At 33.0% G+C, this 72089-nt stretch overlaps 1 protein-coding gene across 1 annotated transcript; it reads right to left on the bottom strand.

The window, feature by feature from the left end:
• Positions 1-26089: 26089 nt before the first annotated feature.
• On the bottom strand, positions 26090-65269 carry LOC145294239 (DNA-(apurinic or apyrimidinic site) endonuclease 2-like). The gene is made up of 6 exons (XM_080141344.1): positions 65071-65269; positions 53527-53610; positions 48650-48836; positions 47046-47192; positions 44446-44515; positions 26090-27864 (listed from the first exon to the last, which is right to left on the bottom strand). The coding sequence occupies exons 1-6, from the start codon at positions 65183-65185 to the stop codon at positions 26680-26682; spliced, it is 1788 nt and encodes a 595-aa protein (XP_079997470.1). The 5' UTR covers positions 65186-65269; the 3' UTR covers positions 26090-26679.
• Positions 65270-72089: the final 6820 nt, after the last annotated feature.

Raw genomic sequence — 72089 nt, 5'->3', positions numbered from 1 at the left:
ACTTTCATCATATTTTGCTTTGGTTTTGATACCCCCAAATTCGAAGCTGTCTCATTATAACCCTTTCTTTTTCATAACCTATCATACTTTCATAAATCAGAGTCCGTTTTCTGTAGGCTGTTTTTGAACCCAGTCAACGATGGGTACTTTTGCTAGTATATATATATATATATATATATATATATATATATATATATATATATATGTGTGTGTGTGTGTGTGCGTGGTATTTGTACTACACATTCGATTTAGATTTTAGCCGGCAAAAATTTCTGCTATGGGTTAAAATTGAAAACAAATCTGTTGACCTTGGCGAGAGTAGCCAACTAAACCTGCTTAAATACACAAACCTATATTCATAGATTAAACCGCATTAATTTTGTAACTATTTATATGCATATGGGCGATGCTCAGATGCTAAGAAATGAGGCTGAAAATTGTATAGTTTGGTTTCGATTCTAGCTGATGGCACCCAAATCATTTTTTTTTTTTTTTTTTACTTTTGATATCACTGCTATATATTAGGTACAATATAATAATCGATAGAGAATTGGTTCTATAATAATAAATACTAATCTGCATGAATTAAACTATAATATTTAAGTTGTACCGTTCCAACACTTCTGGAAGACCCTATGGAAGTACTCTTGTGTGAGTGCCAATGACACTCATCATCGCAGCCTCTTTCATCTCCTCAATTGTCTCATAACGACAGCTTCTAAGGATTTCCTTGAGCTTAGAGAATAATCAAAAGTCACAGGAAGCAAGGTCTGGACTATATGAAGGGTGAGGAACTGTCTTTATGCACATCTTGGTCAAATAATTTGTGACAAGGATGGAGTTGTGAACTGATACATTCGCACAAATCGTCTGCATCTTCAATTCTTCGTGAATAATTGTGTACGGTTCTCGCACTGACATTAAACTGAACTTATTATCTCTATAAACACACTACATCATGAAATTCTTTATTTGGCCAATCAACACTGGTGTTCTGATTTCCTTACTCCTTCCACGCCTTTCATCATCCCTCACCGGCTGTCTGTCTTTCTTAAATCTATTATACTCCTCAAAAACTGATACTTGATTCATGCAAGATTGTCCACTACAGTCTGGAGCATTCCATACGTTTCTCTTGCATTTTTTTTTTTTTTTCAAGTTTAAAACAGAATTTTATTGCATATCTTTTTTCTAAAGTGTCCCCACCTCCAGATTGTATTTATGAAATTTACCAGCTGCGACAATCAAGCTTTATTAGGGTGTATTCCAATTCCTGCTTTAGCTGTTCATTTCAACCTGAAATCATAAAAATTGATCTGTCATCTCATAAGATGTATAGCAAAAGCATACTGGTTTTCAAGAGTCTACGACAATTTTAAATGCCTGTACAAAAACGTCTGGAAACTTATTGAAGGCACCTCGTATTACTTCTACCTACATCACGTTTAGGTGAAATATTTTTTAATCTATATAATATAAAAACAGTCGTCACTTTATCATTACTGGTTTTTTTTTCTTTTTCATCATTTTTTTTTTAATTCCTATTCATTTCTGACCCTCGTACTATAATCAAGATAGCAACACTCGGGAGTTGTCCACCATGTGTGTTTCCGCAGGCTAGTTTAAATTGGAGACTCGAAAAAAAAACTCAAAAGGGTTTTTTATTTTTTATTCTTCGCTTTATTTAATTTTCTGCTGTTTTCTCACACTCTTTCATGTACCGTATATCGCAGATGAGTGTGAAATTCGAAATCGAGACTTAGTTTCTTTCCGGCTTCGGACTGGAAGCTGGCCAGACGTGTCTAGATCAAGTCTCCGTTTTTACATTTATTACACGCGATTGCTTTGAACATTTTTTTTTGTTTGTTAATTTCCTTTTCTTTTTTTTTTCTTTTACTATTTTCTTTCTTTTTCCCTTTTGTCTTCTACTGATCTCTCCTTGTTTATTTTCATCTAATTATTCCTTTTGTCTTTTTTATCTCTTTTTTTTTTGTTATCTTATTTACTTTTTCTCGTTCATCTAATCATTATCTTTCCTTTCATTTTTTCTCTCTTCTTTTTCTGCCTGTTTTAATCTTCTTCGTCGACACAGACATAAAAGAAGTAAATATACAACCATCATCATCGACAAATTAAACCTCTATTAGGGTCCTCGTCACCTTCTTTTCTTCACTCCCCCCCCTCACGCCTCGTCCCATAGTCTATTTTTGTAATAAAATAGATTTAAACTTTAGGTACTTGTACAGTTTAATCAAGACATTAAAAAACGAAAATATCGAAAAAGGTTATATCATACATATCCGTTATGGAATGAAGTTCTCCGAAAAAAAAAATCACTCAATTTCATCAAGTAGTTTTTGTTTTACAGCGAAAAAAACAATTTGTTATAATACCGAGCAAAAGGTTCGACTTTTAGGAAGAAAAGCTAGTAATAAAGATGGGGAGGGAGTGTCGGCGCTTTAACTGGAGTCATCTCCCCGTGACGTTTCTAAACTCCAAACAAAAATTAAGAACAGATGTTTTCCTTCAATGCGCTCTCATAAAAACGTGTTTTTCCGCTGTAAAAAAAAAAAAAGAAAAAAGAAAAAGAAAAAAAAACTACTCGATCAAATTAAGTGAAATTTTTTTTTCGGACATCTTCAGTCCAAAACAGATACGTACAATATAACCTTTTTTTTTTCGATATTTTCATTTTTTTTAAATGTGTTGATTAAACTGTACAAGTACCAAACTTTAATATTCGTGTTTGCATTCCGTTGCTTCCACTGTGCTGTTCGTTCGTCTATTCTATATTTTACGGGTTTTGAAAGAGCCTCCCCGTTCCCTTTTTTCCGGCGCAATATATCGAACCCAAAGGACCTTTTTTTTCTTTTCTTTTCTTTTTTTTTTTTTTTTTTTTTTTTCTTACGTGGACGCCTTTACGTAGACTCGACATGGTGCGTGATTGTAGCAAAAGTGGAATGACTCTTTCTTTATAAGACCCATTATTATTGACCAACTACCCTGCACAATCCATGCCAGATTCGCATTATTCGATGTCTACAGTTCGGCTTCCATCGATATACTTATTTGAAAATTTCTGCCTTTCCTCAGCTCGACAAAACGTGACGTCATTCGTCAGCTTGACTCATATCTCTGTTTTGTCTAACTGATCTGACCTCTCGTTTTGTTTTGACCTCATATGTCACACGTCCTTGATTCAACCCTAGGAATGATTATGTTTCGTAGATTTGAGTCATCACGACATGTACTCAGTGCGACCTTTGTTAAACCCCATACTAGCTTACTTACTCGCTATTGACACACGGACCCTCCATTATGTAGCTTTTTATTCTTTTTCTTTTTACTTCTGCGTTTCTTTTTTGTTTCTTTTTTTTTTTCTTTTTCATATCCCGATTATTGGATTCTTTCATTCTCACTTCCTTCTTTTTTCTTTTCTTTGCTTTTATTTCAGATTTTTTTTCTAGCATTTTTCTACGTTCGCTACCACATCTCCATCCATATTCGTCCTCTTCAAGCCATTTTCCTTTTTTTTTTACTTCTTTTTCCTTTTGCCTCCATTTTTCTTCCAATTTGATCCTTTTTATTCTTCACCTCCTTTTTTCTATAGATGCCGTTTGTTTTAGTATTCTTTATATTCGTCATTCCATTATTGTACTTAATGATCCCACTTCAAAATGGCCGAAAAACCACCATAATCATTTCATCTATTTCGGGGGTTTATTTGGATGATTACAATATTTATTATATCCTGATTTGCTTATTACTTCCGCTGTTCCTTTGCTTATTGCTTGCCTATCATCGATGAGTTGATATCGATCAGATGAGGATACGATCAATTCACTTGACGTCCGTTTTCCAGTTGGCCCTCGTTAACCCTTATGTATATCTTTCTTTGGTGACTAGAGGGACTGGTCTTTGTTTTGTTTGTTTTATGTACACAGGCCTCCCTTCCTCTTTGTCTCCCTCCTCTTTTTCTCCCTTCTCTCTACAGGTGCATATCTGATTATTTGTAATCAATTTTTTTATTTGCATTTTCTTCTTTTTTTTTTCCAAATTACAAAACACAAACATCAAATACTATCCTTATTTTTCCTTTTTATTCACTCCAGACAAGGCATATTGCCACAGAAACGTAAGGGGCCACTGTGATAGGGCCATATTTATAGGGAGTAACCTGGGTGGAGAGTCGGACAACAAGATGTTTGTATGTATTACATTTACATTTCTGCATATTGGTACGGTCGAAAAAGTAGGAAAAGGGAAGGGAATTCCAGGGGCAAGCGGCGGAGAGAAGAAAATCTTCCGGCATTCAGAGATCCCTAAAGTGGAGAATTGGGATTTTATTTCTAGTCGAGTGGGTCAGAGATATTTTTGTTGAGGAGGTACGAGTGGAGCAAGTTACCGGACCACATTATGAAAAACATACAATGATGCAATACTGTGGTGATGCGACAGGGGGTGGAAGTAGACAGGCAGTGTGAGGACGTATCAAGAGGTTGAACATTCTCTTTTGTATCCTATCTAAGATGGAGACGCTAGTGGTTGTCTGGGGAGCGGGATAAATCTCTTACATTTTTGTGTCTTCAAAGCGGATAATTTATATTGTAAGACCATGCTGTTCTTCTCGACCACTACGTTTTAATGTGCCGTGGTTTTCTAATTGTTTTTTTTTTTTTTTTAGTTATAATCTATTTTAGTTTCGGAAGAGAAATATTGTTTCAAAACAAAATGGCAGTATCAATCTAGAGAAGCTTTGAATTATAAAAGTTGTGTGATAGCATCAACCCACCCCCCGAAAGAAAAGTGCGAGGAATTTTTAAAAAATCAAAAGAAGAAAAATTATAGCAGAAAAGATTAAATAATTTGATCAACAAAACAAAGGTTATGGGGAATGAACTTAGTAGAAGGACAATGGAGTGGAAGTTGTTCACTAGCGGCCACAAAGGAAACTAGAATAGGATTGTTAATCAAGGTGTGGCAGTGATTGGGACAAAAGAGCTGAGAATAGAAATCAACATATTTAGAGTTAGTTTACGGGCAGTTTTAGTAGTTGCAATGAGTTTTGCGATATTTTATGACAGTTATGAACAATTTACAGACAGTCTTGAGTTTGCGACAATTGTGGGTTTGCTAGTTTGGCACAGTAGAATGTAGGTCGTGACTCAGAGCAGATTAAGATGAGCTCACATCAACTGATGAACACAGCCTTGAGAGATGACTTAGCGCTTGGAGGATTGTTTCCCCGCGATGGAGTCACACACGCACCCAAAACCTAACTGATATGTACAGAATGTGTTTTCTATGTTTTCTTTTAAGTTGTTTAACTTATTTAATACTTGTGAACCCATGCGTGCCATCGTGGCAATGTGAGAAATAACGACACAGCTAGAAGAGCAAATGAAATATGAAAGAGAAGAAATACACGGTGTTGGGATCGGCAGTGGTTATCAGGCGAGTATGGGGGCACGGGGGTCGTCTGGTTTTGTTCATGATATATTGTTAAAGACTGCATATGACTAAGAAAGACGCGCATTTACTTCACTCGTTTGGCCTTGGTTCACGTCTACGAAAGAGATTTCCTTCATCCTTGCTAGTCTTTCTCATCTTTATTCAACTGGCAACTTCCAGTCTTACATTTGCTGAGACAATGCCAGCAAGGAAATGTACGTTGTTCAGATCGGTAAGCTTAAAGTAATTGGCGATCAAGCGGAAGACAGTTTATTGGCATCAGTTGAAACACATGAAGCGCATTCTATACACCATTTACAAAATAAAACGGCTCATGTTAAACAAGTCCCTGGCCACTCGTAAATTAATGATTATCGAGTTAACATCTTATTGACCAAATGAGAGTGTATGGCGACAGATAAAAGATGGCTGACACGTTTAGCAGAGTTACAGATGACAACAGCAAAAACAAGATGCCGTGGTAAGAGTTGGTTGATAGCGGTCAAAAAAAACTGAAAAAAAGAAAGAAAGAATAATTGATTGAAGTAAAGAGGATAAAATAATATTAAAGGAAAATCTTTCAAAATGGGAAGAAGGAAGAAGAAAAAGAAGAAATGAGTAAAGGGGGGGGTAAGGTTTTGTAAGGGATGTTACGTCGAAGGTTACCTGACAACCGTAGAACTCTTTCTCGATAGGATGCGTATAAGTTCATCTTTCAATTTTGACTTATGTGAAAAATGTTCCTTGCCAAACAAAATAAAATGTCATTATTGCGTATTTCCCCCTCTCTCTCTCTCTCTCTCTCTCTCTCTCTCTCTCTCCGAGTATATAATTATTTATCAGCAATTATTTACTAAGATTCCAAACATTGCAAACATTTATTTAGAATTTGTGGTAATAGCGAATAAAAGGAGACAGGAAGTGTAAAACACAACGAAAGTTGGCACATGGGTCTCTCAATTTACCTATGGAAGCACAGAATCGATACAATTTTCAATTATATTTTATATTTTTTACGTTATATACAGGATTAGGATGGGCAAAGAAAAACAAGAAATGAGATAATAAATGAAACATTTACACTAATAATAATAATAATAATAATAATAATAATAATAATAATAATAATAATAATTATTATTATTATTATTATTATTATTATTATTATTATACTAATAATGATAATATTACTACTAATAATAATTATAATGATAAGAAGAATAAGAATAATACTATTGATAATAATAACAATAATAATAACAACAACAACAGGAAACCGGATATTGTAGTTGCAAACAAAACGACCAATGAATGACAAATTATTGATGTAGCTTTCTCAAACGACGTCAACTTAACAGGTAAGAAGAATAAGAAACTACAGAACTACCAGAAACTAAAGGTGGGGATTGCTAGATTGTGGAATAAGAAAACTTCCATCATGCCAATAATCATAGGTGCACTTAGCTCCATTCCTTGTAATCTTATGAAACAGTTGAACTTCTTGGGAACCAGATACAACATCCCCGTACTTCAGAAGTCAGTTCTGCTTCGTTCAGCAAACATTCTACGCAAAGTGCTTTTCATCTAATTGGCGCTTTGACTATCTTCGCTAGCTTTGGTGTAAAAGCCTGTTTTTGAAGGAAAAAACGGTATAAAACATCATAATACTGTGAAGTTAATGGAATAAACAATAACAACAATAATAACAACAATAACAACATTAATAATAATGACAACAATAAAAATAACAATAATAACAATAATAATAATGAAAACAATAATAATAATGACAACAATAACAATAAAAATAATGACAAAAATAACAATAATAGTGACAACAATAACAATAATGACAACAATAATAAGAATAATGACAAGAATAACAATAATAATAATGACAACAATAAAATAATAATGACAATAATAACAATAATGACAATAATAATAATAACAACAATAACAATAACAACAATAATAATGACAATAATAACAATAATAACAATAATAATGACCACAATAACAATAATGACAACAATAATAATAATGCCAACAATAACAATAACAATGGCAATAATGACAACAATAACAATAATAATGACAATAACAATAACAATGATGACAACAATAATGACAATAATGACAACAATAACAATAATAATAATGAAAACAACAACAATAACAACAAAAAATGTTCACATCTCAAGAAGCATCATATGAATATTTAAAATAGAAATTAAAAATCAGAAGCGGTATTATTTTAAAATGAATAAAATCATTTATAGTTGGTTTTCAATTTTTATTTTAAATATAACAATAAAATAAAAGACAAAAAATAAGTCATGATATTTTTTTTTATTTCGACCAACACTTTGTGGTGACATTCCCGACTTTGGACGTTTCGGGTGGTCACGTGATGAAAAAAGAATGTCGCCCTGATGAAAACTGAAAATTATCACTCGCGTTGCCAAGATCATAAGTACAATCTTTCGGTGTTGGTCTTCAGAACTGGTCATCACTGAGGAGCAGAATTCACTTTTAAGCAAGAAAATGAATAACAATTGTTCTTTTTTGCATTGATAATTGACAATGACAATTGTTCTTTTTTTGTATAAAATTATTTTTTGTGTAAATTATATATTACTAAAAGGTTACAGTATTGAGTTGGAAAAAATGAATAATGGTATTAATACTTTCTATCTAAATGTCTCTGGGTCGATTTTTTGGTTTTTAAGTTCTCTCGTTCTGAGCGGCTTTAATTGACAATAGCATCCACTAATTCCGGAGCTATCCTAGAACGACGTGAACTCCTCGTAGCATAGAAGCGAATCTGTAACTTGCATATTTCGCTTACATATTGCAAATCTCTGCGGCTTGCTCCACCCCCACCCCTCGCATACAGAAATTATAATTTAGTAACTTTTCTTTAGTCTTACTTTCTCTCTATTCCAAAACAGGAAGAATTGTAAATATTGTTTTCCTTTTTATCTCTTTTTCTAAATCAGAGATAATTCTAAATTAATACTCTCTCTCTCTCTCTCTCTCTCTCTCTCTCTCTCTCTCTCTCTCTCTCTCTCTCTCTCTCTCTCTCTCTCTCTCTCTCTCTTTCGTCTTTTTTCTGAAATCAGAGAGATGTCTGTGCTCCTAGACTTTAGAAAATACTTTCTGACAACTTGGACCATCACACAGTCCACTGACTTTGGCGACCCTAACTACAAACAATCTCGGCATGGTCATAGGTCGCACCTGTTATTCGAGTATCTACATACGTGAGAACAATTATATTTTGCGTTTCTCGCTATATTTGATAAATTTGTACACTTTTCCAATCTGACAATGTGTCACACGTCTGAATATACCGGCAAGGCTACTCGGCGTTACCCCAACCACAACTGTTGTTACGTTGGGACCACGTCGAGCGTTCAGCGAGAGAAAAAGATTGTCGGCGTCGTCTGGGTCAAATTATTTCGTTGATGAAATTTGTGTGTTTTGGAGAATTGTTAATCAATTCGGGAGTCGGACGCTTGATCTTTTGTGTGTGCGTTTTCAAGTTTAACTGCTACATTAATTTTGATTTTTTAACTGTTTTCTTCAGACATTCACACTTAAAGGAGCATCCAAAATATTATTACTTCGTTTTGTTTTGTTTTGTTTTTGTTTTGTTTTGTTTTGTTTTTTTAGCAATGTTTGAAAAAAAACATCTTTGTAAAAAGTACTAACAATGTGTTTTGCTTGTTTTATTTAGACTTGATTGACGGATTTAAAAAAAAAATACGAATCAAATTTTACAAAAAGAAAATGTTTTCTTAAGTCTGAAAGAAATATTCGTTACACCAATTTTTTTTTTTTTTTAATAGTAAATTTTTACCATTTACCCCTTTCTGGGATGCGAGAGGGAAAATAAAACAATGTCAACTAAGATGACTATTCTATCTGCCATAGAATCGATTCCCTAGCATTTTTCTAGAAGGGAGTCATCACTTATCAAGGCTCAAAGGCCACTCGATGTTAAAGGTTGTACAGTGATGCAAAAGAGATTAAAGGGTGTACAGTGGTAGCGTGATAATCGTTAAATAGTGGAAATTCCAAAAGTAAAGTCTCCTATTTTTTAACTAAAAAAGTTGAAGAGCTATGAAGACGAGAGTTGTACCATTAAAACAAGCGATCTTTTGGGATCCAGAATTTATTTTTCTACATAATTACCACAATTCTTGTTGCACTTTTACTAAAAATTCAATAACCCTTCTCACATTCACACACATTCATGACAGAGGTTGCTTTCTTATAGTTTCACACTATCAATATCTGCAATAGATAGATAAAATTTTCAGGTCATGAATGCACAGGTTCGATCATCATAACAATGCAATTTACAATCCCTTGTGATGCATTCGGGCGAAATAAAAAATAAGAAGTGTTACTTTTGGAACGATCCTCGCAAATAAAAACTATATGACAAATGTATTTCAAATAATAGCATTTTTGGTGATTTTTTTTAAGACTGCTACACAGTCATGGATGATGGATCTGTTACATAAGAAGGGCTGTCCCCTTCTCATGTACGTAAGAAGGCAGACTAGATAAGTGAAAATGATATTAGGAAAAGGCTAGGATCGAACCCTGTAGGCAAGTGTTAAAAGATAATGGATAATTGAAATGCTAGGAATGCAGTCGATTGTTAATTCTTTTAGAAATAATTGAATATTAAATATGTCAGTTAAAAGAATGGATAATGCGAGTTTATAAATAATGATTAAAAATAGGTTAAATATTGAATAATTAAAATTGGGAATTCTTTGTTTGCCAAAAGTGTGTTTGGACAAACATATGTAAAATCCACGTGAAATTTACCCACGTTGGTTAACAGCTAACCTCTAACGTCATAAACAAAGGAGATTCTCAATATATTGAGACAGGGTTCGAAGTTAGGGAGGAGAGAGAATCACAGTCATAGAGTCAGTTAGAGACGAGAGTCGGACAGCGACTCAGTGTAGCTGACCCCCTTAGAGGCGAAGGAGGAAGGGGAGAGGAGATTATGTAGTCGAAAAAGCTTGAATCCCTGACATCATCAATCGGGCGGCTGATGAATAAAGAAATCATCTAATATTTGTAAACTGTTGTCTTCGTTTGTCGTCATTTCACCAAAGGGAAAAGGGAAATGTGTTTTGTCTACCATCATCTTTTAATGAACTTTGTATAACTCCCCCCCTTAAGTAATGTGTTCCCTCCTCCATCATAAGTGAAGTATCTCCCCTCCGATGCAAAAGAACTATATTACACATTCCTTCAATAATGAATTCGCATCTCTCTCAGCTTTGTTATAAATGTCTCTCTCAGAATATAAATGTCTTTATCATCCTCTATTCGGAATCCCTGTATTATGAGTCCCCGATATATACACACTCCAATATGTACCCCGACTATTCAAATGATCGAGAGTACGCTAGAAATTGTTCCGTTCAAAATTCTATACAAATTATGGCGTTGGACAGAAAGATTCCCGAGCTTGACAAGATACCCCTAAAGAATCGGAGGTTACATCGGCCGAAACGTTGTGAGAATAACATTCAAGATGAGAACAGTAGTCTTAATAATCTAAATAGTACAAAAAACATTCTATTTAAAATATTTTTGGGATAGTAGTTTGATAACGATCAGGTGACATCTGTCTATCATGGTAATCCTGGCATGCAGACGGGCATCAGAAAATTATCAACAGTTATGAACCTGGCGAGTCGATGGGCATATAACAGGTTGGCGGGTATAAAAAGTAAAACCTAAGCATAGTTTTAAATCAACGTATTCTTTCGCAGACAAAACCTACCTACATATTTAATCTGTTTGAAACTTAGAATATGAGACTTCTTTCCTGATGGCAATTAAAAATATAAGTAGTGCATAATGTGAGATTTATAAAAATTGTTATCTTAATTAAATTACGTGTGCGTTTATTTCCGTCCTTTTGAAAAAGAAATGATGGCGCAAATAAAATTAAGTGCGAAAAGTGTTGAAATCTTTTGAAATGAAAGATAAGTAAATAGGAAATGGAAATTGATTGAGAATTGTCTGGAATGGAGATCGATTTTTGTCATATGAATTGAAAGAGAAGGGAGTGGGGGAGTGGGGGGAATGATTAATGGGGTGGAAGAGTAAAGGAGAAGAGAGAAAAGGGATAAAGGTGCATGAAAAGGACGAGTAAAAGTGGAATTCTTGTAGATAAGAAAAAAAAGGAAGGTAAAAGACTATAATATCTGAGACGTATTGTAATATCGTAGGAGGGAGAGGGGGAAAAAGAAGAATTGTAATATTAACGGAGGAGAAGAGTAATATCATCAGGGGATGGAAGATAATAATTGTAATATTGAAGAAGAGTAATTTGATAAGAGGGGGAGAAGTGTAATATAATATAAGAAGTACAAAAATTATTGAAATATCGAAGAAAAATATCATAAGAGGAAGGAAAGAAGGAGGAGGAGGAGAAGAAGAAGAATTGTAATATAATAAGAACAAAAATTGTTGTAATATCGAAGAAGAAGAAGAAGAAGAAGAAGAAGAAGAAAAAGAGGAGGAGGAGGAGGAGGAGGAGGAGAATTGTAATATAACAAGAAGAACAAGAATGGCTGTAATATCATAGGAGAAAAAGAAGAGAACAAAGATCATAAGAGGGAGGAGAGGAGGAGTAGGAAAAGAAAAATTATAGTATAAGAACATTAACAATAAATATGACAGTAATATCGTAGACGAAGTAGAAGAACGTTGTATTAGGTTGGTGCAAAAATAGTGTCGTTTTTATATATATATATAGTTGATCGTCAAAAACGGCATTATTTTTGCACTAACCTAATAAAAATCAGTTGAGAAGATGGGTAAGAGGAGAAGGAGGCTAAAAGAGTTTGTTTTTTTTAAAGGGGGGGGGAATTTGGGGTAAATGTAGAAATCAAGATTACTTTTAAATGGTTGAACGCAGGTGATGAAAGATGGAAAAAAAACTATGAAAAGGGAAAGACGGTGTGTCGAAGTCCACTGGAAGAAAGGAAAAATATTGAGAACGCAGGAAATAGAAATGGTTGAAGAGAAAGAAATAAAGAAAAATTAAAATGCAAATAAGATAATGTAAAAAAAATAAATGAATATGGTAGGAAAGAAGAGAAAGACAAATAATAAAAAATAAATAAAATAGACAAGGAAAGAAAGAAACTAAACAAAGAAACAAGATAGAGAGTAAAACGAAAGGACGTTAGAAGAGGAAGAAAGGAAAGAAATAAAGAAAGATGGTAGAAAAAGGAAGGGAGGGATGGAAATTATAAGATAACGAAATTATCCTAGAAACGGAGGAAATGAAAGAATGTTGGAAAAGAAAGGAAAGAAAAAAAATGAGAAAGAAAAAAACGATTTTTTTTTTAATGGAAGAAAAATAGCAACGGATCAATTGAACAAGTAATGAAAGAAAATGAAAAAAAGCGAATCATTGAAAAAGTGTTAAAAACGATTAAGTGGTTATAGAGGAGAGGTTAGGGTTAGGATTAGTCATTTATAATGCAATATATAAGAACTAATGACTTTGGCGCACATTGTCTGGACAGGCAAATGATTGGTTATTGATTGGCCCTGTTAATTGGTCAATATTTAACCGAAATGTTTTTAGTGATTAATCAGCAATCGTTGAATAGCAAACTGTGAAAAGATTTTATATCTATGAACAAAAAGAAAAACACAGTCTTGCTTGAAATACAAAGATTATTGTGGACATGGCTATATTTGGGTTTTTTTTGTTTTGTTTTTTTGTTTTTTTGTTGTTTTTTGTTTTTGTTTTGTTTTTGTTTTTTTTTGGGGGGGGGCTTTGATTAATGAAGAAATGTTAAATAGACAAGAAGAGGGACAAAAGAAGATAAAAAACGAGAAGCAAAACAAAGAAGAAAGAAAACCATGGAGAAGACGGAGATTGCAATATACAAGAAGAAGTAAAAGAAGTAAATTAAAGAAGAAAAAAGTAGAAGAGGGGGAAACAAAATGAAAAAGAAAAGGAAGAAAAATCGTTATAACAGACGAAGAAGCAGAACAAAAAAAGAAAAAACATGGAGAAGAAGAGGAGGGGGAACAAAATGAAAAAGAAAAAGAAAAGAATCGTTGTAACAGACGAGAAACTGAACATGGAAGATGGAGAGAATAGTTCTGATACGAAAAGTGCACAGAAAATAAAATAAAAAATATGACGAGTAAGAAGGTTCCAAATATACAAGAAGAACAAGAAGTATTATTTGAATTATTCGGATTACTGCCTTCTCCTTCGATGTTATTCTCACAACGATTCGGCTGATGTAATTTTCGACATTCTTCAGGTGCATCTTGTTCAATCTGTACAGAAATTCAAACGGAACCCTGTAGTTAGTCACCGGAAGTAATTTGTAAAATTGGTTAAACTATTATACATTCATAAACTGCGTGTTATAACCTTCGGCGTTTAGAAGCTAACAATGGGGGAAAGTTATGTTAGCTTATCATCAGGTGATCATTTTGTACACCATCACGATTATTCGGCATTTACTATATCAGAAGACAATGTTCCATTTTTTTAAGCAGTTCAAATTTTGATTATCCTATTTTATTTCGTGCAAATATAAATTATGTAAACCGACCTTTCTAACATAATGTGTGTATGTATATATATATATATATATATATATATATATATATATATATATATATATATATATATATATATATATATACATATATACTAGCAAAAGTACCCATCGTTGACTGGGTTCAAAAACAGCCTACAGAAAATGGACTCTGATGAAAGTATGATAGGTTATGAAAAGGAAGGGTTGTAAAGAGATAGCTTCGAATTTGGGGGTATCAAAACCAAGGCAAAATATGGTGAAAGTAAAAATAAAATAGATAAACCCCATAATTTATTATACCATACCTGTTCACACTGAAACACTAATCACAATATTCTGTGGATCTATATTAAAAAACCTTGTTAAACTTTGTGACATATTTCGATTCTATGGAGGTCAGGCTCGAACGAACACCCCATAATTTTATTATACCGTATTTCTTCAAACTGAAACATAATTATCAAAGTATACTTACGCAGATAGATATGAAAAGTCTTTATTAAAGTTTGTGCCTATTTCCATTCTATGGAGGCAAGGCACGAACGCAGACCCCACAATTTTATCATACCATCCCTAAGACATACTTATCAAAGTATTCTTATGTATATCTATATCAAAACACTTGTAAACGTTTTTCTTTTTAATTTTTTAATTTTTTATTTCCATACTTTGTGGACCAGGCGCGTACGCAGACCCCACAATTTTAATGAATCATCATAATGCCAGATCAAACATACCCATTCCTGTGTCTCGATACATCTTCTATCATTATATGGGATCAGTTTTCTATAATAGTCATTCATATAGATAGGAGCCTATTTGTGACCAGACACACACACAGACGTTCAGCTTTATATATATATATATATATAATATATATATATATATTGTGAGATATTCTCTCACCTCGGTTTTGCCTTTGGCAGAATGAAAGAAAGCAATCAGAAATTACAACAGGCTCACCTTCTAAACTTCAACATAAATTTTATTAAAGTAAAAAGATCCAAGTTGCAAAAGATGTGCCATCTTCAGTTTCTGCCGTAACAGAGCGAGTAACACCCGTATGGATAGTAGTTCATGGTTTATCTTCGCGTTTGCACAATCCAAGCCTCGATGCTGTTCAAAGAATAGTTGCAACAAGTCGATGAGTTAGTAATGCCTTCCAAGGATGAATGCTGCGAGTCCAGTAGTCATGGAGTTCACTGAGAATAACCGTCCAAATGGCGGACAAGTGCAGGTCAAAATCTAGACCTTAATTTCCGAGAGACATTATTTAAGTAATGAAGAAAGTCAATTAGATCATAGAACACAACAGTGTGTGATGCATAATATTTCGCCCAACATAAGGGCATTGGTGTTTGCAAATGATAATAATATTTCCCCCCATATTAGGGCATTAATACGTTTCAACAAGACAAAATGGTTTGAGGCTCCATGCCTCGGATAAAGAGGTGATTTTTCACGCCCATTTGACTTGCTGTCTTTCTAAAAACTGGTGCCCTGAAAGGTAAAAATTAGCGCCAAGAATGTGCCTCGTCAGTTAGTAGCAGCAATCAACCTGATTGATCCAAACAAAATCGTGAGCGGTTAAACCGACTAACGCCGTGGCCTTCGTTATAAAGATGGCCGGCCAGCTGAAAAAATGACGTCATCGCCGAGGTCCCAACAAGCAAGATATGTGGAACTCTTAGACTGTCAATAATGAACAGTAATTTTTACAGACAGCGTTACAAAACTTCAAAATTGGATTGAAATAAAGATTAAAGAAAGAACACGATGATTTATACTGAAACTCATCTAATATTAATAATAAAAAAATAATAAAAAATAATAAGACACAAGTTGTTTGTTTAAGTATTATAAGCAATTGAATATTTCGTTGTATTATAGATTTTAAAGATTAGAATGCGTTCTTTAATTACTTATAAATTACATTTTAAAAAAGTGAAGGAACACGATTTGATTTGTAGTAAACTTGAAGTTTATTTAATATAATTAAATGAAAATTATGCATGTAAGATTATGAATATTTGAAGCAGAACACAAGCAAAACATTTGAAATATTAAAATTAAACTATTTTTTTAATCAAATGAACAATATTTTTTTTAAAATCAAAATGAATATTTTTTAATCAAAATGAACAATATTTTTTTTAAAATCAAAATGAATATTTTAATCAAAATGAACCACAATATTTTTAAATGCAAATGAACCACAATATTTTTTCAAAATCAAAAACAATATTTTTAATAAATTCATGAAATATTGCACAGTAAAAAAATAATTAACCTAAAGAAAAAATCATGTTTCTTATTTAAGATTATTTCACCACATAACAAAAATAACATGCAAAATCATTTTTTTATATCCATATTTTCAGTTTGTTAAAATACGTGGGTTTGTATTACTGTAAACATAGATTCGAAAAAGTTGTCAAAAAACAAATATATAACAAATAAATGTTATCAAAGGCAAGATAAGTTACTTTTCTACCAAACTGGATATATTTTTCGTATTTTTATTCAATGTAACATGTTTATTCAGCTCGAAAACCATACAGTGTTTACCGATGTATTGGAAAATTCAAGATGGCGTCTGACTCCCTCTTTAACACGGTAAGTTTGGGAAAAGGTGTTATAAATAAAAAACTGGTTAAAATACTATTAAAAACTCGCTCAATATATGTTACCGTGACATAGGTTGACATATATTCGGCGGGTTTTTAATAGTATTTTTTCTAGTTTTTTTATTTATAACACCTTGTTTTTCGAGCTGAATAAATATGTTACATTGAATAAAAACACGAAAAATATATCCAGTTTGGTAGAAAAGTAACTTATCTTGCCTTTGATAACATTTATTTATCATATATTTGTTTTTTGACAACTTTTTCGAATCTATGTGTACAGTAATACAAACCCGAAATGAACGCGCGTTTTTTTTTTTTTTTTTTAGTTTTAAGTTTCATTATATATATATATATATATATATATATATATATATATATATATATATATATATATATATATATATATATATATATATAAATAAGTATTTTTAAATTTTATCTTTCTAGCTTTAAAAAAAAGTTTAAAAATTTTATCAGCCGGCATAATTTATTTTTAAATATTGAAAATTTCAGGAAAATTAATTTTTGCTAGATTTTTAAAACATGTGTGTCAACAGCTTAAAAAGATCGTCTCTTCAAAACAACGTGTTTTAAAGAGTCGATGTTGTCTCGCATTTTCATTAGTTTTGTATGCTGTAAAAAAATTTTTTTTTAATATTAGCAATTTATTTGAAGCTTCTTCTTTTGATTGGTAAAAAACTTAGGATGATAATATTGAATTAAATTATAGTTACATCGTGTTAAATACAGGGGAGGGCACTTACTTTGCTGAATGGAGATATCCACGAGTGACTACCGGTGTTTAGCGGTGTCAAGAAGCAACTAATGGACTATCCGTGATGACGTCAGCAGATTAAATTATTTTTGCCCACCGGCCATCTTGTCTTTTAAGACGGTCTTGCTAACGCTTATTTCTGCAGAATTTCTTACAATATATATATCTTGATGGACATATAAAACTAGTGAATTTATCCAGTTTTGTCTGGTATCAAACATGTTGATGACGTCTTTGCTTCTTATAAATTAAATATAACCAGTTTTCCCTCAATTGGAGAAAACAAGAATTGAGATTTGGGACATTTTGCAGTGAAGTTGACTAAACCTAAAGTGATAAAAAGAGAGAGAGAGATGCAATAAATAAATGTTACCAAAGGCAAGATAAGTTAATTTTCTACTTTAACTATATAAAGGTTTGTGTGTGTGTGTGTGTGTGTGTGTGTGTGTGTGTGTGTGTGTGTGTGTGTGTGTGTGTTTTACCTTATTTAAAAGCGTTTTTTTACTGAAATAAAAATGTTGGTGGCAACGACAACATGTTAGAATGAAAAAAAAAAAAGATGGCAATAGCTGACTGCAAGAGGCTTCGAGAATCACTCAAAAATCGAAAGTTAAACCAAAATACAGCTGATTAAATATACAGCTCACTTGAACATAAAATTTTTGTCAAATTATTATCTGTACTGCGGTTTAATTTTCGATTTTTGAATGATCTAAGGGTCTAATGTGGTCAACTGTTTTTTTTTCTCTCCATCCTAACATTGTATCTTTGACACGATTTTTATTGCAGTGAAAACGCTGTAAAATAATTAAAACAATTAGGTAAATAAGTTATTTTGCCTTTATTTGTTGCATTTTTTTATCTTTTAGCCTCTTCATTGCAAAATACACAATATTTATGACATACATGTGACAGATCACTGAAATTGCAATTTCAGATATACGCTAACAGACCAACAAAAATGCAATTTTATACTTACTCAAAGAAACCAACGGAAATGCAATTTTAGATATATGTAGAGAGACCAGGGAAAATGCAATTTAAGTGTTACACAGACACACCAACGAAAACACAATTCATTAAAAAACGATTTAAAATAATTAAAACACAAAGAAAATTTTACCAATTATTTAAAATAGTAACATACTTTTCCTTTGTAACATTTATTTATTGCATATTTGTTTTTTCCCTTACCTCTTTTAGTTTTTTCACTGAAAATACCCAATATTTCACGCAGACATGTGACAGACTGACAAAAATGCAATTTCAGACTTATGTAGACAGAACAATAAAAATGTCATTTTAAACTTAGACGAACAAAATGCAATTTTAGACTTACTCGGTCATTTGTTGCATATGTTTGTTGCATTTTTCTCAGTCTATCCGCATAAGGCTGAAATTGTATTTTTGTCAGTCTGTCAGCGTATGTCTAAAAGGCGATGAATAAGTATGATTTTACAAGCACTTTTGTTTGGTGGTGCTTTGACATTTGGTTAATTCTTAGTGATAATGTAAGTACTTTTCTTTTTACTATTTTTTCATCATGAATTTAACCAAAGTAAAACTCCATGTGTTATTTGGTTTAAGAGTGACGATCATTGAAAAAAAAATTCACAAAGAAAAATAATAGCATTGTCAGTAAATAATTAACTCTACTGCATTTGCTATGAGTTATTTGTTATTTTTTTTCTTTATATTTAACATTTCTGAACTGTTAGCTATACTCTGATGCTATTTCAAACCTAATTATATGCAATCAACAGACATAATTAAAAAATATAAATACAAGGTTTATGGGGAAATGATAACTGAATTAACTGTACCAGACATTTTTTTTTTTTTTGGTAAATGTGCAAGTTTTCATCAAAAAGTCATTTCAAGCATAAATGTCAATATTTTTCTTAAATCAACCCGATGCATATTTTCAATTCAATAACTTTTTGGCATTCATTTAATTTCACATTTATTTTTAAAACTAATATCATTTTAAAACTAATATTATTTTTAAAACTAATATAAAATTAATAGTATCATATCACACATAAAATTATCCTTCATTCCATTTAGAGTTTCAGTCCTGCAAGGTATTACAAAAATATAAATAAATAAATAGATTATTTCGTCGAAGTTTTCATATTTTTTATCTTTATTTTTGGAATCCTTTGAGATAAGGCTTAATAATTCGTGCACTCATTTTTTTGTGGACTATTATCCTCATCTTCATAATTGTTGTTGTTTCACCGCATTTTAGCCAACTCATCCTCTGGCCTTCTTCATGGCCTGTGGGGCAGTGGATAGAGGCATTGAGTCTTTACGGTTACAGATGAGTATTGTCTGAAGATAGTGGTTTCAATCTTACTCAAGCAGGCTAGAGAATTCGTTGGCCAAAACATGGTGAGACAACTATGGAAGGCAGTAATTACTGGAGATATGGTGACAAGACTTTGCATTTCTATCATGCTGCGATTAATCACCTGAAGAAGGACAGCGGATGAGTTGGCTGAAATGTGGCGAAATAACTATGAAGATGAGGATAACAGTCTGCAAACAGAATGAATGCACAAATAAAATAAAAAAACATTAAAATTGCTGACTTGTTTACAAAGAAACCAAAGTATATTCTGGTTGATTTGTTTTTGTAATTATATGGGTTTTTTTACATTTGAATTTGTTATATTTTGTTTTGTCATATTGCATTTTTCGTTTCAAATAAATATTCTACAATAAATAAAAAATTGATTCAATATGTAATCATCAAAGTTACATTCACACGAGAAACACAGACACACACGTTATATTATCTCATATGTTTATTGATATATATATATTTAACACGATGCATTAAAATATAATATGGATCAAAAGTGATCTGATGAAAATCAAAAAAAAAAAAAAAAGAGTCAACATCCGGATTCATCATTCTCTGGTCGTCTTTGCCTCTCTGGCAAGCAAGGATTGGTCAAGTATGGAACTGCAAATCCATAAAGTGAAGATAACAACAGCACTTCTACACAAGAACAATTGTCACTCCTTTGTGTGTTCCTGGTGAAACCTTCCCCGACTTTGTATGCAACTGTTGACCCTTTACACTTTGGTTTTACACTACTTCAGGTATAAAAAAATAACTATGGCCCAACAATCCTGAGACATGATCTTTAAGAGCTTTATGTAGAAACCCAATTCGCTTAATAAAAATAATTAAAAAAAAAAAAGATAGTTTATTGAGTAAGGTTCCTAGACATTTGTATATTCTATTTTGTTTTTTTTGTTTTGTTTTACTTTAAAAGTTAAATTTTGAAACTTTCGATTTGGTGTTTTTGTAAGTTCTTAGATTTGATTTTTTTTTTTCCGATATAGATACACACACACATACACACATATATATATATATATATATATATATATATATATATATATGATGATTGCTACTTCTTGACAGAAGCTTGGCATCTCTCCAGGTTGATGTCGGGTGTCCATGTGTACATGAATTGCTCTTTGCCCAGCTAAACTCTTGCATAATTGTTCATGGATATGGCAGGGAAACTTGCCAGTATTTGCTGGTACTTGTAGAGGGACTATATTCTATATTATGCACCTTCGAGTGCCGTGTCAAGCTATTTGCAGATTTATATACCAATCCGCAGCAACAACAATACTTGAGGAGGCTGGGTGGCAGCACATCCTCATAAAATTGTTAGTCTTGTTTAATTTTGTTTTATTCTACTTCGGTTAGTTTTAAGAGATCAAGGGGTTAATCCCTCCTAGAGTTAACACTTGATTCTGTTATGATTTAAATTTATATCCAAAGACTCTTAAGAATATACGCTGTTCCTTTTATGGTTGCTACTTGTATTTTGTTACAGCTTCGTCTTTCAAGGATTGCTTCTGAGTATTCCTGAAGATTCTTTTTTTATTAAGCCAGTTGCTCCTATCACAACCGGTATAATGTTTATTTCTTTCAGAGACCATGTCGTTTTTAGATCATTTTATTTTTAGGTCCTGATATTTTGTTATCTTTTCCCCGTTGAACTCTATTAAGGCGAAAATCATTTGGGACAGTAACATCAATATTGAGCACAGTTCTTTCAGGCTTGTTCCATATTACAATGTCTGGCTTGATGGTCTTGTCTTTTATGTATATTTGCCCACCTGCATGTCTTTGTCATAGAACACAGTCACTTTTCCGTTCACCAAACCAGTTTTAGAAAGAAGAAATTTGCCACAGATTGTACATTTCAATTCTTGTTGAAAGTCAGCAGTAACTGCAAATTCATCCTGCTTTCTGAGAGCATGTTTCAATAATGCTTACTTAACATGCTTTTCTGCATCCTTCAATGATTAATTCTTTCCACTTGTTTCGAGATTATATATATATATACACACACACACACAGCTGTAATTTATAATTAACTAGCGAGGGGTACCCGGCGTTGCCCGGATGTTTTTCGGTGTGTGAAAAAAAAGAGGTGGGTTTGAAAAAAAAAGGAAGGTTTTACGACGCGCAGTTGGAAAATAGTAAAGTGTGAAAAAAGAAACAGGTACTCGTTTTTGATTGACGTGACGGCGATTTTGTGCGGGGGCAGTTTTTAATGAGGTCAATTGTTTGTTTTGAAAAACCCGCGCTGTCGACATTGAACAAACTGGCTCTGGGCCTGTGATTAGAGTCGAGTTTCGCTTTTGTTTATACCGAAAAGCAAATGTAACGCGTGCCGATGCGGGAAATGTGGAATAATTAAGGTTTGAAAGTGAATAAAATTAAATAGACAGGCGAGGTCCGTGGGTAACTCTGAGATATTACAATTTATGGATGATATAAACAGTTTTAAGAAGTTGCGAAGCGAGCGAGCGCTTTTCCAAAAGAAGCCTTTTGCAGACATCGCGGAAAAGCGAACATACATACACACATACATTTTCGCTTTTATATATATAGACTATACAAGTCATTCATCTCTCCTTGACCTATTTATGTATTTTTATTGTCACTATCAGTTGATTCAATCACTAATATTTTTTAATGTCTCTGCGAGCATTTACAGAAAAGGTGACACATCTAATTTACATGTGTGTGTATGTACACACCACAAATACATATGTAAATTAGATGGTAAAATACTGCCTCTTTACTTGTATATTAAAATAAGTTTGTTACCTTGCTGATACCATTGGAGCACAGAGTGGAGCAGGTGTTCACATGACTGCAAGAATTAGAAGCAGATGAAAACTTCTGTCATTACTAACCAGCTGAGCATAATTATTGAAAACTAAGGGAAGAATCTATCAAGCATCTGTACGGAAATGAAACCTGGGCAGTGAGAATTAAGAAATGATTCGAGAATGATATGATGGATGTGTAATGTAAGTCTTAAAAAAAAAATAAAATAAAAATTTAAAAAAGACTTAGACTTAGCTCTAGTGATGTTAGAAAAAGATTAAATACAGACAGTATAGAGAGATGTGCGGAGAACAGGAGACTGTTGGTATATTCATGTTAATAAAAAAAAATAGATAAAAGTTCTTGGGTTAGTAGATGTAGGACAGCTGAGGTAACAGGTTCAGTTTACAGGGGATAGTCAAGCAAAATATGGGAGGAAGTGATATAAATTGAACCTGAGAGAAAAGGGGATAAATAAAGACCTAGTCAAAGATAGATTGATTTAGAATCAAGTTCTTGAAACTGCCCAATGCATGCCAGGATGATGAATAAGGATAATACAGACACACAGCTGTATATTCATCTAGCTGCATATTCTGTGTGTAAATGCTGAGTTGGATTTTTTTTTTTTTTTAACAAAATAGTCACCACTAGTTATAGTTATACAAGAAGAATGTCTGAAAAGATTTGTCGAAACAGAATAGTGACAATGACTCAAGTACCTCTGAAACAGAATGCATATGGGCACATGAGAGGATCAATAGTAGCCAGGGGCTGGTTAACAAAGATATTAGCAGCAGCAGTAGCTGTTAAAGCATGTATGCAAATTAGCAGGTGTGCGCAAACTTGCATCACAAGAAAAGGAGAGAAAAATACACCACATGGTTGAGAGAAGATCGACATGCAAATATGAGGACAAGAAAGCACTGGATGGTGGCAGCATCAGGTGGCGGGGAGACAGACTTTTAAAAAGCATGTGTGTGTGTGTATGCGTGCAAAAAGACTTTGGAAATATAATGAAATGCGTTGTTTTAGAAGAAGTTGCAGGGAAAAGAAAAGGGCATCCCCTACTAGGCTACGAAGTATACTTTGAACTGTCAAGGCAAGATAAGGTGCTTCTAGAAGCTTCTGCTCAGATGTGGCAACAGTACTCCATCCTTGGTAGTACTTAACTCTTATACAGGTAGATTTTTGTTTCTTTTCTATTTGTTTTATTTGTTTGTTCCTATGCAGCGGTACCAGACTGCGTTTGGGTCAGAGAGGTTTGAACTATAATGACACAGTAAAAAAAAAAAAAGCACCGGCCATGTTACATATCTAGTAGTGTTACAGACAGATATCTTGGAAAATGTCTTGTTGTTATATTTTAACTAATCTTTAAATATGTTTAAATTCCTCTAAAATATTTTGTAATTTGATCGAAAATAAATTGAGATAATCCACATAATAAAACTGAATGCAGGTGTGTCTGGTCCAATCGGCAATATGTAGAAGAGGAGGTGGGAGGAGAAGAATAAATAAGATTAACTAAAAGGCAGAGTGGTAGTCAGAGTTGGCTGCAGTTTTTGTTTCAATTACACTTGAATTTCTGGATGTCAGTACAGTTGAGAAAGCAAAATCCTGGAAGGGAGTTCCAAAGTCTAGCAGTTCTGGGGAAGAAACTATTGGAGTATAAGGCCTTCTTACACCTAGGGATCTCTACTGTAAAGGGGTGGGATTTAGCTGCTTGTTGGGTTTATCAGGGGTATTTACGTTGAGGGGGTACAAGTGCCTGCTTGTCAGAACATTCCCCATTAAAATACTTGTAGAACAGGCAGAGGGATGCAACATTTCGTCGGTGGGACAAAGGCTGAAGCCGAGATGACAGTTCAGAACCTATCAGGTTGGCGACTCTCTTTTGAACCCTGTCCAGAAGTGAGAGACAAGTAGCAGATGCACCAGCCCAAATGTGACAACAGTACTCCATGGCGAATGGTGGCCTTATAGATGGCCAGGATACTTTCAGGCATAAGTAGCTTTCTAGCACAGTAAACAGCCCACCTTCTTTGCAGCAGCCTTGGCAATGCTTTCAATGTATCTATTCCAGTTCATGTTCCTTGAGAACGTTGGTTTGATGTGTAAATTATGAAATTAAAACATTTCTCTATCTTTGTTAAAATGTTTTTAACTACTGAGGGCATGACACCAATGATTTCGATGATCGCTTTTATAACCACAGTTATAATAATCAACCAATCAAAAGCTTCAAAAGTTATTATAAAAAATGTTGAATTTTGGATTCAATCGGCATCAGTCTCTGTCTCGAAACGACTCAAAATCAGGACTGCATCGATTCTTCGCCAACATCTTTGTTACTAAGAATTACTCAACACTCGAGATCATGACTGCATTGATTCTTCGTCGATTTGATTTACTGCTGCCATCTTTGTTCAACATAATGTCTCAACACTTAACATCTCCATCTTTGATGGAATATGTTATACAATCATGTTTAACAACTTCTGTTTATCTCATTAAAAGTTATTTATGTTCAAAAAAGGGATGGGAGGGGGGTGTTTAAGTTTGAAAAAGTAATAATATTTTTAAACTAATATTTTATTTACCTTTTAAAAGTCGAATTAATATTTTATTTAGCTTTTAGAATATTTTTTTGTAATGCTAAAACACTGTAACATTTCTTTAGTAGTGTGTATTTGTGCTTATGTCAGTAACAATAGCAATGGTTTTGTCTTCTTTTTGTTATCGATTATGAGAGGTATTCCAAAAGTAATGTCTCCTATTTTTTATTCCATCTGAATGGATCAGAGGGGATTGCAAATTGCATTGTTATGAGGACTGAACTTAGACCCGGAAGTTTCATCTCTCTGTTGCAGATATTTATGGTGTGTGACTCTAAGAAAGCAATCCCTGTCCTGGACATGCATCAGAAGCAGAGATTCATCATTGAATTCCTGGCAAAAGTGCATTGAAGACGGTGATGACTATGTAGAAAAATAAATTCTGGAGCACAACAAATAATTTGTTTTAATAGAATCACTCCCATCTTTATAGCTTTTCAACATGATGAGTTAAAAAAAAGTAGAAGGCTTTACTTTTTGAAAGAATCTTTGTAGTTTCGCTTTATCGATTTTAAGTAATGAATAGAAATTAAACTGCAACATAATAAGCTAGTAAATACTTATGATGAAATCGTGATTAAATAGAAAATTCCCACTGTCATGGCCACCAAATCTGAAATTAGAAATTTCAATAAGTATTAATGAAAAAAAAATTCCCCCATTTTTGCCATTTTTTTTTTTTTTTTGATAGTTTGACTTGAACAATTTGTTTACTTATTAATAAATATAATATCAAACTATTTTTTATAACCACAATTTTTCTTCTTTTTTTTTTTTAAATAATTTGATTATTAACCAAATATTGTTATACTACAAAATAACAAACAATTATCAACAAATAATAAATTCAAACATTTTTTTTTTTATAAATGAAAATTTTTCTTCACAAAAGTAAAAAAATATTACAAATTAACATTTTTATATAGCCTAACAAAATAAAAATACAAGTAATGGCGTATCCAACATAGAATATTGCCAAAATAATTGTCAAATATATTGGATTTTTTTTTTATTATTAACACCAGTCAAAATTTTTGATTTCGGATTTAACAACCATGAAGGAGTGCAAATTTTCTATTTAACTTAAAGCATTAAAATGTGAACTGTTTAAATGCAATAAAATATGGTTAATGTACATATTAGACTATGATTAGAATCGCATGTCTATACATCTCAGAATTTGACAAATAACAAACTATAACCAATGGTAGATGTGGAAATAATGGGACGATGATGACTAAAATCCAAGAAAAAATAATTGGGTATTGACTGACGTAAGATGAAGACGTTTTCAAAAATCTTATTAACTGAACAATTTTGATCTGTGATCTGATCAGCTGTAGAAGTTGAAACCTGTTTTCAATCATATAACCACTAAAAATGGTTTTATATAAGTGCATGTATGCAATCAATAATATTTTCAAAAGGTCATTTATTTTTTCATATCTTTAACCCAGACAAAATAATTACAGCGAGCCTCAGGATTTCCTGGTGCCCCCTCTGAACGTGCACAGGTGTAAAACTGTTTGCCTCGATTCACCCCTGCCTTCTTGACCGTCCGAAGTACACAAAGTTCTTTATGTTGAGAACACAATGGAGCAGGAGGTGGACCCTTCATCAATAACTTCCAAGCGGATACCTGAGTGTCATTGGATTTTTGGGAATTTTGTGACTCTGGTTGCGAACACTCAGACAATCCTATATTATCGGATTGCGACCGTTCTAAAGAAATGTCTCCATTGGAAGACATATTGAACTGTTCACTGGCTTTCTTTTTTATGGATGAGTCAAATTGAAAGTCGGGACTTATAGCTACAGGCAAAGATGGCGAGCTCTCTGAAGAGGTTTTCGAGAAAGGAGATTTTGTAGTCGTCGTCATCGAATTATTCTTATTAAAAAATCCCATAAGACTTGTCTGTTTTTCGGATTTGTTTCCGCTAGAAAGTTTTTGGCTTTTTTTCTTGAATTGGTTTTCATATTCCGATATCGACTGCCGCTTCAAACTAGACATCGGTAGAACTAAGCTTTTCGGAGGTTTAGATATAGGACTAGCATTTTTTTTACTCTTGCTGTCATTGTCGACATCAACGCTGTCAGAAAGTAACTTATCAGAGAAATTCTTACAAACTGGAGTCTTTTTCTCAAATGTCCGTTCTGATAATCCAGCAGATTTTGTGAAAAACATTGACAACTTTTGCTGCTGCCCTGCAAACTCGGGCATCAACTTAGCACAATGACTCGGCCGACGAATTGCAGTGACAACACTAAAATCAAAGGTTGCTCTGACCGGACAATGGTCAGACCCTTGCACCATAGACATAACAGTACAGTCGGTTAGAGTAGTTAGGGCTAAGTCAGAATCACACAGGATATAGTCAAGGCGTCGACCAAAATTAGTCTGCCGAGCTCCAGTTAGCAGGCACCAATTTGTGTAGGCCTCTGCCTGATTGGGATTAAGATGACGGAATGTATCAACAAACATGCCTCCTGTAACATGTGAGGGTAACACAGACAATTCGGTAAGCTTGGCTTGTTTTTTATCAAGGTCTGGGTCACGTTGTTGGGGTCTCATCATCTGGTTCAGCCAAAGGCGGCTGGGTAAGGAATTAGATCCACCCTACAAAAAAAATATATATATTATTAAAAAAATGAAAACTTAATTAAATGATAGATATGAGTGCACTACTGATAAAAACAAAACAAAAATCAATAATTTGGATCATTCAGAATACTGTTTTGATCTTGGATTTTATTATCATGTTTAGGCCAAGATAACCACCAACCTTCATTAGATCAGGAATCTTTCTGTAGAAATCAAGAATCTTTTATCTGAACAGATATCAGACACAGATATGGTGTAATAGATAAAAGTGTTATGTAACAATCAGTTCTAAGTGAGTCATTTGGAGGCTGAAGGTTCAATCCTCACTACAGGTGATACTAAGAATAAAATTACAAATTACTTGAGACTTTTACATGGTCATAAGTTACTGCTGTGGGTTACATTCAAAATTCTGTACAGACAACTAAGTTTAACCAAACATACTTGATAAAGTCAGAGATTACATCAGGCAAAACGGTGTGAGAATAACATTCAATAATACAAATTAAAAATTCTCATCTGAAAAATTTTGAAACAAAATTCAGTAAGTAAATTAAATTATTAAATTTTAATATAAGATAATAAAAAAGTGGAATTAGTCATTTTGAACTCAATTGAATTTCTCATTGGTTGAAAAGCTTTCTTGAATCGAATTTGTAAATTTTACAAAATATGTAAAAGGCACCGTATTATTTTGTCTCCTATAACAGCAAAACTGAATGCGTGAAAATTTTTACCAATTGACTGAAAACTTTGAAAAAAAAAAAAATAAATAAATAAAAATAAAAAATACAATAATTATGCTCCAATTCAACTAATCTAAAATAGCAAACTAAAGGTACTAAAATTACCCCACTCAAAACTAGGATATTGTTTGCTTGCACATTGTATATTTTAGCCGGTAGTAGGAAGAGAGAATACGACAAGTGGTGGACTGATGGGAATAAAAGGGATACTAGTCATGATAAAAGTAGTAATAGTAGCAATGTAAGAAAAGAACCGTAAAAGTATGAAATAAATGAATGACATAAACTAAGAAAAGGAAAATAGAAGCAGCATTTGTGTAGTGGTGAAGATTGCATGAGAAAAGAAGTGGTGGAAGGTGGGGAATATCTGCTACAATTACTAGAAAAAAAAGGTTAGATTATTCTGCCACTCTAGAAAGCATTTCATTCCTGACATAATACTCCACCTCTATCCAAATACTTCCTAAGATGGACTATACTGCCATATTTGGAAAGGTGATGCACTTTTTTCTGTCTCAACAAAATCGACTCCACAATCTAGTGGTGGTGGGAGAGGGGTTGATCTCTTCTCATTCTTACAGCCTTTTTCAAACGTGCCTGTAGGGCAGTTGATAGAGACGTTGAATATTTATGGTTCCAGATGAGCATTGTCTGAAGATAGAAGTTTCAATCCTATCCAAAACCGGCCAGAGGCTTACTTGGCCAAAATGTGGTGAGACGACAACAACTACGGATGGCAGTGATTGCTGAGAATGCAGTTAGGAGACTCAAAGTTCCTATCCGTCGCGGTTACCACCTGATGAAGGCCAGAGGAATAGTTGGCCGAAACGTCGTGAAACAACAACTAATAAAGATGAGAATAATAGTCTGCAATAAATAAATTAATATACAACATGGCCGTCTTCAAGTCTAATCTAAACAAATGAAGGTGACAGTCATCATCCAACTTATGATCTCTTTAAAAAAAAAAAAAAGTTATATATATATATATATATATATATATATATATATATATATATATATATATGCAAAATTCAAAATTTAACAGTTTTAAATACCAAAAACAAGTGCAGTATCTCTTTCAATAAATAAACATATCTATTAAAATTAAATTTGATATTTCGATTCATAACAGAATCTCCATCAGGAAGAACAAACTTTTTTCCTTTGTACAATGATCGTGATGGTAATGCCTGGCATGTTTTCCTTCAGATGTTGGAGACATATAGTATTTAAATATCCGATATAGTAGAAACACCAATCTAGTATGTATTTGTTAAGTAATAAAAAGTCTATTATTAATTTGAAGGAAAACGTGTCAGGCATTACCATCACAATCATGATACGTAAAAAAAAGGAAAACATTTTTTTACATTTGGATTTTCCTGATGAAGATTCTGTTATGAATCGAAATATCGAATTTAATTTTTATAAATATGTTTATTTATTAAAAACATTCTGCACTTGTTTTTGGCCTTTAAAATGGTTAAAGTTTGAATTTTGCATTCTATATCAACAGTGCTTCTAACAGTAGACTTTTAATTACTTTATATATATATATATATATATATATATATATATATATATATATATATATATATATATATATATACGATAATAGTCGCAGAAGAAGCAGAAACAGAAAGAAAATATGAGAATGGGATCTATAATATAAATTTCACTTGTCTGTTTAAATGTATGTATGTATGTCTGCCTAAAACTTTCAACAGAGGCGACGGATTTTCACAAGATCAGTATCGTTTTGAAGCTCGACCCTTCGGACGACAAATATCAAAAAATAGCAAAAAACATTAATGCCTTCGCTTTCAACTGGGCAGTTTTCTACAAAAAGGGTCAGTTTTTTTTTTGGGGGGGGGGGGTTGCGTCGCTATTTTTGCAAGTCCTACTGGTTGGAATGATTTTACTAATTTCAATGTTCCAAAATTCCGGTTGTGTCATGGAGTAGGGGGAAGACGTCAGATTTTCTTTAACTTTCTTTTGTGCCTTCGTGTCATGGGTTCAAGCCTGCCTGTCTGCCTACTACCACTTTTTTTTTTTTTTTTTGCTCAACACACACCTCCAAACACCTGGGCAACGTTGAGCACCCGGGCTAGTAAATAAATATAAGGAAAATAAGAATAAAACAAGGAAACAAAATGTTTATCTACCAAGTTGATCTTAAATATTGTATAATCAATCCATTATATTATCATTTTCAGTCCCCCACCCCTAATTTCTGGCTCCCATCTTATCTCGCAATTACTTATAACGTCACCAACTAACCTTCGGAAGAAACCCCCCCCCCCATCCGATTTTGTTTTATATCATAAGTTGCTTAAAACGTGATTAGTTAAAGTTCAGAATAAAATCACGCTTTCTCTTAACGGTTAATTTAAAAAAAAAATCTTCTGAACGCTATTAAAAGTTAAATTCTTCACTAGTTTGGAGACGGAATGCGTTGTTGTGATAAGTGATTTTCTCTATTAATTCGCACTTTTTATTTTAAGATTCAAATATTAATAACTACATTTTATTTCAGTATTTAATTTATGTATTTTTGTTGTATTAAATGCTAGCTTTAATTTTTTTTTTTTTTTTCTCGTCCATAAATGTTTATCTACCAAGTTGATCTTAAATATTGTATAATCAATCCATTATATTATCATTTTCAGTCCCCCACCCCTAATTTCTGGCTCCCATCTTATCTCGCAATTACTTATAACGTCACCAACTAACCTTCGGAAGAAACCCCCCCCCCATCCGATTTTGTTTTATATCATAAGTTGCTTAAAACGTGATTAGTTAAAGTTCAGAATAAAATCACGCTTTCTCTTAACGGTTAATTTAAAAAAAAAAAATCTTCTGAACGCTATTAAAAGTTAAATTCTTCACTAGTTTGGAGACGGAATGCGTTGTTGTGATAAGTGATTTTCTCTATTAATTCGCACTTTTTATTTTAAGATTCAAATATTAATAACTACATTTTATTTCAGTATTTAATTTATGTATTTTTGTTGTATTAAATGCTAGCTTTAATTTTTTTTTTTTTTTTTTTTTTTTTCTCGTCCATAAATGTTTATCTACCAAGTTGATCTTAAATATTGTATAATCAATCCATTATATTATCATTTTCAGTCCCCCACCCCTAATTTCTGGCTCCCATCTTATCTCGCAATTACTTATAACGTCACCAACTAACCTTCGGAAGAAACCCCCCCCCCCCATCCGATTTTGTTTTATATCATAAGTTGCTTAAAACGTGATTAGTTAAAGTTCAGAATAAAATCACGCTTTCTCTTAACGGTTAATTTAAAAAAAAAATCTTCTGAACGCTATTAAAAGTTAAATTCTTCACTAGTTTGGAGACGGAATGCGTTGTTGTGATAAGTGATTTTCTCTATTAATTCGCACTTTTTATTTTAAGATTCAAATATTAATAACTACATTTTATTTCAGTATTTAATTTATGTATTTTTGTTGTATTAAATGCTAGCTTTAATTTTTTTTTTTTTTTCTCGTCCATAAATGTTTATCTACCAAGTTGATCTTAAATATTGTATAATCAATCCATTATATTATCATTTTCAGTCCCCCACCCCTAATTTCTGGCTCCCATCTTATCTCGCAATTACTTATAACGTCACCAACTAACCTTCGGAAGAACCCCCCCCCCCATCCGATTTTGTTTTATATCATAAGTTGCTTAAAACGTGATTAGTTAAAGTTCAGAATAAAATCACGCTTTCTCTTAACGGTTAATTTAAAAAAAAAATCTTCTGAACGCTATTAAAAGTTAAATTCTTCACTAGTTTGGAGACGGAATGCGTTGTTGTGATAAGTGATTTTCTCTATTAATTCGCACTTTTTATTTTAAGATTCAAATATTAATAACTACATTTTATTTCAGTATTTAATTTATGTATTTCTGTTGTATTAAATGCTAGCTTTAATTTTTTTTTTTTTTTTTTTTTTTTTTTCTCGTCCATAAATGTTTATCTACCAAGTTGATCTTAAATATTGTATAATCAATCCATTATATTATCATTTTCAGTCCCCCACCCCTAATTTCTGGCTCCCATCTTATCTCGCAATTACTTATAACGTCACCAACTAACCTTCGGAAGAAACCCCCCCCCCATCCGATTTTGTTTTATATCATAAGTTGCTTAAAACGTGATTAGTTAAAGTTCAGAATAAAATCACGCTTTCTCTTAACGGTTAATTTAAAAAAAAAATCTTCTGAACGCTATTAAAAGTTAAATTCTTCACTAGTTTGGAGACGGAATGCGTTGTTGTGATAAGTGATTTTCTCTATTAATTCGCACTTTTTATTTTAAGATTCAAATATCAATAACTACATTTTATTTCAGTATTTAATTTATGTATTTCTGTTGTATTAAATGCTAGCTTTAATTTTTTTTTTTTTTTTTTTTTTTTTTTTTTTTTTTCTCGTCCATAAATGTTTATCTACCAAGTTGATCTTAAATATTGTATAATCAATCCATTATATTATCATTTTCAGTCCCCCACCCCTAATTTCTGGCTCCCATCTTATCTCGCAATTACTTATAACGTCACCAACTAACCTTCGGAAGAAACCCCCCCCCCATCCGATTTTGTTTTATATCATAAGTTGCTTAAAACGTGATTAGTTAAAGTTCAGAATAAAATCACGCTTTCTCTTAACGGTTAATTTAAAAAAAAAATCTTCTGAACGCTATTAAAAGTTAAATTCTTCACTAGTTTGGAGACGGAATGCGTTGTTGTGATAAGTGATTTTCTCTATTAATTCGCACTTTTTATTTTAAGATTCAAATATTAATAACTACATTTTATTTCAGTATTTAATTTATGTATTTTTGTTGTATTAAATGCTAGCTTTAATTTTTTTTTTTTTTTTTTTTTTTTTCTCGTCCATAAATGTTTATCTACCAAGTTGATCTTAAATATTGTATAATCAATCCATTATATTATCATTTTCAGTCCCCCACCCCTAATTTCTGGCTCCCATCTTATCTCGCAATTACTTATAACGTCACCAACTAACCTTCGGAAGAAACCCCCCCCCCCATCCGATTTTGTTTTATATCATAAGTTGCTTAAAACGTGATTAGTTAAAGTTCAGAATAAAATCACGCTTTCTCTTAACGGTTAATTTAAAAAAAAAATCTTCTGAACGCTATTAAAAGTTAAATTCTTCACTAGTTTGGAGACGGAATGCGTTGTTGTGATAAGTGATTTTCTCTATTAATTCGCACTTTTTATTTTAAGATTCAAATATTAATAACTACATTTTATTTCAGTATTTAATTTATGTATTTCTGTTGTATTAAATGCTAGCTTTAATTTTTTTTTTTTTTTTTTTTTTTTTTTCTCGTCCATAAATGTTTATCTACCAAGTTGATCTTAAATATTGTATAATCAATCCATTATATTATCATTTTCAGTCCCCCACCCCTAATTTCTGGCTCCCATCTTATCTCGCAATTACTTATAACGTCACCAACTAACCTTCGGAAGAAACCCCCCCCCCCCATCCGATTTTGTTTTATATCATAAGTTGCTTAAAACGTGATTAGTTAAAGTTCAGAATAAAATCACGCTTTCTCTTAACGGTTAATTTTAAAAAAAAATCTTCTGAACGCTATTAAAAGTTAAATTCTTCACTAGTTTGGAGACGGAATGCGTTGTTGTGATAAGTGATTTTCTCTATTAATTCGCACTTTTTATTTTAAGATTCAAATATTAATAACTACATTTTATTTCAGTATTTAATTTATGTATTTCTGTTGTATTAAATGCTAGCTTTAATTTTTTTTTTTTTTTTTTTTTTTTTTTTTTTTTTTCTCGTCCATAAATGTTTATCTACCAAGTTGATCTTAAATATTGTATAATCAATCCATTATATTATCATTTTCAGTCCCCCACCCCTAATTTCTGGCTCCCATCTTATCTCGCAATTACTTATAACGTCACCAACTAACCTTCGGAAGAAACCCCCCCCCATCCGATTTTGTTTTATATCATAAGTTGCTTAAAACGTGATTAGTTAAAGTTCAGAATAAAATCACGCTTTCTCTTAACGGTTAATTTAAAAAAAAAATCTTCTGAACGCTATTAAAAGTTAAATTCTTCACTAGTTTGGAGACGGAATGCGTTGTTGTGATAAGTGATTTTCTCTATTAATTCGCACTTTTTATTTTAAGATTCAAATATTAATAACTACATTTTATTTCAGTATTTAATTTATGTATTTCTGTTGTATTAAATGCTAGCTTTAATTTTTTTTTTTTTTTTTTTTTTTTCTCGTCCATAAATGTTTATTTATCTACCGAGTTGATTGCAAAAATAGATTACCTAATTGTACTCATTTTTAGTTCGTGGGAGGGGAATCTATCACCATACTTTCCCTTAAACAGGTCCGTTGGACTTTTATTAAGTACAATACTTAATAGTTATTTTATTTTTTATTTTTTTTAATGGAGAGTAGAAAACGCATTGTGGATGCGTTATCGGCAGCTCCTGTTACTCTCGCTTCTTCTTATTTGTCCCTCAGTCCTCATTTTTAAATGAGTGATTTTTCTGACAAAGGGAGAAGAAAAAGCTGTTTTCTAGGTTGGCAGTATTTTTGCGCGAACAGTTGGCAGAGTTGGTGGAAATTTTCTGTTTCTATGTCTATCCTTGTAGCCATGTCACTAGTAAGGGTGCTGGAGGTAAACGTTTTGTCTGGGCTGACGTTATCCGCCTGATAGTCAGGGACCCGAACCTTGGATTAACCACTAAGGAGGCTGTCCTATCAGCAGGTGCAAAGTACTGGGGCTGCTGTATTGCCATTTGGTGAATGGAATCTGGACCATGCAGTAGCTTCTGGTGGGGCCTCTCGATGCCATACTAGTGGGTAATTGTTACGGCTTTACCTTATCATGTGGTACAAAAAAAAAAAAAAAAAAAATTCTTCGTTTCTTTTTCTCTCTTAGTTTCCCCTCTCTGTCCTGCTCTAAGTAAATCTGTCGACCTAGTCCACAAATTCCAAAATTTCATCATGACAAGTTTCAAGAAAAAATACACGATTAAACCCGGTTCTCCAACTTCCAACGTAGACCCCTACTACCATGTCTCCTTCTCCAACATCAGGGGTCTACGTTCTAACCTTCCAGAGGTTGAAACCCAATTACAGGAGACTAAACCAGACCTTTTATTTTTAAGTGAAACTGGCATTGGACAGGCTATTTCCCTTGATGAGTTTGCAATTACAGGATACTCTAACTTAACTTCTAAATCTGACCCCCAAGATCGCCATGGGCATGGAATATGTGCCTATATTAAAGATAGCTTTCCATGTGGGAGGGACATCTCCAGGGAAGATCCTAACTTACCTTATATGTGCTTCCGGGTTGCTTTAGCTCACACTACTGCATTTATATTTACTCTCTATCGCCCCCACAACAGCGGAGTTACTATCTTTCAAAGCATATCTGAGAAAATTGACCAAGTCCTTTCTACTTATCCTTCAGCTAACATTCACGTATGTGGAGACTTCAATGTTCACAACGTCGAATGGTTGACCCACTCAAACAAGACCGATGATGAGGGGAGGTTCTGTCATGATTTCTCCATTGCCTATGACCTCACTCAGATTGTTCAGGAACCTACCCGTGTGCCCGATAATGACGGCCAGTATGCGAGCCTACTAGACCTTTTTCTCACAACTTGCCCTGAACTATGTTCAGTTTCTGTTCTGTCGCCTCTTGGATCTTCCGACCACTCTGTTGTATCAATTAAGATAAAAATGAAATGTAATAAGTCCCCAGACGTACCTCTTCATCGTACAGTATATCGATACACTAAGGCTGACTGGGATAGCTTCCGTACATTTATATCTGATCTACCTCTGCATTCCATGTTTAAAAAGGATGTGTCCTCTATAGTATTAGACCTAACTGAATGGTTAATTGTAGGTATTGACCATTTCATACCCTCTAAAAAATTTCAGCAAAAACCTAACAGCCAGCCATGGTTCTCTCCAGAATGTGCTGCTGCCATTGCGCACAGAAATCACTTTTTCCACTGCTTCAAACGTAATAGATGTATGGAAACTAAAGCCGTTTTCAGGACTGCCAGCAACCATTGTAAGAAAGTAATAAGGAACGCAAGAGAGTTGTATGCTCAATCTGTTAAGTCCAAAGTAGCTGAGCAGCGGCTTGGTTCCCACCAGTTTTGGCAAATAGCAAACAGAATCCTGAACAGAAGCGTGTGCTCCATCCCAACTATTATCAATGGATCTGAGGTAATCTCGTCAGCATCAGACAAAGCCAAACTCTTTGTCAAGAACTTTGCAGCTAATTCTACCCTTTGCGACCAAGACCGCCAACCCCCAATATTTCCTCTTGTATCAGAAAACACGCTATGTGATATACGTATATCTGTACGTGATGTTGCCAAGCTAATCAAAAACCTTGATTCCAGTAAAGCAACTGGCCCTGATGGTATTCCAATTATAGTACTCAAAAAACTTCAACCTGAACTAGCGCCCATACTTACAAAACTGTTTAAACGTTGTCTTAAGGAGAATAGTTTCCCATCTCCCTGGAAAATCTCATCAGTATGCCCTGTATTTAAGAATTCAGGTGATCGCTCATCCCCCTCTCAGTACAGGCCAATAAGTCTCCTGTGCGTCATGAGTAAGTTGCTAGAATCTGTATTAAATACAGAAGTAATCAAACATCTCAACAAAAATAACCTTCTTAGTGACACTCAATATGGTTTCCGTTCTGCTAGATCCACAGCAGATGTCCTTACAGTTATATCGCATAGGATTAGCAAATCTCTCGACGGTGGCAATCTTTCTAGGGCAATTGCTCTTGACATATCTAAAGCCTTTGATAGGGTATGGCATAAAGGTTTACTTCATAAGATCGCTAGCTATGGTATAGCTGGAAAAGTCTTCTCAATTATTAAATCATTTCTTTCTGATAGATTCATAAGAGTAGTAGTTGAGGGGCAAAAATCAGAAGCTCACAATATTAATGCCGGTGTCCCTCAGGGATCCATCCTGGGCCCAACTCTTTTCCTGATCTACATTAATGATCTTCCAAATCATATCCTTACATCATTTGTAGACATTTATGCTGACGACACTACCATTTATGGTACCACATCTAAGACAGTAAACGACCAAGTTCTCTCCAATTCTCTCTCCTCTGATCTTGAGCACGTAGTACAATGGGGAAAGGAGTGGCTGGTTACTTTTAATGCATCTAAAACCAAGCTTCTCTCTTTACATCATCAACATTCTAATCCACATTTGTCATCAATTGAAATGAATGGCTCTCGTCTTCAGGAGGCCTCAAGTTTTGACAAGCTTCTGGGCTTGACCATTACTCCTGATCTTAAATGGAACACGTATATCAAATCTGTTGCCAAGGCCGCTGGAAAAATGGTGGGATCTTTCTATCGATCCAGTAGATATCTCACTGCTGATGCTATTCTCTATCTATATAAGAGCCAGGTACGTCCAAGGATGGAATACTGTTGCCACATCTGGGCAGGAGCTGCTAGAAAGAACTTGTCCTGCCTTGATAGAGTTCAAAATAGACTTCGTAGCCTCGTAGGAGATGTCCTTTTCTCCTCCTTGCAACCTCTATCTCACAGAAGAGATGTTGCGAGTTTGTCTCTGATGTATCGTTATTTTCATGGAAAGTGTTCAACTGAGCTTCAATCTATGGTCCCCCCTCGCCAAACTTTCACAAGAAACACTCGTCTAGCTGTAAACACTATCAATAATTTCCCCCACTCTTTATCTGTGCCTAAACCTAAACGTAGATTCCATGAACAAAGCTTCTTTCTTAGAACTGCACGCCTGTGGAATTGTCTTCCGTTTTCCTGCTTTCCGGCTGACTACAATATGGTTTTGTTCAAGTTTAAAGTAAATAAGTTCTTGATGAGCCGTTCCATATAAGTTATTAAATTTACCAAATTTTCATTACTAATGATTACTATATTGACCAACTTCTACTGTACACTCTTTAACCCTTATCCTTGAGTGGCCTCTGGGCCTTGATAATGTGGTGATGCCTTTGTAAAAAAAAAAAAAAAAAAAAAAAAAAAAAAAGTAGAACCAACAGATTATAGATCGGCTAATAACTAGAAAAAAGCAATGGAGTTAGCGATTATTTCCGCATATATACACATTTCAAATGTTAAGATTACTAGCGTATAGTAACTCGATATGGTTCTTCAACAACAACAAGATAAAACAATATTTATTTATTTATTAATCTTTCATCGCATTATTTTCAGTTCACTTAACTATGATTTTACATATATATATCAAAGAGAGAGATTCATGTCCACTTTTATACAGTTCTTTCCCGATATTTAAAAACATTTTTAAGATAAATTCTTGACAATCGAAAGGGAGGGTTTAAATGTTCAAGGGAATGAACTCAAGATATTTATCCTAGAGTTATTTCCCCTGAAAATTTCAGTCAAAATTAAAGTTGCTTTTATTTTTTACTAAACGCAATTACACTTACTAAAGAAATACATATAAAACCTTATTAAGTTATATCTAGTATTATACAGCGTTCCAGTGTTTAGACATGGAAACTGGAATGTAGTATGGAGATAGGAAGCATACAAATGCGATAGAAAAGGAATAATCAAAAAGTTTTAAAAATTACATTTACATAAAGCAAAAGTATATTAAAATTGGAATGCAATATTGAAAGATATTAAAAAAGGAGTGAAGAAATTAACAAAAAGAATAACAGATTAGAGTTAACAGGGAAACATTGGAAAAATCATTGTTTTTAATTCCTTTTTAGGGTTTTTTATATAAGTCGTTTTCTTTTGTTTTTTGGGGTTTTTTTAATACAAAATTTACTTACTGCTACAGTATGCTGGCAGAAAACTGAAAATGTGTGAAATGAAATGATTAAAAGGTCAAATGATTAAAAAACGCACTTAATTTTAGCTGCAAGCCAGTTTCTACATATGTTGTTTGTTTCCCAAGATGTTTGGGAAAACCAGCTCCCCATATAAAGGTGAGTGTCGTAATGAATAGCAATTGTCTGATATAACGAATTTTGGTCGCATTGATCAAACTTCGTTGTTTTCTGGACGTCCCGAGCACAAGTGCCAGAGAGGCGAATTTTGCTACAGTTCAGTTTCGCTTATATACAACAAAGAAACATGCGGAGAGTAAACATATCGCAAAAATAGTGTGTAAATGTCGCCCAAATAAAAGATACATACCACCCCTTTTTGTAAATCAGACATATTATAATCTAGGTAGCATATAAGAGTTTCTAAGAAAGAGTTACCGCCTCAAGCGTCCCCCCCCCTCCAAAAGCCTTTGCCAGACATACACAAAAAATGCACACCCTAACACACATTTTGGCTTTTATATACTAGCAAGAGTATCCGGCATTGCCCGGGAGTTTGGAACCTGAAGCCCTGAGGCAAAGTTGGAAAAAAAACATTAACCGCTCGGCCAGCAAGAAAGAGTAAGTGAAAGATGTTTGAATTTATTTAAGTAGAATTGACAGGTGCCCGTTTAATGGGGTCAAATAGAAGTCGCGGAGTTAAGATTTACAACACCGTAAGCAATGGCTATTCAGTAGTTAACATTTTCTGCAGGTCAGTTTTTAATGAGGTGAAAACCCAACTTTGCAGCTCCCCCGTTTATTAGGGGAGTGTTGTCCAAATGAAAGCAATCGTCTGATATGACAGTGAAAAGCCAACATTGACCAAACATTTACATCGCTTTCTGGAAACCAACTGGCCAATTCGAATCCAGTTTCGCTTTTTTTTATACCGAATAGCTAAAGAAACACGCAGTGATCTAAAAATCTGGAAAAAATAGCGTTTAAAAGTCGGACAAATTAAATACACGCACGACCCCTGTTGTTAAGTCATACATATTATCATCTAGACAGCATATAAAAGTTTTAAGAAGGAGTGAGCCGACCTAGAAGTCGCAGGAAAAAAGCCTTTGGCGGACGGACACACACACACACTTTCACTTTTATATATATACTAGCTGTACCCTGCCACGCGTTGCTGTGGCTCAAATTGGCGCAATGGAAAAAGTTCCAAAATGAGAAAAAGCATGTTTCTTATAGGTTTAATTTTCCATTTTGCATGGGTACACAGTTTTTGTTGTTCCATTTTCTTAGCTGATATAGAGATTTTCCGGTTTGGGGACTCTTGAATACGTAATATAAATTGTCCATGTGAAAAAACAGTCAGTGTGTAACTGTAAGGCCCACAATTGTAAAGATTGTTCCCTGTGCTTTGTTGATGGTTATTGCAAATGACAATAAAATTGGAAAGTTCAATTTCCTAATGTGTAATGATGTATCCGGTGGAATCATAAGAATGCATGGAATGAAGATATATTCATCTGTGAAAAGTCCTGTTAAGATTGTTGTTTCTATGATATTGTTTGTTAATTTTTTTTTTACTGCAAGCTATGTGCCATTGCAAAGCTTGAATTGGTTTATATTTAACAACATGATAATTAGTACACCAAATTTCAGTTGCAATACATGCGGTGGCATCCCTGGCAAATATAGCTGTTGGATAATTAACCATTTTATCTGCTTTCACAACAGTGTCGATGGATTTGTATTTGACTACCTCACTTGGAATTTTACATTGAATAATAGCGTTAAGTTCATGGGCATATTTGTATTGACCTGCAAGAATAGCTCATTCACTCAGTCAAATTGAATTCTTATAATTTGAATATCTGCAAAAACCTTTTAAACTAACTATTCTTTTGATGAAATAAAATTACAGAAATTACAGAAGTTAAAAGTCAAAGAATTTTGCCCTTAACTCTGATCAGCTGGCACTTTTTTGTACCCAATTTCCCACAAGTGATGCAAAAGTTTTTGTGCGGATCGAACAGTCGGCAACTGGACATGCATATTTTGAGTTAAGTTTAATGCCTTCACATGGAACAAAAAAGTAGAGTATTTGAGGCAAGCATTTATTTCATCTGCTGGTGTTGATTGAAGAATAACAGGTAACATTTGTCTGAAATCTCCTGCAAGCAATATTACTGCATTCCCAAATGGTCTGACATTGCCACGCAAATCTTGCAAGGATCGACCAAGAGCCTCAAGTGATTTTTGCGTACCATTGTGCATTCATCCTAAAAAATAAGTTTGCATTTCTGCAATATTTTTCCCCATATTGGGTGTTTTGGAGATGTCGAACATGAGATTTTTGAAAAATTGAATGTTTTAAAGTAGAATAAATAATTCTTCTACTTGGCAGCAAGGTCGCAGGTATTCCTCATGCAGCAAGGGCTAAGGCTATGTCATTTTGTTACCAATGGCTGCCAAAATCAATTTAATTAGAAAGGTTTTACCAGTTACTTCTGGTGCTGTTCAAGGTAGCAGTAATTTCCAAATAACTTCTATTCTCACAGTCAGTAAATTAGGTGACTAAAATAGGATTTATCCATGTTTTGACAATGCCTTATTCACTGTAATTAATTTAGGAGACTAAAATAGGATAAGAGATTAGAGATGGACAGATAGAGAGGAAGATATATAGATAGAAAAGAGAAAGTGAGAGGAAAATAGAGAAAGAGAAGGAGATAGAGGGATAAAGGGATTGATAGATAAACAGAGAGAGGGGGAGAGTTAGAAACAGAGAGGGATGAGACAGAGGAAAGGAGAGAGATAGAGGGAATTAGAGAGAGAAAGGGGCTCAAAGAGAGATGGAGAGGGTGGTATAGAGAGAAAGATAGATTGAGAGAGGGAAAGGGAGAGAGAGGATAGAGAGAGATATTAAGAGAGGAAGAGAGAAACAGAAGGTGAACTACACTTCACCGTTTGTTTCCTCGTTCAGTAGAGAAGAAATCTTTCGAGACTGAGGCAATTTTAATGTTTTGTTATTATCCAGAGTACCCCTTTTTTTTGGGGGGGGGGGGGCTAGACTTTCCTCACATTAGAAACCGACCGGGTTATCTGTACTTTCACTTAACAAATTAATAAAAGAAAAACATATTGTAAAATTTGAATTTAACATGAAAATACTATTTTAAAAAATAGCACGATAACATAAGTGCCACTTTAGGTACTCCTTGGACATTGAGTTCCATGGCGACCAGCATAATTATTTAATGGTCGCTCCCTTAGCCCCCCCCCTACTCAAGGCTAATGCATGCGCACGTAACATTTTTTTTATTTACTGATGTTGGCTTAGTAACTAAACGATTTATTGATAATTTCGTAACCCTTAAATGCATGCTGGAAGATTTAAATTGGTTCATTATTGTTGTAATGAAAAAAAAAAGTTTCATTCAACACAAAACCAAAAACACATATTAATGATAAATGATTTATTATTGTATTCATTGAAATTTACTAATTTTTAAATAAAAAAGTAAAAAAAAAAAGTTAATAAAAAAATAGTTGCTTATGTGCGCATAAAAAACTTTCTTTTTTTTTAGATTAGGTCCACCTTGGAATCACCCCCCCCCCTCCCAACCAGCTTCCGGAATAAACACCACTTTTGCAAAATTTAACTGATATTTGTTGTCAGCATACCCACCCGAAAATACTATTAAAAAAAAAAAGGAGGGGTTCAGTGCCGTGGCAGAGAAGTAGATTTATTTATCAATAAAAGCTGCGGAGAAGTAAATTTATTTATCAATAAAAGTCGTCATTTAAAAAAGAAAATTGTGGAGGTGGACCTAAATGTAAATATTTACCCAAAAAATTATCCCGAAGTTTATTGCAAAAACGTTTTGTTTTCGCACTATTCAACAAATTGTTCATCCGCGCATGTAAATTAAAAAATATTTGTAAAAGTGAGAAGTTATGATTTAGTTTTTTTTTTAATTTATTTATTCATTTATTTTTTTTTTTACATTAGGTCCACCTCCACAAATGTTAAGAACGGCTTTCAGAATAAACACCCTCAACCTCTCCATGTTAACAATGGATTTCGGAATAAACACCATGGGGGGGGGGGGGGGGATATTTAAAAAAAAAGTCGATAAAAGTCGTCATTTAAAAAGAAATTTAAAATCAAATGTTTGTAAAAGTGAGAAATTATCAATAAATGTTTAGTAACATTTTTTGGTGCTAATGCAGAGAGTGATCCGCGCTATTTTTTAAATCGTGTTTTTTTTTTTATTCCAACCAATCTTATATCGAAAAACAAAAAAATTCAAAAAGCAAGCGACAAACTTTTTTGGGGGCCTTATATAATAAAGAAAAAATGTGTAAATTAAAAAATTTGGAAGATAAACAAATGAATTATGTTTTTTTTTTGTTTTTTTTTTACTTACTAAACAGAAAATGAAATCTTTCGTCAATTCGTGGCTGTGAAATGAATCGAACCGGAAGTTCAGTTTTATCAACAGAACAGATTCGCACCACGGTTAAAAAAATATATTTATTTTATTTAATATTTTAATAATTCGCAAGGTAAATTTATTTTAATAACAAAAACATGCCTCGACTCTAAAGATGGGTTGTCTGAAAATTTCAAATAAATTGGTAGCGTAGAAATATGGTTTTATTCATTTGGAACGAACCAAATTTACATTTTTATATATATAGATAGAGAGAGAGATGTATAAAAATCCTCCACAGAAGATAAGAGAAGTGGCAATAAAATCAAAATAATATGGTGTTATGAGCATAATGAAAAAGTACAGAGTAGTGATTCTCATTCAATCCCCGGGCAATGTCGGTACACTGGCTAGAAATAAATAAAATTTTACAACTGAGTAAGAGAACTCTGATATACAAATATATTGTTTTATTTAGACAAGGAAGTAGGTAATATTTAAAGAAAATAAAACAAAAAAAAACATGTTTACCTGAGATTCCGGTTCACAGTGATCGAGGCATCGATGTGTCGTGTTGATGTCCCCAAGGATGATAACATGACTAGTATAAAACAACATAAAAAAATTGTTACAATTAAAAACAAAATATATAAGAAAAAAAAAAAGATCTATAAATCATCATCACCATCATCATCATAATTGGTTTAATATTAGTTTTGCATACTGGCATGTGTTGGGTGGCTTTTAGGAATTTCATTTCCAAACAAACCTATTCCAGACAAGGTCTTTATTTATCCATCTTTCTCTTAAATCCATCCTTATCACTTCCTCTTGTATGACATGCTTCTTGTTTCACTATAAATAGTCAGTATGTACGTCTATATTGCCCTCATATATTCATCATCCTGGCATGCATTGGGCAGTTTCAAGAAATTGATTCTAAATCAATCTATCTTTGACTAGGTCTTTATTTATTCCCTTTTCTCTAAGGTTCATCTTTATCACTTCCTCCTATGTTTTCCTTGGACTTTCCCTGCCAGTTGACCCTATGACCTAAACTGTTCTATATCGAGAATAAAAAAATTCAATAACTCTCTTTCAATGTGACCATACTATCAAAGTCTCCTGTTTTGCATACATTTCCATATACTGTCCAGGTTTAATCTTTCTCTGAGGTCATCTGATCTAAGCCTGCCTCTGACTCACATTGCACATCCATCATGTAACAATCTCACAAGACCTTCAACACAATGTTTCATATTCAAACTGCTCAGCCCAAAGTTTGAGCAATTTCTTCAAAAGAAAGTTTCAAAATACATTTAAGTTAAGATAAATCATTCCAGAAAAAAAAAAGCATCGAATTATTAGAAAAACATTGCAATCACATTAGAACGAGACTATCTTGATGAATCAAGTCTAATGCAAGATTTATTGAGTGATTATTGTTTTATTAATTAGATTTATTGAGTGATTATTGTTTTTATTAATTTGATTTATTGAGTGATTATTGTTTTATTAGCTAGATGCAAGATTTATTGAGTGATTATTGTTTTATTAATTGGATGCAAGATTTATTGAGTGAATATGTTTTATTAATTAGATGCAAGATTTATTGAGTTATTATTTTTTATTAATTAGATGCAAGATTTATTGAGTGATTATGTTTTATTAATTAGATGCAAAATTTATTGAGTGATTATGTTTTATTAATTAGATGCAACATTTATTGAGTGATTATGTTTTATTAATTAGATGCAAGATTTATTGAGTGATTATGTTTTATTAATTAGATGCAAGATTTATTGAGTGGTTATGTTTTATTAATTAGATGCAAGATTTATTGAGTGATTATATTTTATTAATTAGATGCAAAATTTATTGAGTGATTATGTTTTATTAATTAGATGCAAAATTTATTGAGTGATTATGTTTTATTAATTAGATGCAAAATTTATTGAGTGATTATGTTTTATTAATTAGATGCAAAATTTATTGAGTGATTATGTTTTATTAATTAGATGCAAGATTTATTGAGTGGTTATGTTTTATTTATTAGATGCAAGATTTATTGAGTGATTATGTTTTATTAATTAGATGCAAGATTTATTGAGTGGTTATGTTTTATTAATTAGATGCAAGATTTATTGAGTGATTATATTTTATTAATTAGATGCAAAATTTATTGAGTGATTATGTTTTATTAATTAGATGCATGATTTATTGAGTGATTATGTTTTATTAATTAGATGCAAAATTTATTGAGTGATTATGTTTTATTAATTAGATGCAAAATTTATTGAGTGATTATGTTTTATTAATTAGATGCAAAATTTATTGAGTGATTATGTTTTATTAATTAGATGCAAAATTTATTGAGTGATTATGTTTTATTAATTAGATGCAAAATTTATTGAGTGATTATGTTTTATTTATTAGATGCAAGATTTATTGAGTAATTATGTTTCTAAAGTTTTGAGATGAGAATTTGGATTATTCAGATTACAGTTTTCATCTCAAGTTTTATTTGCACAACATTTCGCTTGATGGAATCTGCGACATTCTTCAGATGTATCTTGTTAAACTCAGGAATTTTTTTTGCTGAACTCTGCATATAATTTCAAACAAAACTTTTTATTTAATCCATGGGAGAAGCATGCATTCCACATGGCATAATGGATAAAGTACTAGATAAAATTTAGTTGCAAGTGACACTCTTTTAGAGTTTAAAGGTTCAATCCTTGAATTAAAAATATGTATAGGGCGATATTCAGAATACAACTGCTAATTACTTAAACCAGTCATAACCGATGGAATGAGAGCAAGCTACTCCCATGGATTAAATAATGGGTCCTGTTTGAAATTCCGTGCAGATCCCTAAGTTCAACACAATACATCTGAAGAATATTCAAGGTTACATTGGTCGAAACGTTGTGTGAATAATACTCAAGATGAGAATAATAATCAAAATTATAGAGTGATATGTTAGAATTTAATAACTGAAAATTATATAAATGAAAAAATAGTAATATGCAGTTCAGGACTGGGATCCTCATTCATTCCTGGGCAACACTGGGGCTGCTCAATAACACATTTCTATTTGATAGCATATTTACAACCAAAAATTCACTTACCTCCCTTCTTTTTTTAATGCTTCTGCTCGTACTTGTAGGAGGGCAAAAAACCTCAGTTTGTACTGATGCCGATCTTCATTTTCTGCATCATACCTCGGACAGTAGACGTTGATGATAGCCACGTGGCAGCACGTGGAATCTTTTAGTCTGTACACAGGGAAACAAACAAACACTAGGAATCAATATTCAAAATATTGCAAAATACTACACAGTAGTTGTCAATTCTGCTTCGATAGTCATTATTTCTAACTAAAGATGTATTTTAAAACAAAAGACATTTAACTTGATTTGAGTTATAAGTTCCCTGTTTTATTATAGTTAAATTAGGAAAAATTTATTACATTCAGAAAAAAAGTTTTAGCTAACATTGTTAAAGTTTCATTTTTATGTTCTTGTACGTTAACAAGTTTTCCATTATTAAATCCCATTGTTTAATTTATTATAAGAGAAATTGTTTTATTGTTCAAGTACTCTTGTATTTATTATACACTAGCAGGGTGACTCAACGTTGTACAGGATTGAATAATGATAAACGAATGTTTCACACTCCTATATTTTTATTGTCATCGAAATTGGTGAAATCTACTTTTTTTCAATCAAATCGATTGATTGCCTGCTCTAGTTGGGGACCCCTTGTGGTGCACTGTGATAAAGCTCACATGCCTCCCACAGTGACTTAGTTCACAATACATTGTAGTCTACATTACACTGTAAAGGACCTACTGTTAATTTTATAAAATTATTTTTATATATATATATATAATGGCTTCAATTAGAGTTTCAAATGCAAAAGTCAAGTCTCATACTTAAAGCAGAAACATTCATTTTGAACACACTCCTGTTATATCAAAGAAGCTACTGTTGATTTTATATGTCGAGCCTTTTGGCTTATGTTGTAATAAAACTTCTCAAATGCATTTGTGATGTTAGGCTGTATAAGTTGTTAACTTTGGTCAAAATCGCCTGTTCCTTCTTTCATCGGATTATTTCAGTTATTGATACTTATTGAAGACATTCCAATACAGCACCTATTTAAAACACTGCCAGGCACATAAAGTACCTTCATGTGAAATTTCATAAAAACTGACCCAGCCGTTTTCGAGTCCATAGGGAATGAACTCACACACAGACACAAAGTTTCTTTTATATAAAGTAGAGATTTTCAACATCCCAATTTAAAATCAGTTTCAAGCATATTATTTAATAATTATCATTTGATAATTATTATTTCATAATTAAAATGCATAATTATTATTTCATAATTAAAATGCATAAAAGTTAAAATGCTTATACTTTTATGCTTATCTGATCAGTCAAACTTTATAAAAAAAATGTGAAGACTAAGAAACGTTTCTGAATTTTGGAGATTGAAGTAGGAAAAGCTAGTCTTAGCAGCTCCTCCCCAGATGTGGCAACAACAAGATATGTGTGAATAACAACAAAAGGCAAAACAAAAACAAAGGAATAAATTACAAAAAAAAAAAATTTGTGTTTATTTATTTATTTTTTTTTGTCTTTTTTGATACATCCCGTCTTCACAGCATTTCATTTTATGATGTAGTGTGTATTCTATCCTCATAGAAGATACATGTTAGATTGGTTACCTGATTTCATGTTGCGTAATAACAGCTCTCCCCTCGCAATCCAAGGAGACCAACTCATCACTGGAAAAATCACTAAGATTTCCATAGCAACCAACAAGATCTTTAGCATCCTTCTTGGAATAAATCTCTGTTAAGCCTTCTTCTGCTTTCACAGGTGTACAGCTATTTCGGCAGTAAGTTGCAACACCTAAGATGGTAGAAGAAGAAAAAAAAAAAAAAAAAAAAAAAAATGATAAAATAATCACTGAGTACAGTGCTCAGGAGGTATCCTACAACGCATCAAAAGTGCATGCAGAGGATAATGTACAATTGTTAGGGAAATAAACAGTTATGGAATATAAGTGTGTAAATGTGTATCGAGGCAGGCATGAGATGTACTTTTGACGAACTTTGAGAAACATGAAAGGTTTTAAAGAATGCACTATTTCGATATTCAAACGATTGATGCAGGAAATTCCGTCTGTGCTTTAGCAATTCTGAGCATTAAAAAAATGTTTCCAAAAAGTCATGGCAGGTGCGTGTTTCTGACTTTGAAAGCATGTGTACATGTGGAAATACAAGATATACTCAGAGTCATTGTTGATAAGATGTTTAATACATTTGCGCATGTTTACGAAGTCAGAACTTGAATGAATCCAAGCCCAGGAAGTCATACAAGCAACTTAATTTGGGTTTCCTAGCAACACAAATATGCAATATATATATATATATATATATATATATATATATATATATATATTGATCAACACTGCTGCTGAAGTAATATACTGTTTTGTTTTTAAATCCCCGAAACAGTGTTTCATGGTAAACAACTGATGATCCCTTGAAAAATAAAAAAATTGGTATTATAGTAAATTCGAGAGAGTTGATGCAGTGATTGCAGGTGATTAAATGACTTACTGACTAAGTGTTTTTTTTTAACGAATGATAAAAAGTAATTTTTTGTGTAGTTTCAAATGTTAAAAAACTTCAAAGACTATATATATATATATATATATATATATATATATATATATATATATATATATATATATATATATAGTCTAAAGAAGTTTGGAGTAAAAAAATGTAAAAATAAAGAATATAGTTTAAATTCCCAGAAAAAAAAAAAATCTAAATTTAACCTATTGTAGACTTAGCACATATATAATCCAACTTCTAAAAAGTTCATAATTACAAAAGAGAATTCAACTATATAAGGATGAAAAAAAAAGAAAAAGAAAAAAAGAAAGCCTTAACTAAAATTGTTAAATATGAATAGACTTAGCACTTGCATAAGCCGATTTCTCAAATATATATATACTAGCATGGGTGCCCGGCGTTGCCCGGGTGTTTGAAGGTGTATGCTGAGCAAAAAAAAAAACAAAAAAAAATCGGTCAATTTTTTTTAATTTTACCCTTTAATATTTATCGCTTTGGGGTCAAATCAAGTTATTAAGTTAGATCCATGTCCAAGGAACCTATATCTAAAGTTTCAAGTATTTAGACGCAAAATTGTCATAGGAGTTTGGTAGAGTTCTCAAAGGTCAAATTGTTGAACTTTGACCCCTTAACAGCCAAATTTCTGGCCGAAAACCGATCACATAGATTTTCCCAAATCTCAGTACCCTGTATATCAAATTTCGAGTCTGTAGACTAAAAATTGACAGAGTTATTGCGTAGGGAAATGTACACACACAGACAGACATGTTCACTTTTATAGATATATAGATTTGCTTATTTTGTTCTTTAGTTCTCACATTCCAGGAGTGATGTTTTTAACAAAAGGGAAAGGACTGATATTTTCTGAGTCTGACTCTATCCATCTAACACTTATTGTTGAATAGTTTTTAGATTTGAAGTGTTTTTTTAAGCTATTTACATCAAGGCCTTTTGGACAAGATCAAAGTGTAGTATCTGTTCTTCAGATGCTGCACTTCATTTTCTTGTTCTCTTTCGGTGGAGGAGAAATCCTTCACGACTGAGACAATTTTTATTTTTGTACCTTTTCTCCACGTTAAAAAACGACCCTGGTGTCTAACTCTGTCCCGTGGGGAGGCATAGTAAATAGGTACATCAAGTGATGTCATACCTTGTTTAGAGTGATATCTACATATCTATTAAAGTGAAATTGTGTGTCTGTGTGTGTACATTTCCCTAACAAACTACTCTGTCAATTTTCAGTCTACAGACTCGAGATTTGACAAAAGGGGTATTGAGATTTGGGGAAACCTTTTTAATTGGTTTTCAGACAGAAATTTAGCTGTCAAGGGGTCAAAGTTCAACGATTTAACCTTTGAAAACTACCAAACTCCTCCGCCAATTTTGGGTCTAAACATTTGAAATTTTAGATGTAGGTTACTGGGACATGGATCAAAATTTTTAATTTGATTTGAGCTCAAAACAATAAATGTTAAGGGGGTCAAAATTGGGGTCAAACTTTAAAAAAAATTTGACCTCTGCAGTCTCTAGCAAATTACTCAGCCAATTTTTTATCTAAACACTTGAAATTTTACATAAAGTGTATTCAGACATAGAGTAAGCTTTTTAATCAGTTTTTGGCCAAAAACTTGGCTGCCAGATGATCAAAGTACAAAAGATTTGACCTTTATGATCTCTAGCAAACTATTCAGCCAATTTTGGGTCTAAACCTTTGAAATTTTACATAAAAAGATATTTACACCTGGAGCAAGCTTTCTAATCAGCTTTTGGGCAAAAAATTTGGCTGCCAAGGGGTCAAAGTTGAAAGAGTTGACCTTTGCAGACTCTACTAAACTCCTCCACCAATTTTGGGTCTAAACACTTGAAATTTTATATGTAGGTTACCTGGACACGAGTCAAACTTTTTAACATTATATATATATATATATATATATATATATATATATATATGCATATAAAGTTATGAACAGTACATATGGCCTGAGCAAAACTGGGCTGAACCGCTAGTATATATATATAAAACTGTGTGCTATTTGTGGGGAAAACCCCCCAGCAAAGTGCTTATTTAATATAAGAGCATAATATTTTTTTAATTTTACAGAAGGTTAGAAAAATATTGGTACCGCCAGTTTCAAATCCAATATAGGGGGTCAGTTCATGAGTTCATGAGTTCTTCACCTCTGTTTTTTTATATATGTTCTTCCCAGCAACTAAAACTAAAAACATGCAGTCTCCATTTCCGGGAAGAACAGATAAAAAAAAAAAACAGAGGCTGAAGAAAGTTCAATATTTCTCCACCATAAACTGGTTCTCCTACATTGAATTTGAACCTTCTGTAAATTTTTAAAATAAATATATGTCATTGTATGAAATGAATAACAAAATCAAGTCACAGTTTTGCTTATTAAATTGATTGAGTTTTTTTTTAGAAGCATGATGTTAAATATATAGTTTTATTTCTTTAGTCTTGTCTGATTGCAAAATTAAAAAATTTTATCAACTCGTGTCAGCTTTTTCAATCAAACATGAAATTATGCAAATCAGTAGAGAAATGCTGTTATTTGAAAAAAAAAAAAAAACGTGCACGAATGATGTTGCAGTGTTTAAAGCTATAAGTGACTTTGTTTGTCTAAGGAAGAGTCTACTAATTTTTGGTCTACAGAGAAACTCGATAGAGTGCGGATTTAGTTCTGTAGAACAAATTTGATTTGGTCTTTAACCAATAAAAGTAGCTTTTAAGCAGTCAAATACTGCATAAGCAAAATATCAATAACATCAAAGATGTATTTAATGTAAAATAAGAAGAATTGTAGCCTAACGTACGCAAACAAAGAAACATGACTATAAATACGATTTGAAAAACAGCACATTAACATAAGTGCATACGAAAAGTTTTGATTATTAACATGTACAATAAATCTAATGAAAAATAAAAAGGATTATGTACTCAATGAAAAATAAAAAGCCTTTAAAACATGTCTGTTAGTGACGCCAAAGTTTAATGTTAATAAGTGTTTGTTTATTTAGTGGAATCAAATTCCGGAATTTGAGAATTTTCAGCGTTCAGCCAATCAGAATGGACGGATTTGGCTAGGGAGCTGTTATTACTTATGAATTAGTAAAGGAAAAACTTATCTTATGTCTCTATGTTTATGATCCAGTTACGATGGGTGAAACCACATTATCTGTAGAAAGTGTAGATTTCCTCCTGGTGTTGACTGATGACGGTAGGAGGACTAAATATCTAGAGGGAATAATAAGAACTCCTTCCTCTAAAGATGTTGCGATTGTGATGGTGTTGCTTCTAGGATACAATGTAGAATTTTATTATAACAATAGCATTTTATTATAAAAACTAAATGTATCTAAAATGGCGCTTTAAAGTTACATAAGATAGTGGCTAATAGTCTAGACATTAAATTTGTATGTGGCATCTGTTGTTGCAAACCTACAGTACTTTGGTCTAGAAGAGAATTTCTAGAATTATTTTACTATATAGGCGATATTACATACATGAAGAATTATTTTACTATATAGGCGATATTACATACATGAAGAAAAGGTGTTTGAATAAAATTCAACAAAATGTAAAAGATAAAATAGAAAAGGCGGGTATGCAATCAACACAATACAATCAAATTAACTCTTATTGTGAGATTTTGTCTGTCATTCAAAAGACTTTATCAGAACTGATTTTGTAAACCCTCCTGCAAGAACTGCATGCTGTCATCTTTCGTAACTAGGAAATATATGATTGAGGGTCATTTATGAATTTAGAAACTTCCTTCAGAAAAAGCTGGCTCAACATGCCTAGGATGAATACTGCTTAATTTCTGTTTGTTTTTTTAACAGTTTTTTTTTTTTTTTCACATGGCGTGTTGCACTTTGCTAATTTTTTTTCTCCAATAAATTTGAAAAATCCAGCAATAAAAAGTAACTTTCGTACATGTACAAACCTGAGTAACCGCTTTTCTTTCGGGAAAAGCTGAAGTACGCATTGTAACCTTCAACATCAGCTGTCATTTCATCAAGCATGTCACCTGAAAAATAACAAAAAATATTAAAAGGAAACTCTCCTTTGTTGTTTCAGATTAGATATAACTCTTCCATTTTAAATCTGGTCATTACAAATAAGTACCAATGATTCATAAAGCAACTAATTTTCCAGATGACATCACGGGATCATGAATAATATTTTGATCATTGACAACTGAAACATACTGATTGATCAAATGTTAACAGTTCTGTAAAGAGTTGTTAATAATAGTTTTTGGGTTTTTTTTTTTTAATCCAGACCCTCTTTTTTTTTCATATGAAAAATACTTTTATAAAGGGGGGGGGGCATCAACAACATTTAAATATTCATTTAAATATCATAAACTTCTTTATAAATAAAAAAAATAAAATAAAAATACGTTTCTGACTTTTTTAGATGAGGATTATTTGAATTCATCGGACTACGGTTCTCATCTTCAGAGTGATTTTCCGCAAGGACCCATGGTGCAGTGGTTAGAGTATTTGTAAAAATCAGTTATATTCTCCTGAAGGTTGAAGATTCCATCCTCAGTGTGGTCGACCAAAAAATACAATTGCAAATTACTTAGGATCTCTATCCAGTCATAGCTGACGGAACATGAGCACGCTACCCCCATGAAGTAAATAAAGGGTTCTGCTCAAAATTCCGTCCAAATTCCAGAGTTCGACAGAAACATTCCAGAGTTCAACAGAAAAATTCCAGAGTTCAACAGAAACATTCCAGAGTTCAACAGAAACATTCCAGAGTTCAACAGAAACATTCCAGAGTTCAACAAGATACACCTGAAGTTACATCTGACCGAAACGTGAAAATCACACTCAAGATGAGAACAGTAGTCTGATGAATCCAAATAATACGAAAAATACAACACGCACCACTAATCACGACCCAAAAGGCCACATGAGGATAAGGATTAATAAGTGTATGATAGTCACCGAGACAACAGTGTATTTAGAAATGGATCATTTATTTGAGTGCTGACCAAGAACTTGTTTATATTGGACTTGAAAACAATCACATTGTACTTAACTGGAAAGCAGTCCAGAAGAACAAAGTTTCACAGGCGGGCAGTTCTAGTTCTTGATGGTTGTTGTAGCTAGACAAGTCTTTTTTGTGAAAGTTTGACGGTGGGAACCATAGATAGAAGCTGAGATGAGTACTTGCTACGAAAATAACCATAGATAGAAGCTGAGATGAGTACTTGCTATGAAAATAACGATCCGTTTAAAAAAAACAAAAAAAACAAGTGAAGCATGCATGGTCCCCTGTGAGTGCACAGTGAACGAGGCATAAAAAAAATGACTAAGTTCAGCATTTGCTCCCCCATTTAGCCCCAAAAGTCCCCAGAGGACGTCAAATCCTAATGAAAATGAACAAACGGTGCAGTTTTAGGCCTTATGTAAATTTGAGTTCTACACCATGCAAAAAAAGAAATGCCTGTTCATAATTTGCACCCCCATTTAGCCCCAAAAGTCCCCAATATTTAAATTTGAGTTCAGCACCATGCAAAACTGCTAAATAGACATACACAGAAAATTTTGGACAAATATGGTAAAATAGTTCCAAAAATGGAGTGTTTTTATTAGTCCTAAAAGAGCCCCTGGGGCACACTTAAGAGTTATCACAAAGTATAGACAAAAAAAATTATATAGAAATCAGTTACAACTTTTAAAAAAGTTTTATAAAAATTCAAGGCATCATCTTTTTTTTTTAATAAGCACAAAAGTGTCAATTTTAGCCATTTTAACCCTAAAGGTACCCCTAGAGGAGCAACCAGAGTTTTCCCGGAAAATCCATTCTGTTACTTTTTTACTCATATCATGTTTAATGTTTGTGCAAAATTTCAAAAAGTTCCAAAGTGTAATTATTGAAAAAAGTGCAGACAGACGAATGGATGAACAGACAAGGGTGAATTTACAGGTCCAACTTCCTTTTGTTGGGAGACCAAAAAACAAATAGATTAATTTACAGAATTTTTGGAATATGAAATCTTCATTCCCTGATGAGTATGGACATCATAAAGATTCTTCTGCACTTTTTATTTATTTTTTTTTTAATTAAGTGTAATTTTAAATAAGCACACAAATGTCACTTTTCCACAAAAACATGTTTTGGGTCATTAGAAAATTAATTCTGTAAACCATGATACAAAGTCTACAACAAACTATGTTGAAAATAAAATAAATGAATAAACTGTTCGCGTGAAATGTAAGAATTTAGAAAAACAATAATAGCAAAAAAATATTCTTTTTTTAAAAAGGAACAATTTAGAAATAAACAGAATCTAACTTCGTAAATATGTCAAAAATAATCTAGAATGTAAATAGATCAAGTTTTCTCCATTTTCTTGTGTAAAAATCGCCAAATTTTATGCAAAATTGCCAATGTCACCATTTTGTGTGGATGGTAAAAGCTGCTAAAATTGAACAATGGAAGTAATTTTTTTTTTTTTTTTTGCTATTGTTTATTGTGTTAATTTTATTAATCAGAGGCCTCCGTACATTATTTGGAAAATAGGCATTAAAATCAAGTTGCACCTACTACAAATAAAAATCAAACCACAAAATATTTTAGGTTGGGGTTGAATTTGCTATTTTAAACCTGCCAATAGCCATTTTTATATTATATCAAAATATTTTTTTTTTAAATTGGATACCATTATTCAAAACTAGCTGGATGCCCGGCATTGCCTGGTCATGCAATATGCTTAACATGATATTTTATTTTATGCAGGTTGTGTATGTATCATTATAGAATACATCCTCTATTGAATATTATATATTACAAGGAATAATTTGCCCGATGAACTAGTTCAAAAAAAAAAAAACATTAAAAAATAATAATGATGATAATGTCGTTCATCACATTATGCCTGCGTTTGTTTACCATATCATGTCAGTTGATATTTAGACTTGACGATGAATGCTCTGGAAAAGTCACTCCTGATTAATGCTTAGTTTTAAAATATGCAAAGAAATGATTTGCAGCAATTTTAAATGATATCTCTTCTTATATCGTAAACTGAACTTATTAATAAGAAAAATATAAAATGGTGGGGTACACCCAGGCTTGAACAGGGAATCATTTGATCTGTAGTCAAATACTTTACCACTAAGCTATACCTCCAGATGTCAATAATTCCAGGGTGTTTTTTTAAGAAGATATGATTCACTAAGATTTTATTATCTCCCTTGCCAGTGTAACATAAAATATTCCCCTGTAAAAATTCTTTTTTATAAGTAAGAAAGACTTTTTAGGATCATATTTTTTCAATTTGATACTTATCAGATGAATTCCTGTACAAAACATATATAAGAACACTGTCATCTATATAAATTACCTGTGTGCGAAATTTGCAAAAGCTATGCTCAGCCGTTTTGGAACCTATGAGGAAAGAACTCACACACAAAGTGACTTTTATATAATAGTAAAGATGTTATGTTTAAAACTTTACATCACAGAATACTGGAATTTAAATCTTTTAAAAATTATTTTTTAGAATTGTTTTGTTTTTTTGTAATTCAACTAATTATATACTAGCAGGCTACCTGGTCATAAAATATGCATAAATATTATATTTTAATTGATGCAGATTTATTTATTAGCAAACAGAAATACCGTAGGTATTAAACATAACATTAATTTCCTTTTAAAAAAAAAAAAAAAAGAAAAAGAAAAAATGAAGTAAAGAAACCGAAGAGAAACAGACATGTGCATGCAAGTATTACGTTTTTTTCTAAACAGTTCACTTCTTGTAAATAAAAGGAAATACTTACGCTGAGATGGAAACCAAAACCTAAAGACTGTGAGTCAAGTATGATAACCATTAGACCAGCTTGTCTTGACCTTTAAAAAGTGTTTTCAAACCTACTTATTTTTAACATAAGGGAGCTTTCATATTCTACGACTGTACATGAGCAGTCATGAAACAGTTGACAAACAAATAAAAATCCAATGATCCTAAAGTTTAGCCCTTTTTTTTAGATGATAACCAAGTAAAAAATTTTCACATGTTTAAATACCCTATATATCAAATTTCAAGTCCGTAGATCAAAAATTCATTGAGTATATAGATTGAGAAGTATCGCTAGCAAACTATTCAGCCAATTTTGGTCTAAACATTGGAAATTTTACATAAAGGGTATTTAGACATGCAGCAAGCTTTTTAATCAGATTTTGGGCAAAAATTTGGCTGCCAAGAGGTCAAAGTTGAAAGAGTTGATTTTTGCAGACTCTACCAAACTCCTCTGCCAAGTTTGGGTCTAAACACCTGAAATTTTAGATGTAGGTTACCTGAAATGAGTCAAACTTTTTAATATATATATATATGCATATGCACATAAAGTTATGAACAGTACATAGGGCCCAAGCACAGATGGACTGAACTCCAGGTAACCTACATCTAAAATTTCAAGTGTTTAGACCCAAAATTGGCGGAGGAGTTTGGTAGAGTCTGCTAAGGTCAACTCTTTCAATTTAGCAGCCAAATTTTCGCCCAAAAACTGATTAAAAAGCTTGCTGCATGTCTGAATACCCTTTATGTAAAATGTCAAATATTTAGACCCAAAATTGGCTGAATAGTTTGCTAGAGACCACAAAGGTCAAATCTTTTGAACTTTGACCCCTTGACAGCTAAATTTTCGGCCAAAAACCAATAAAAAAACTTGCCCTATGTCTGAATACATGTTTAGACCAAAAATTGGCTGAGTAATTTGGTAGAGACCACAGAGGTCCAATTTTTTAAGCATTGACCCCAATTTTGACTCCTTAACATTTATTGTTTCAGTTCAAATCAAGTTAAAATGTTTGATTCATGTCGAAGTAACCTACACGTAACATTTCAAATGTTTAGATCCAAAATTGGTGGAGGAGTGTGGTAGAGTTTTCAAAGGTCAAATCATTGAACTTTGACCTCTTCACAGCTAAATTTCTGTCCGAAAACTGATTAAAAAGATTTTCTCAAATCTCAATGCTCCTTATGTCAAATCTCGAGTCTGTAGACTGAACATTGACAGTAGTTTGCTAGTAGTATACACACAGTAGTATACACACAGACAGACACACACAGAAACAATTTCACTTTTATAGATATACTAGCATTTCAGCCCGGCATTGCCCGGGTGTTTGGAGGTGTATGTTAAGCAAAAAACAAAAAAACAAAAAAAGAAAAAACACAAGAAGAAAGTGGTAGTAGGAAGGCAGGCTCGAACCCGTACCGCGAAAAAAACGTGACGTCTTTGCTGTTATGACCACCGCCAAACCGGAAGTGACGTAGGTTTTAAATAAGGCTAGACAATTTAAAGGAGAGGATGACTTTTGACAATATTGGCGAGCAAAAGCCCCCCCCCCCCGTAGAAAAGTGGCCAGTTGAAGGTGAAGATATTAATGTTTTAGCCAATTTTTCAGTATTTGTCATCTGAAAGGTCGAACTTCAAAACGATACTGATCTTGTAAAAACCCGTCGCCTCTGTCGAAAATTTTAGGCACACATAAATACATACATACATTTATATATTGGTAACTAAAATTTTCGACCTAAACTGTTTAAAAAGCTTGCCCTATCTCTGAATACTCTTTATATAAAATTTCAAATGTTTAGACCAGAAATTGTCTGAGTAATTTGGTAGAGACCGAAGCGGTCAAATTTTTTAACTTTGACCCTTATTATGACCCTTTAACATTTATTGTCTTGTGCTCAAATCAAGTTATTAAGTTAGATCCATGTCCAAGAAACCTATATCTAAAACTTCAAGTGTTTAGACCCAAAATTGGCAGAGGAGTTTGGTAGAGTTCTCAAAGTTCAAATTGTTGAACTGTGACCCCTTAACAGCCAAATTTCTGTCCGAAAACGAATTACAAAGATTTTCCAAAATCTCAATACCCTGTATATCAAATTTCGAGTCTGTAGACTGAAAATTGACGCAGTTATTGCGCAGGGAAATGTACACAGACAGACAGACACTTTCACAGATATATAGATATATATAAGCAGCTTACATTAACCACAAAAAACACATGCCATGAGCAGAGGGAGCAAAAAAACGGAGGCAGAAGTGGAACAAGTTTCAGCATACAACTTTGTCTGCCATATGTGTGGACATACCTATAGATCATGAAGTTATTCTGTTTTTTGTTTCAGGAACCCGACCTTAATTTTGTGAGGTTGCATATTGACTGCTGTTGTAACTCAATCTTATCAAGGAAATATACTGTGGCATGGGGGCTCATCTATCTAAGCACCTGTAAACTTTTTTTAAAGTCTTCAATGTCAGAGATGATGTTTTAATTTAATTTTTCAAATTGCTCTATGTCTTGACAAGCTTCTGACCTTCACTTCTGATATGAAATGAAACACATGCATCAAATTTGTTTCCAAGATCGCTGGAAAATGATTGGATCACTCTACCACTCTATCTCACTGCCAATATTATCCTCTACCTGTATAAGAGCCAGGTACGTGCTAAAATGGAGTACTGTTGCCACATTTGATCACGAGCTGCTCGGCACACCCTATCCAGCCCTGATAGAGTTCAAAATTGGCTTTGAACCCTAGTGGATGATGTCCTTTTCTCTTCTTTGCAACCTCTTTCCCACGAAAGAGACGTTGCGAGCCTGTCTCTGCTCTATCGTTATTTTCATGGCACGTGCTCGAATGAACTCCAATCTATGGTCTCCCCTTGCCAAACTTTCACAAAAAACACTTGACTAGCTACAACCACTACTGGGTTTTGAATAAGGCGTGTTACATTTTTATTTTTATAAATTCATGTATTATTATTGATTGTAACTAACATTTGAGTATGTCTAATTAATACTTATATATTGCAGATACAATATTGACTCCTGAGAAAATCCTAAATTATAAGTACAACCCAATGGAAGGAAAAAGAAATGAAATCTCCGTTTTGCTGCGCGCGGGTCGCAAACAAACTGACATTGCAAAGCTACTAAACGTCAGTAGAATGACTGTCTATCGTGTTGCCCAACGTCTGAATAACTCAGAGACCCTCAAGGATCGACCTCGTTCAGGAAGGCCTCAAAAAATTAGGTGTGGAACCATCAAAAAGGCCTTTGAAAATGATCCTGAGCTGAAAATGACAAGACTGGCTCAAAAGATGAAGATTTCTGCATCCACAGTGTCCAGGGTGGTCAAGAGCATGGGAGGAAAGAGTCTAAGACGTTTCAAGAAACCCATCTTGAGTGCTGCAATGATTCATAAACGTCTGGAGAGGAGCACCCGCCTGTTGAATGACTTAAAGAGCCACGGGAATTGTATCCTCATTTTCTCCGATGAGAAAACATTCACTGTCGATCCAGTCTTCAACAGGCAGAACGACCGGGTCGTAAGCTTTAGGAATGATGTCTCTAACCACAAGAGAATGTCAACCACCAAGCATCCAGCATCTGTCATGATGCTTGGGGTCGTAGCATCCAATGTGGAGAAGATGCCCCCGGTGTTGTTTGAACAGGGATACAGGCTAACCTCCGCTGTTTACAAAGACATTTTGGAAACTAAAGTTCTTCCATGGGTTAAAAAGATTACGAAGAAAGCAGATTACGTGTTCCAGCAGGACGGCGCACCCGCACACACCGCCAAAATTGCGCAGAACTGGTTAGAGACTAACATGAGCTTCTGGCCCAAAGACTTTTGGCCTCCACAGTCGCCAGATTTGAACCCCCTTGATTTCAGTGTGTGGACGCATATTGAGGCAAGGGCCTGTAAGACCCGCCACAGTAACACAAATGAGCTGAAAGCCTCTGTGAACCGAGCATGGGCGTCCATGAAGAAGGACTACATCAGGAAGGCCTGTAAGAGTTTCCGACCTCGGTTGGAACGTGTCATTGCCGCCAAAGGTGGCTACATTGAATGATATGATGCCTTGTATACTAATAAATCATTGTGTAACCAAACTTGTTTAATTCTACCCAAAATGACGTACCAGGCTTAATTTGAATAGGAAAATCTACAATGTAACAGGACTTATTCAAAACCCGGTATATACAATTTCCACCACTCTCTATTTGTGCCTAAGTTTAAACACAGATTCCATGAACAAAGTTTCTTTCCCAGAACTGCCTGCCTGTGGAACACTGTTCAGCTGGCCTATTTCCCCGGTTAAATACACCATGGTAGCCTTCAAATCCAACGTAAACAAGTTCTTGTTGAGCTGTCCCCATCAATAATCAAATTCGACCCAATTTACACCATTAACAATTACCGCACTACCACCTTACATTTATTAACCCTTATCCTTAAGTAGCCTTCAGGCCTTGATAAGTAGTGACTTATGGCAAGAAAAAAAGAAAGAAAAAATGAAAGAAAAAAAAAGAAAAGAAAGAAAAAAAAATCGGTACTTCAGCAGTTTACAGACCGTGCTCAAAAAATAACATTATTATTTAGAAACACATTCTTAGCATGAAGAAAGGCGGCTTTGTTAACTATTCTGGACAGACTAAAAGAGTAAATACTCCAAGTCAGCAGCAACCGGTGTTTGGTCAGATTTAGTTTCTGATATTAAACTTCATCCATAACATAACTTCCGGCAAAAGCATCGATTTAGCAAATTTATTTAATGAATTATTAGATGAGAGTACAGAACAACATCCCTCTTTCCATGTGAAGAATGGCTTTCTAAATAACAACATTATTCTTCCAGCACGGTTTGTAAGCTGCAGAAAATTATTTAGAAAGCCATTCTTAATATGGGAGGGGGCTTTAACTATTCAAGTGCTTATTTAGATTGGCACTTATGGCGGCAATTAAAAGTAAATACAGAAAAGTATGTACGACACACGTACTAGTCACGGAACAAAGATGAAACATTCCAAAAATCACGTAATTTGATCAAGTAGCTTTTTTTTATTATTATTCAAGAAAATAAAGTTTCACGATTAAGCGAGTAGTAGTGTTTTTGTCTGCCATGATTAAATCAGATGAAAGAAAAAAGGGGAGACAACTTAAATCGAATGTGATAGGTGAAAATTCAGCTTTACGTTCAATGCAGTTCAGTAGTAAAATCACTAAAAATCGTAAATTTTAATTTTTTTAGTTTGAAAGGCACTTCTGTATTACACGGACGGCGCCATTTTTTTATGCGTTTCACTAAGCTGTTGCCAGGTGGCGCTTCTCTCCATTCAAAGTGTTGATTAATTTAAAAATTAAAACTATAATATATTGTTGACCCTTCAACAGGTACAACTAAAAATTAAAACTATATTTTGGGTACTTTGACGGCGGCCATTGTGGCACCTGTTGAAGTGTCAACGAAAAGTCTGCGCAAGGAAATAGAATTTTAATAAAACAATAAACTTGGGTAAATGTTACCTTACACCACAACCAACCACTCTAATTTGTTTTTTTAGGGGTATTCGAGGTCGCTGACAATGAATCTAATAATCAAACCCGCCGCAAATTTAACGTTTGCATGGTATGAACCCCTGGACCTTGGAACTATTTTGTGCCATTTCACCGTCTTCAGTAGTGTTTTTTTTACATAATACGTTCGCGTGCGAACGGGTGTAGAAGGGTGTCATATCACATCGCATAGGAATCTTTCAAATAAGAAAGTTAAAAAAAAAAAATATGTGTTTTTTTTAATTTACCAAAAAATAAAGTTTTCACGGGCGGTTTACAAAAACATAACCACCAAACATTTTTATATTTTTTGTTCTTTTTAGGAGTGGGGGGTATTCCATTAACAGGTGCTTCTGCAGTTTAATTAACCGTTTTTCTGTAAGTGATGTGGTGTGCCGACATTTACCATTTCACAAAAATTCTGTTTACATTGGGGAAGAGGCAGTGGTGGTGCTGGGGCGCCTCAGGCGGTGAAATGGCACAAAATAGTCCCAAGGTCTAGGGGTTCATACCATGCAAACGGTAAATTTGATTATCAGATTCGTTGTCAGCGACCTCGAATGCCCCTAAAAAACCTAATTAGAGTGGTCAGTGTTCTGTTGTAGCGTAACATTTACCTAAACTTGTTTTGGGTTTGTATTACTATACACAAATTCGAAAAAGTTGTATAATATATATATATATATATATATATATAACAAATAAATGCTATCAAGGGCAAGATAAGTTATTTTTCTACCTAATTGGATATTTGTTTTAGTGTTTTTATTTAATGTAACATGTTTATTCAGCTCGAAAAACATACTTGTTTACCGATGTATTGAAAAATTAAAATTAATTGGCGCCCGACTCTCTTGAACACGGTAAGTTTGGGAAAAGAAGTTAAATACATATATATATATATATATATATATATATATATATATATACACACACAAAATACTGTTAAAAATTCACCGAATATATGTCAGCCTATGTCACGGTAACATATATTAAGCGAATTTCTATCAGTATTTTGTATAGTTTTTTTTTTAGGTGCTAGTGCACTTACTGATCCGCGCTATTTTTCAAATTGTATTTCCAAGTTTAATTAAAGTTTTATGATATATTTTTTTTATTATTCAATTGTAAGGTTAAAGTATAGAACAGGTACAAAACACCTTCCCTCCCTATATTAAGAATGGCTTTTTAAATAATAACGTTATTATTTCAGCACGGATCAATAAGTGCACTAGTACCGTTTTTTTATTTTTAACTCCTTTTCCCATGTGTGTTAAAGAGAGAGTCGGGCGTCATTTTGAATTTTCCAATTCATCGGTAAACACTATGTTTTTCGAGCTGAATAAACATGTTACATTAAATAAAAACACTAAAAACATATCCAGTTAGGTAGAAAAGTAACTTATCTTGCCTTTGATAGCATTTATTTGTTATATATTTGTTTTTTGACAACTTTTTCGAATCTATGTGTTTACAAAACCATGGCGCGCTCGACCGCCCGACTGTCTTGAACACGGTTATTTATTTGACCAAGATGAACTTAGAGTTAAGCCCCTCCCCCCTCCCTCGACAATGGAAAAGTGCTGTTTTAAATAAAACTACATGATCGATTTACGTGATTTTTGGAATATGACATCTTCGTTCGGTAACGAGTTCGTATATCATACAGACTTTCTGTATTTTGTTTACTTTTAATTGCCGCCATAAGTGGCAATCTAATCTTTCTTAGGCATAGTCCCTTACGTCTAAATGGCAATATGCTTTGTTTGGGGGTGAAGGTGATTAATAAATAAATAAAATAAATGAGCATCACTATTCTGTACTTTAATAAATTAATCAAAATTAGTATAAAAACTTGGAAAAAACAGAAGACCCATAAGAGAAGTATTTAATATTAATAACTAAATCTGACGAAACACGGTGAACACCGTATGTTGCTGAGTTTAATTCGGTTACTTTTCTGTTTTTCTTCTGTACTTTCATCTAACAATTTAATAAACAAAAGTTACTCTAAAAACTGAATATGACTGGAAAAGTATCTTGAACGTTAACAGTAAACAGAAACTTTTTTTAGTGTCAGAAAAAGAAAGTAATTATATTACAACTCACGTGTAACCTTTGTCTCCTGAAGACAAATGATGTCTGACTCTAAAGAGTTAAAGAGTTCGGGCAGCGGTATTTTATTTGCCCTAATGCCATTTATATTCCACGTGAGCAATCTCATTTTGGGGTCTTTTATTTTTCATAAACGAAACACCATGGCGGGCACCGATAATGGATTATTTTTAAACATGTCCAAGTAATCTCCCTTTGATGTTGCAAGGGGACATAACTTGTCTACCGGAATGTTTGCACTTTCACTTTTGTTTTATCTTTTTTTTATATATATAAAAATGTCATTTATGTATTTGTTTATTGATTTATTTTTTTAATAGAATTTAATTTAATAGAAATTTATTTATTTATCTTTTTAATAGAATTTCAAGAGTTAAATTTAATTATTACGCTATCGTTTCGTCATTAAATTATCAATTGAATCAAATTGTTTTTTTTTATTTTGATAAGTTAATACCATTTTAATTATTGGATGTAAAATTGCAAATACTTTCCAAAACCTTCAATCTTTTAATACATATAGACTTTTCACCGCCTGCTTTAAGCAACTTTGTTGTGAATTTGGTCAGAATTAGATGTTTTTCTTCACTTCATCTTTCGAATTGCAGATCTGACATCATCTTTGCTGATGTCTTCCTTGGATAATTCTGTTTCTGAATTTGGGAGATGAGGATTGATAATTCGTATTATTTGGATTATTCGGGTTACTGTTCTCATTTTGAGCGTTATCTGCACAATATTTCAATCAATGTAACCTCCGACTTTCTTCAAGGTTGCAAAAACCTGTGATATAATGGATAAAGTACTTGGTAAAATTTAGTTGTAAGTTACACTCTTCTGAAGGTTGAAGGTTTAACTCTCAGTGCTAACAATACTGCAAATACAATCGTGAATTACTTAGGACTTCCACCCAGTCATGGCTGATAGAACGAGAGCATGCTAACTAAAGGGTTCCGTTCCAAATTCTATACAGATTCCCGAGTTCGACAGAAAAATTCCTGAGTTTAACAAGATGCACCTAAAGAAGGTTGGGTTACATCGATTGAAATGTGCTAATAACACTCAAGATGAGAACAGCAGTCCAAATAGTACTAAATTGAGCAATTTATTGATTTGTTATCAAATTTACAAATGTGCAGTATCATGAGGAAATGCACTTTTTCCATAAAAGTGGAACTAATCCATTTCCACAATCTTATGACCATTATCATTTTTAATCATTGATAGAGACTGTTTTGGTTTTCCTTCAAGTCTGACAAGTTGTGTGTGTCATAATTTTATAGTTAAAGTGGTTGTGTCTTTTGAAAGTGTTGAGACAGGAGATAGCCATTTTGCTGGGTCGGTTGAGTCCATATGTATCTAACATGAATACGAAACATTTTCTCTACAATAATGTATTTATTTAACTAGGACAAGAATACAGAGACGTAAACATGCAAGTTAAGTCATGATGATGAAAAGGGTAGAGAGAAAATGTCAGTCTGTCAAACTGCTTTGTATTTTCCCCGGAAATAGCTGGGTGGAAATCAGTAGGTTTTTTACTGCGCTTGTTAGTTATATGCTAATCGTCTGCATATTAATACGCCACCCTAACAACTTAACATGACACAAGATATTGCACGTACATATAAACAAAAAACTCTTACATGACTGCTACAATTTGTTCTATAGAATGTCTCATTCTAATATTTAAAATTACTTTATTGTGTCGTCTTCATTAACATGTAAATAAAAGGGAACAAAAGAGATGTTAGCGTAATGTTTTCATCCATGAGCAATTAATCAATTAAATAGAATAAAATCTTTATACATATATGCAGGTGTCTACATGCTGCTTTTTGTCTTTGTTTTTTTTTTTTTTTTTCTCTGCATCGTCAATGTTTTTCTTCACCACATTTCATATATGGTCTTGTTGTCTAGAGATCTTCGAGTGTCTTGTCTGTTTAAATTAGATGGATTAATAGATTAAGCCACAGACGTCCAATTCTATTGATTTTAAGATTCCTTTTAACCTTATATTAAAAATCAACAAAAATAATCTTAGAAAATTTCAAAATATTAGCGATATTTTGTCAAATATTATTTCACTGGCTTGCATTTAAAATGACTTATACTGACAAGAGTCTTTGACACCCACATCTCACTGGACAACAATTTTAAAACTTTCAAGGTTATTCAGATTTCTAGATCTGATTTAGTGTATTTATTTGCTTTCCAAGGCCGTTTTTTAATGTGGGGGGAAAATCAGCTCCCCTAAAAGTAGGGTAAAAAGAGAGCACTCTGATTGTGACCAAAAATGATAATTGTCCCAGTATAGAGGGTTTCCCCTCCATTGACTGGTACAAATTATCTTAAGTGCAGCATCTGCAGAACAGATGCTACACTTTGATCTCGGCTCAGAACTACTGAACCAGGAAATGGCAATCGTTTCTCTCTATTAGGTGAAGTTTTTGTGCTAAGTGTATTTGAAAATAAAAATCTTGTGACAAAATAGATTACATTTTTGTAGCATTATCAACTGATTTTTGTAACACATAAATATGTTTTAAGAGAAAAAAATGTTTTTCCAACAACATATATCGATTATCTGATAGAAACATCGATCACTGTAAACTGAATGGTAGGCATTGATAAAGTTAAGTACACATAATTTGCATGTTGCTTCACTATTGTCCAAACTTCAAGGCTTGAATATCTGTTTCTTCAAACTCCTGGAATACTCAGTGGCAGGGAGGTCTCTCTTCAGATACCAACAGTAGTCAGCAATCATGACTGCATTCCAGCGATCCTAATACCTGGCCTCCATCTCTTTCAGGTCCTGATAGAATCTCTCCCCCTGCTCGTCACTTATTGAACACAAGTTCTTAGGAAACCGCTCCATATGTGAAAATACATCTTCATGCTCATGTTGCAGCCCAGGTTTCTGAAAGAAGTCAGCATGTTGTTGACAAGTTCTGCATAGTTTCTGGCCTTATTGTTGCTAAAACAGTTCTTCACTACCAGAACAAATGCCTTCCACACTTTTAGTTCCATTTCGGTCATTGAGTTTTCGAATTCTGGATCTCTGATTAGATACCAGATCTGAAAACCATCAAAGATGCCAGCTTTCAACTTCTCCATGGTCAATCCTAAAATAGCCTGGCAGAATTAATTGAAGCAATCACTATCCTTGTCCAGAGCCTTGGTGAACTGATTGATTAAGCCAAGCTTGATGTGCAGTGGTGGGAAGAGTATTCTGTCTTTGTCCACCAAAGGGTTGTTGATGACATTCCTTTCTTTTGCAAGAACCAATTCCTCTGGACAGGCCAGTTCTTCTTTGTATATGCTGAGTATCAATTTTTGTAAGATTTTGAGATTTTATGACTTCAAACTGATCCTTTTTCAACATAATCACCCAGAACTATTAGACCTTTCAATGAAAACAATTATTCGATATGGCATTTTACTCCAACCAAATTCTTCTAAAATGCTCCACACATGCGTATATTTGAACAAAAACATAAAAAAACGACATGTGTCCATCACTCAAAAACTTGACCTGAATGAACAAAACAAATATGGCTTTTAGATTCAATGCATCAGATTCGTACTAAATCAGCTGAAAAACCCAGACAGTGGATTTAATCACTTATTGGTAAAATAGAATGTTTATGAAAGAAGCTACATTTTCACTAAGAAATGATAAAAAAAGAGGTGCTCTCGTGTTATTTTTATTTTATTTTTTTTTATTTTTTATTTTTTTGGAAGTTGGAGTGGATCTTTTGGAAATAGGGATTTTTGTTTTGCTTCTGTTGCAGTTTCCATATAGCTGGGTAGCGTTTGTAGCTTATGTGAATTAGTTTCCGTAATCAAGAGTTTTAACTATTTTTAGTATTGTTGTATAGTTTCACAGTGCTAGAAAATGCTGACATACAAAACCACCATTCACCCACATATGTAATATTGTTGCTACATGTGTAATATTGTTGTTACATATGTAATATTGTTGCTACATATGTAATATCGGTGTTACATATGTAGTATTGTTGTTACATATGTAATATTGTTGCTACATATGTAATATCGTTGTTACATATGTAATATTGTTGTTACATATGTAATACTGTTGTTACATATGTAATACTGTTGTTACATATGTAATATTGTTGTTACATGTGTAATATTGTTGTTACATATGTAATATTGTTGTTACATGTGTAATATTGTTGTTACATATGTAATATTGTTGTTACATGTGTAATATTGTTGTTACATATGTAATATTGTTGTTACATATGTAATATTGTTGCTACATATGTAATATTGTTGCTACATACGTAATATTGTTGTTACATGTGTAATATCGTTGTTACATATGTAATATTGTTGCTACATATGTAATATTGTTGCTACATATGTAATATTGTTGTTATATATGTAATACTGTTGTTACATATGTAATATTGTTGTTACATGTATAATATTGTTGCTACATATTTAATATTGTTGTTACATATGTAATATTGTTGTTACATGTATAATATTGTTGCTACATATGTAATAATGTTGTTACATATGTAATATTGTTGCTACATATGTAATATTGTTATTACATGTGTAATATTGTTGCTACATATGTAATACTGTTGTTACATATGTAATATTGTTGTTACATGTGTAATATTGTTGCTACATATGTAATACTGTTGTTACATGTGTAATAGTGTTGCTACATATGGGCTGGTGCATCAACCATTATTCTTGCTCTATTGAACAGGGCCCAAAAAGAGTCACTGTCGGCCAAGCTCCAACTCATGTTGTAACAGAGCGCAGATGCACATATGAAAATACTGAACCACGTGCAAAATTACGTTACAGTAAGGAAAATGAAAAAGACTATAAAAACGAGATGATCATGTTAGAGATGTGGGTGACGTCACACCTGTAACAAGAAGTCATGTGTAACGAGAGAATGAGGAAATAAATGTTGTTGCTACAAGAAAGAAATGAAATACATGCCCTATGTGTAGTGATATCATAGAACTACTTTCCTATGTTCTCTTTTCCTATGTAACTCTTTGGCATAGAACCACATGGAATAGTCATTACAAGTTTCAACCTTAACAGCATGCCTTAACAATGTCCCAGACCTTATCTTGTGTATCAATCAATCAATCAATAAGGGTTTTATCACTCAATGAGGAATCTCTCCCTGGACTTTAGCCATCTAACTCTGTCCTGAGCTATCCGCTGCCATGTGGGACCCACGCGTTGTATCAGGTCGTCCCTCAATCTCAGTCTTCCCTTTAGCCTTTGTCCATTCTGTTGTTTTGTGTATGTAATAAATCATTAATATAACAACAATAACCTCCATCATAACTAATCTACTTTTCATTACATAATGGCAGCACGAGATTAAAACACAATAATGAAAATAAATAAACATTAGAAGATTCTTTTAAAACAAAAACAAAAACAAAAACGAGCCTCCGAAAAAAAAAAAAAGAAAAGAAGAACAAAACCACAACAATAAAATCCACACAAAGAATAACGAAATAAACACAAAAAACTATTACAGAATAATACCAGGAATAATAAACTACCAAAGTAATTGAACTTTTGTTTTTGTAATCTGCACATGTGATATTTTTTTTTTTTTTTTTTGATCGACACAATATTGAATATCTTTCTGTGTTAGCATCTAGGATGGCTTATAACAGCAATATTCCATCATTTGACTGGAATACCATAAATCTGGTAAAAGAATTTTAATTGTTTTAACAAAAATTGGATTTTTATTTTATAATTAATAAAATAAAAACAGAGCAACAAGCAAATTATATTTTATTACAAGTCAGTAAGGAAGGACTAAAATAATTCAGTGTGTGGACGCTAACAGCGAAAGAAAAATGCTCTCCTTGAATTATTTAATAAGTTCATTGAACACCTTAGAGTAAATCGTCTAAAATTTATGTTATATGGACAGAAATCTGATGAGTCATTTGACAACTTTGTCAACAGATGTAGGCAGCTTATGCAGAAATGCGTGTTGACAGACTCAGAACAACAACAAAAAAATAAAACTTATTATTGCCAATTACAGATTTTTAGAAAGAGTTATTAAGAAAAGATAACACCTTAACTCTGGAAGAACCTCTTACCGTTGGTTCTAACAATCACTTAGAACAACTCAGGGTCATGCTGAATGATACTGAAGATCGAGACATCAATATACAAATAATCACACATTCTAAAAATTCAAGCAATTGCTTCAATTGTGGTAAAAGTAGTGCTTTGCGTCATGAATCTTGCCGAGCATTCAAATCAAAATGTGATGCATGTGGAAAAGCCAACCAGTGGGCAGTAGTTTGTTTAACAACGAAAAAATCAAAACAAAGGTCTAGGTCATGAAGAAGAGAGGCCAAAAACCTACGTCACAACATCAATCACAATATAGAAGGAACCAACATAAGAAAAGACAACCCATCTAAACTAATACAGTATATAATACTCAAGCAGTAGAGGAACAATTCGAAAGCTTCACATTTGATAGCATTAAGATATTCTCCATTACTCAAAGAGATGAAGCTTTTGTGTATGTAAACAGAAAGCTGCCAAACAGAAGTGGAGTTCATAGGTTGAAAGTAAAAATTGATACAAGAGCTGAGGGAAACACACTACCAATCGTTACATTTCATAGAATGTTCCCTGATGGTTTTCTAAACCTAAAAAACCTAACAAGTAATAAGAATCTGGTAGCATGTAACGGCACACCAATAAAATGCTATGGTAGCATTAAAATATGATGTAAATATAACAATTCGGACTGGTATTAGAGCACTTTCTATATTGTAGATGTACAAGGGTCAGCAGTTCATTAGAACAGGTTAAACTAATTACCTTTCATTGCACAATCAAAAAAGAAAATGCAGGCCAAACTTCTACAGCAGCAGCAAGTATTAGCCCAGCAACAAGCACTTGTTCTACAACAACAGCAACAGCAATCCCCCACGTTACCATCTCAACAACTTTTG

Source organism: Euprymna scolopes, chromosome 2 (genome assembly GCF_053919585.1).
Source record: "Euprymna scolopes isolate OS-2025 chromosome 2, ASM5391958v1, whole genome shotgun sequence".
NCBI classification, from domain to species: domain Eukaryota; kingdom Metazoa; phylum Mollusca; class Cephalopoda; order Sepiida; family Sepiolidae; genus Euprymna; species Euprymna scolopes.
This window is presented reverse-complemented; position numbering and strand designations above follow the sequence as displayed.

Coding starts and splice junctions, on each gene's coding strand:
- LOC145294239 (XM_080141344.1), bottom strand. CDS start 65,185: ATGAGATTGCTCACGTGGAATATAAATGGCATTAGGGCAAATAAAATA. Junction 53,611..65,070: donor TCAGGAGACAAAGGTTACAC/GTGAGTTGTAAT, acceptor GTTATTTTTCAG/GTGACATGCTTGATGAAATG. Junction 44,516..47,045: donor GCATTAAAAAAAGAAGGGAG/GTAAGTGAATTT, acceptor GTTTTATACTAG/TCATGTTATCATCCTTGGGG.